The 72,089-nt window shown below is 36.2% G+C and overlaps 1 protein-coding gene across 1 annotated transcript; it reads left to right on the top strand.

Moving 5' to 3' along the window:
- Positions 1–33,097: 33,097 nt before the first annotated feature.
- Positions 33,098–50,359, top strand: LOC131036216 (extensin-2-like). The gene is made up of 5 exons (XM_059220454.1): positions 33,098–33,436; positions 33,536–34,363; positions 34,511–34,527; positions 42,814–42,994; positions 50,348–50,359. Exons 1-5 carry the CDS (start codon positions 33,098–33,100, stop codon positions 50,357–50,359), a joined length of 1,377 nt encoding a protein of 458 aa, XP_059076437.1.
- The last annotated feature ends 21,730 nt before the right edge of the window (positions 50,360–72,089 follow it).

Here is a 72,089-nt window from a genome sequence, read left to right as displayed (position 1 = left end):
CCTTCGGGCTAAAAAATGCAGGCGCTACATATCAAAGAGCCATGACTACTATCTTTCATGATCTCATGCACGTAACCGTGGAAGATTATGTCGACGACCTCTTGGACAAGTCAATAGACAGAACTACACATTTGGACATACTTTCAGTCATCTTTGATTGGCTGGAAAAATACAAAGTAAGATTAAACCCCAAGAAATGTGTCTTTGGAGTAACCTCCGGGAAATTCCTAGGATTCATTGTATCCAAAAGAGGAATCGAAGCTGATCCAGCAAAAGTCAAGGCCATTTTGGAGATGCAACCACAAAGAAATATCATTCAACTTTGATCTTTACAAGGCAGACTCCAGTCCATACGAAGATTCATAGCACAACTTGCAGATAAGTGTAAACCTTTTCAGTATTTGCTACATTAAAACATCAAATTCAAATGAGATGATAACTGTCAATAGGCTTTCCAGACACTCAAAGATTATCTTCTGAATCCGCCAGTTTTGATGCCACCAATTCCAGATCAACCTTTGTTACTATACATATCAGCTACTCCAACAGCACTGGGGGCACTCTTAGCACAACAAATTGTTGAGGGCAAGGAAAAAGCAGTGTACTATATTAGTCACACATTGGTGGGATATGAGTTAAACTACACACCAATTGAGCGTGCATGTCTCACAGTGGTCTTTGCTTCATAGAAATTATGACATTACATGCTCACTCATAAGACTAAGTTGGTTGCAAGGATAGATCCGTTGAAATACCTTCTCAATAAAGCAACACTTACTGGGCGACTGGCCAAATGGGTAATGATCCTGAGTGAGTTCGACATTGAGTATGTGGATAGAAACGCAATAAAAGGACAAGCCATCGCAGATAAATTAGCAGATGCTCCCATGATAGATGATGTTCCTCTAAGTTCAGAATTTCCAGATGAATCCATTTTAACAATGTCACATGCAAAGCCATGGCAACTGTACTTTGATGGCTCATACACACAGCATGGGGCAGGAGCTGGCATCCTCTTTATAACTCCTCAAGGGGATTCTATACCAAAATCATACCGCTTATCATTTCCTTGCACTAACAATATAGCGGAATATGAGGCATTAACAACTGGATTACGGATTGCAATTCAGTGGAAGATCCAGGAACTTCATGTTTTTGGGGACTCTCAATTTGTAATCCGTTAAGCAACTGATGATTACCAAATAAAAGATGAAAAATTAATGCCTTATAAACAAATGGTGGATGACCTGAAACAACACTTCACAAAGATAGACTTTGAGCTGATACCAAGAGAGTAGAATTGAGCCACAGATGCTATGGCTACAATTGCTTCACTAATCGATCTACCTCCAAATGAGACCCACTATGAATTCTTGGTGGATAACCTTTTGGTTCCTTCATATGAAATCATTTCTACTGAGATGATATGTGTTGTCAGTCCCGAGTCCCAATTATATGGTTCCATTTTCACATACCTTCGTGACAATACCCTACCTCCTGATCTATCAAATAACCAACGTCGCACTTTCATTCGCCAATCCTCTTGATACGTCATTTTAGCTAATATCCTATATCGGTGAGGTCTAGATGGCACTCTTCTTAGATGTTTAGAAAGTGACAAAGCTCATATTGTGTTACGTGAAGTACATGAAGGGATATGTGGTCCACATGCTAGTGGTCCTACCTTGGCCAAGAAACTCATCAGGACTGGATATTACTGGCCCAATATGGAAAAAGACTCATATCAGTTTGTCAAGAAATGTAAGCAATGTCAAATTCATGGAGACCTCATACATGCACCAGCACAAGAACTTCAACCAATTGCATCTTCTTGGCCCTTTTGTCAGTGGGGACTCAATCTCATAGGCAAGATCCACCCTCCTTCTTCCAATGGTCATAAATTCATTATCACTGCCACAGAGTATTTCACAAAATGGATTGAAGCCGTGCCTCTCACACAAGTAACTGGAAAACAGATTGCTACGTTCATTCTCAACTATATCATTTGCCGATACGGTATTCCTATTTCCATTATCACTGATAACAGGCATCCCTTCAAAAATTAGGATGTTCGTGAACTTTGTGACCGCTTCCATATTTCCCATCGTTTCTCCACACCATATTACCCCCAAGGTAATGGTCAAGCTTAGGTGTCTAATAAGACAATCCTTAAAATCCTAAAAAAGACAGTTGACGATGTTGGCCGTAATTGGCATATCCAACTTAATCCTACACTTTGGGCCTACCGCACAAGTGTCTGCACACCTACAGGAGCTACACCCTATTCACTTGTCTATGGCACTGAAGACATCTTCCCTATTGAGGTCGAGCTACCCTCTTTATGGGTCTCTTTACAAAACATCATCAGTGATGAAGACTATAGGGTCTCTCGCTTACAAAAACTGGAACTACTGGATGAAAGAAGACAAACTGCTTTTAATCATCTCAAGGCTTATTAACAATGAATGAGTCGCAGCTACAATCACAAGGTCAAGCCTTGCACATTTGAGGTAGGTGACTTGGTTCTTAAAGAAAACCCCAAAAACCAGCAAGACAGAGAGAAGAAGGGCAAGTTCGAACCAAACTGGCTTGGTCCTTACATCATTACAACAGTATATGGATCTGGGGCATATCAACTCTCAACTACAAAAGGTGACCCTTTTGAGGATCCTATCAATAGCATGCACCTTCGCAGGTTCTACACATAGCTCTTCAGAATATCCTAATTTCAAAAATACAAAAAAAAAATAAAAAATATTCAAAAATATAAAAAAATTATAAAAACATAAAAATCATTACTTGGTGAAAACCTGGCAAACAGGCACCTTGTGACACAAAAAAACATTGAAAAATTGGAAAAAGTAAAGAGAAATAATTTCGTCCAACGGTGAAAACCACTTCAGTGGCGCCCTGGGCAAGTACCATGGTGAAAACTGGGTCACCAACACCATGCGTGAGACATTGCTCCTCCCTCCTTCAGGATTCACTTTCATCCTTTCACTTTGCACACACTCACAACCTATTCGTTCATAATAAACTTACCCATTCCCATCATGGCTTGTTATTGATCTACCCAAGATTGGTTAGCCATTCATAATAAACCTCCCTTTTCACCTCCTTTTCCATCCATAATAAATCAGATCCTATCTGTGGCTAAGGCAAATCCTACGTCTAGTGATGGGTGTGGAACTGAGAACATCACATGTTTCGAGGAGTACAGTTTCTTCCAGCTTCCTTCAGTCTATCCGCGCACAATCCGCAATAAAGAAACATTTGCATCACAAATCCGCAATAAAGTTTTGCTTTCTCCGTAATAAAGTATCAGTTTCATGGATTCAGTCAGTTTCAGATGAGACACAGCAGTAACAATGGGCTTCAACAAATCAAATCTTTCAACAGACTCAGACAACATTATGGTTCAGTGCTATCTATCATTTTTGTGAAAGTAAACATTGTGACCACAATCAAATAAGACTTATACAAGTGACAAGAGACACTAAACTTGAGGACTACAGTGGATGTTGGTGTTGAGTCTTGGTTTTATTTTGATTTCATCTTTTTTGGTGACATGTCTTTTAGCTTTTCTGGGATGTCTTTGACTAGAGATTCTATCTCTAGGATGTCTTTGACTAGAAAGGCGAGGATGGGGTATCGTCACCTATTTTTATTTGTTGTATGTGTATTATCTCTTAGTAATGCTATGACTTGTCCAAGGATATGAGGACACTGTGAGTCTAGTGTGAACTAGGGCATTCCTTGTTTGTGACTGTCTTATCTCCATGCAAACAAGTACAATGACTTTCTGGGTCGAACATATGCCTCGATTGTCATAACCTACTTGCGATAATAAAGCTCAATGATGATAACACACAAGAAGCTCTTTCACTTTCATATCTTCTATCTTTCATCCCCCTTTCTTAATTGACTTCCATCATCTTTCTTGAGTCCGCGTAGCCTGCTATCACATGACTGAGTATAATGACACACCAAAAACATTTGCATTTCATGTAGTTACACCTGCATTACCACATATAAGAATTTCATACATACATATAGATATCACAACTGCATCACATCCTGCACACAACATATATTAGCAATCTTACATTTTCATCATGTAAATCGTTATTTGCATTATCATATTCATCTGCATTACATACATTCACATTTGCATCATGCATACACATATAAAACATAAAAGAACAAAAAAAAATATTGTATTGCATCATATACATATTTGCATCCATATCATAACTATCACATAGAAACATACATCATGAAACATCTCATCACATAGGTACACATGCATATAGCTGCCGCAAAGATGAATCATCTCATATATATAATCATAAGTGTCATGATACAATGATGTCAAAAATCATATGGCTACAATCACCCGAAGGTGTCTACATCATCATATAAAAATGGTACAATACTGATACATAGGGAGCCCTCTACGGCTATGATGAACTCCCTCCCTCGGAGCTGCCTGGCCTCGACAAAATCTGAGCCCTAGAAGGACCTGCCCCCAGGATCATCCCTCCTATCTCCTTTATCTGGTGGTGGTGGAGGACCCATAACCCCACCACTAGATGCCTGTCTCCTCCGGCTCCCTCCCATAGTTGTCAATGTCCGTGATGGTCTATGGAAGCTCCTCGCCTGCTGATCCGCTAGCACTGCACCATAATAAAGATCTCACCAGTAGGCAATCTCCTCCCCTGCCCACAGGATGTAGGCATATCTAGCCCCTGTGTCCTCTGCTGCCTGCCTCCTAGCCCTCAGCGCTGTCTCAGCCTCTATGTAGTGCTGAATGGCCTGATCCTGCTCCCACTCAGTATCTCTGAGCCTCCTCCTGAGCCTATCCCTCTCCCTCTCCAGGTCTTGGATCTCATCTGCCTATCCCTTGCAGATCTCCCTCAGCTCCGTCAGCTCATCCTCCTTTGCCTCAGCCCCCTGTGGCTCCCCCTGTACAGGTGCCTACCCCTGTTCCTGTACCTGTATTGGTGCCTATACTGGTACCTGTCCCTGTATCTATACCTATCCCTATCCCTATACCTGCACCTATCTGGGACCCTGTGCTGCTAGAACCTATAGCGGTAATCCACTACGACCTCTCACCACCCGAGCCTGCCTGTCCTCTCCACGCTCCCTCCGCGGTGCAACCCTCCTCTCTCCAACTACTCCCCTCCTCCTCCATCAACCTCTGCCCCCATCATCTCCATCATCATCACCATCCCCACCACCATCTCCATCTAGTAGCTCCCTTGGATCCGTCAGGCATGGGAATGGATGCTCGGCCCAGTATGCTGTGTACTTGGCATCCATGCTAGCATCCTCGATCTCTGGCCACATGTCCCAGGGTAGGGGTATCATCTCTACGAGCTACATAACAGCCTGATCATATGACAATAGGGGCCCAAACTACGCCTGATCTCTGACAGTCCGTGCATACATGCCTGAACCCCATGGCATCCCCTGGATCCTGTCGAACTGCCTGCCCACCTTATCTACTAGCTGCCTCTCCAGTACATAGGGCATCCACCCAATCAGGTACTTGCTCCAGAAGGTGTAGGGAAGCTCTACCGCATCATCCTCCCACTGCTTGCATCCTAGGTATGGCCTCCATATGACCATATCAATATCATCAATCACCCGCTGCCAGTCCTCTAACCTGCCAATCTGTGGCTATAAGGTGATCATGTCGTACAAGTGTACGAAACTACATCTGTGACCTCTACCCCTGAAATGTATCAGTCTCGTCACTAGCAGATGCTCATAGGCCCACACCTGTAACAATGTCACCCCGCAGCCCAATCCCACTGACCCGTGGTACATGAACTGATGCAGCTCATAATACAGGTGTGATAGCACACACGGTCCCCAAGCATATCTAGTGTGCTGTGTCATCAGTGTCTCCAGTGCACCTCCCTAGCCTACAGCCAACCCTCGTGTCGCTCTATTAGGACATAAGAACCCACTGATCGCTCCTCCTATCACTGCAGGCAGTGCTAATCCTATAGCTGTCATGGTGTCCCAAGCCACAAGTCCATCCCTCATCTCCAATCCTGGGTCCTGGAACACTCATCTCAGGGCCTCCCTGTCTCCATCTCGATCATACGGAATCAGCTCCCCGTCAATCGGTATCCTTAGGATCCTGTATACATCCTCGAGGGTGACTGTCATCTCACCCATTGGCAAATGGAACGTACAAGTCTCAGAGTGCAATCTCTCTGCTAGTGCAGTCATCAATCCCATGTTCGCCCGAAACTCAAGCACATACAGAATATGTCTCAGACCCATAGCCTCAATCGTAGCTCAGTCCTCAAAGGTCAACTCAGGTTGCAATCTCTGAGTTGATGAAAATCTCTCCTGAGACTCCAACATAGGCAAATACTCCTACAGTCAAGCAAATCAATCATGTCAGTCATAGTGGCATTCACTGTTCATCACAAAATGCTACTTTTTATCTAAATGCATATGGCTATCTATCCTAGTGACACTCACTGTTCATCTCAAAGTGTTGCTTCTATCCTAGTGGTACTCCCTATTCATCACAAAGTACTACGTGTGTGGCACTCACTGTTCATCACAAAGTGCTGCTCACATTTGCACTCACTGTTCATTACAAAGTGCTGCTCATATTTTAGTACTCCCTGTTCATCACAAAGTACTATATCTTAGTACTCACTGTTCATCACACAGTGCCTTGATCTATTCTAGTCTTCCCTCGAGGACCTGTTTGAGTGTATCCTCTCAGCAGCTTATCCAATTGACAGCGTATGTTCATCATAGAACTGTCGATTTGACCTAGAAGACGCAAATTCACATTTTTTTGGACACAAACGCACTTTCCTGACATAAACGTGCCTGTTTTACACAGACGCGCCTGAACGACACAGATGTGCCTATGCTCTGCATAGACGCGCCTGGGCGACACAGATGTGCCTTCTTGGCATAGACGTGCCTACATAGCACAGACGCAGCTGCATTCGGCACAGACACGTTTTCCATCACAGACGCGCCTGGCACAAACACAGATGCACCTAGCGAGCATAGACGTGCCTAGCACCAACGTAGATGCGCCTGGATGTTTTTTGACATTTTTGGACCCTAACCTAAAGCGCATTTATTGCCCTATCTACCATGCATTAATAACAACAATAAATGCATCAAAGTACAAGGAGGTTTTGTGGTACTTACCGGCTCTCCTGCCTCTACTGGCCTTTGGAATCGATGAACGCGGTCGAATCTGTGAACCAAGGCCATCGCTGCTGACTATTGCTACTCTTTTCTCTCTCTGCACTCTGCTCTCGTGGATGTGTAGATGACAATGAGGATGTATTGCCCCCCTGGTCTATCTTATAGACTACCCTAGCCCTAGCCCTCATTGCCCGAGTCAGTCTTCATTATCCCGTGACTTTGTCACTTTATCCGGCCAATCCATTCTATCCCATCTTTCTTATCAAGAGATTGTCTATGATCTTTTCAGAAATTTTCATCCAATCTCTCAAGGGGGCATATCATTCCCATCTTGGGGCAACTCTATATCAGTTCATCTTATCTTCTTTGAAACAACGCGACAAGCCGCATTGTCTCAAAGAGGGGCAAAATGTAGACACCCAAAATTGTCCAATCTAATTAAATAAATATTTTATTTATTTAATTATCTAAGCCTAATTCTTCTATTAATTAAATAAATTTGTATTTATTTAATTAATTCATTTATCCTCTTCTAGCCTTATTTCTCATTTAAATAAATACATTTATTTATTTAAATTATCCTGTTCCTAAATTAAATAAATATCTTATTTATTTAATTGATCTCACTCCTTCTATTAATTAAATAAATATCTTATTTATTTAATTAATTCATTAACCTTTTCTACCCATGACACATGTCATTCATCTCTTAATTCATACACTACCTACCCCTTTCATTATTTTATTATTTTCTCTACCTACCCTCTAATCATAGTCGACCTCCTTTTACACCTCTCAATCTTATCCCTCCATTTCTTATAGTGTTTTCCATATAAAAAGATGCTTCCTTCATTATCAAACCCTAATCAATCATCTCAAGGACTTGACTACACTATGATCCTACTTGCAACCACATTCCGTTCTTTGTTGAGCTCTTGTGCACACATAAAATCTGAGAGCAAATATATCAAGCAAGATCAATGGAGATCCAAACCCTATTGGACATGTGATGGTATAATCTTTGTAATTTCATTTGATTTGCATTGTCTTAGGTAATCTTCATATGTTATGGTGGATCTTTGTTGTTGTTAGGCTAGGGTTTTGTGGTTGAATTCATTTAGTTTTTCAATATCGTTATTATTGTTATCCATTTTCACCATAAACAACATCCATCTGATAAACCTTGTAGTTTTTATAAGCAGCATTGGCAAGAAATAATCTTACAGCTTCAATACTAGCTACAGGTGCAAAAGTCTCTCCATAATCAATTACTTCCTTCTAAGAATATCCTTTACAAACCAATCTAGCCTTATTCCTTATAACTTGACCATCCTCATTCAATTTATTTCTAAAAACCCATTTAGTTCCAATAACATTTTTCTTTTTAGGCCGGGGAACCAAGGTCCATGTATTATTTTTCTCAATCTAATCTAATTCTTCTTCCAAATCTTTCAACCAATATTCATCTTTACATGCCTCAATTAATGATACCGGTTCAACTTGTAAAATTAAACATACCTCATTAGTTTCTAGTCTTCTTCTTGTCATCACTCTATTGCTCTTATCCCCAATGATTTGATCTTTTGAATGATTCAATCTCACATACCTAGGAGTCTTCTGACTTTTTGTTCCTCTTCCTTGTTCTTCAGTTACTATAGAGTTCTCTGATGTTGCCGAAGTAACTGGTTCAACTCTCTATTCCTGTAAAAGTGCTACTGGTTCAAATATAATCATTTCCACTACCGGTTCCTTCTCATAAACTCTGATTTGACTTTTATTCAGCTCATCTACTTTGACATTAGCACTCTCCACAATTCTTTGCAATCTCTTGTTATAACATCTATATGCTTTGCTTTCATTAGAATAACCAAGAAATATGTCATCATCATATCTAGGATCAAATTTCCCAATAATATCATATCTCCTGATATAAAATTTACTACCAAATTTTTTTAAATACTTAACTGTAGGTGTATTTCCAAACCATAATTCATAAGGTGTCTTACTGGTTTCTCCTTTGTTATGTACTCTGTTGAATGTATAAACCATTGGGCTCATTGCTTCTCTCTAGTAGATATGAGGTAGACTAGCTTCCATCATCATTGTTCTAGCAGCATCCAAGATAGTTATGTTCTTCCTTTCCACAGCTCCATTCTGTAGAGGTGTCTAGGGAGCATAAAACTGTCTTCTTATACCATGCTTGTCAAAAAAGTTATTAAACTCACTAGATGTGAATTCTCCACCACGATCTGATCTCAAACATTTAATCTTCAATCCTGTCTCAGTTTCCACTTTAGACTTAAATATTTTAAACTTTTTAAATGCTTCAAATTTTTCTCTCAAAAAAGTAACCCACATCATTCTAGAATAATCATCAATGATTAGCACTAAATATATATCACCTTGAAAACTTTTTAACTCTAGTAGGGCCATACAAATTAATATGAATAATATCAAGAACATCATTTGATTTATCTTGTATACTCCTAAAAGAGGTTCTGACCTGTTTACCCTTTTGACATTCTTTACATACCAGATTATAGGGATTCATAATCTTAGGTATATCCCTAACTACCTTAGTTGAACTGATCTTCACAATGCAATCAAAATTCACATGACACAGCCTTTTATACCATAGCCAACTCTCATCAATTTGTGTAATCAAATATGTCTTCTCACCGAAGTTCAAATGAAATATATTACCTTTTGTTTGTGTAGCAGTTGCAATATCCAAACCAGATCTGTTAATGATTTTGCATTTTATATCCTTGAACTGTAATTGAAATCCCTTGTCTACCAATTCTCCTACACTCAAAAGATTATGCCTCAAACCTTCAACATAATAAACATTGTCAGTATTGTTCTTACCATCCAATGATAGAGTTCATTTTCGTTTGATCATACATGCCTTCTCATCTCCAAATCTAACTAGACCACCATCAAATTCTTGCAAAGATATAAACTTCCCTTTATCTCCAGTCATATGATGTGAACAACCATTGTCAATTACCCATTCATCCCTGTCTTCAATTTTAGCAGCAAGTGCCTTCTCTTCAGGTACATTCTCTTCCAATGCTCGATCATTTTCCTTGTTATCTAGGAACACCCATTCTTTCCAATTGTCAGATCTACTAGCAAAGTCTTCTGCCAGTTCATCTTTTGAATCAGTATTGCCTTCCTCATTTGCTTGTTAGGCCCAATATGGAGAGCTAATGTACTGAGAGGGGAGGGGTGAATCAGTACTCGAAAAATTTTCTTCAACAATAACTTTACTATTATGCATAAACCGAATAGTGCAGTAACATAATATAAAGCTAAAACAAATAGATAACAATCATACATGATTCACTCCATAACACATATATTTTGGTTACACATAAACTCTTGGTTAGAGAGAAAAAATGTGGTGGGGATGGCACTCACAACTTCACTAATACAATAATAAAAGTTGCTCAGTTAGAGCTACATGTTTAGCTATTTCGCACCCACAACTTCACTAATACAATAATAAAAGTTGCTCAGTTAGAGCTACATGTTTAGCTATTTCTGATAGCTTACCTTGTTAGGAGTATCAAGATCTATTAGATCTACCTTGCTAAAGGATTTTACAACACTTAAAGTAAATGTTGCACCTAGTTAGAGGCTTTACAATTTATAGACTTGATTAGAGTCTTTTACCCTGTTAATGGTTTCTCTTACAACTTCAAAATATTACAATAAATCATTAAAAATATCTGCAACTTTACATCTGGAATGTTATAGCAAATTCTATGTGCTCAGAATAAAATTACCTTGCTTATAGCATACCTCGGTAACCCATATAGTAACTCGGTAAACCTTTCTGTTTACTCTGTTCTTTGATTGTTCTCTGAAATCCTTCTTGGTGACCTCTGTGTCTCTGTAACAGTCATAACACTTAGTGCTTTCACATGTCTTGCTTTGTATATTTCTATATCTTCCTTTCTGTCATGCTTCATGTATATTTCTGATCTTAATCCATGTTGTATAAATAGATCTCTTACGTCAGTGATCAATTCATTGCTTCAATCTTACAAACATGTTTTATCTAATGAATAACCATGCAAAATATTTCATTGGTTAGATGACCTCAAAATCATACACAATCTTTAAGTGCAATTTTCAATGTGACAACAGTTAGATGTTCCTAGATCTTGCAACACTTTTTCATATGTATGTCCAAGTGCAATGAATCTGGTAACATGTTTCACTCTGTGTATATCAACTCGGTGTGTCAACTTTGCTGCTCGGTAGACATGGAATGATACTCGGTAGACAGCTCAGTGTATACTACGATCTGAGACAACTTTCTTCTGTAACTGACTAGACTGTGCATACCGATTGAATATTTTGGTAGAGATAACCGACTAGAGGATATAGAATAAATTTGAACATAAAACTAATGGCAACTTGATAAGTAGTAACAATATCCCCTTTTGACATTAGTTGAGATGTTTGACAAAAACTACATTCAAAATTATAACTCAATAATCTATATACTTGCAAAATTTGACTATACTGACAGTATATACAATAGTCAGTGAAATAGTAAATCCAGATATACTGTACAAAACTTTGATTTTGCATGCTTGGTGATCAATGTTCTGTGTGCTGCACTTGTTCTTTGCTTACTATTTTGTTCACTACTCTGCTTACTCTACTCGGTATACTCCCCCTGTATGCTATGCTTTGAATACTATATCACTCCCCCTTTTTGACAAACATCAAGACTTAGTTACCATGTGGTGGAGGCAACTGGTCAAAAATGGATTTGTACTTGGTCCGTGCTTCCGTGAGAGCGACAGAGAGGGCATCCTTTACACTATCCATTAAAGAATTATGTGCTTGAATATCAGCCAATAATGATATTAAGCCATCTAAAGTACTTCCCTCTTGTGTAGTAGATAAGGAGGTGGCTCGGTTGATCTGTTCTTGGATGGATGAAAGATGTGGAAGAAATAATGTTTGAAGTGTCATTATGTTCATCCTGATCTTGTGTTCTTCATTTCTTAGGTCCAATTGTTGAGCCATGAGCTATTGTAACTTTGTATAAAAATTCTGAACTAAATTTGGCTCTGTGGTCAACTTATTTGAGAGATCGGTGATCTCTTTCTCAATTGCTTCTATTTTATTTTTGATGTCTTTAATGAATAAAGAAAATGTACAGAGTTTCTGAAATAAATAAAGAATGTGCTTGAGTTGAGGGGACAACTCAACAATAAATTTGACAAGTTTAACTTTGCCAATAGCTATAGCTTTCTGTACCTCTTCTATCATTTTTGCAGTGAGCTCCTTGTCTTTTAGCTTGCTCAAATATTCTGATGCATCTACTCTAGATGTCTCTATCTTTGTTAGGAGTTCATCCAATTGAATGTGGATGGCTGCATCTGTTGACAATGTAGCTTCAAGTGGCATATCTATTAAGAGTGCTTTCACCTTTTGAAGTACTTTATTTTTCTTTCGAATCACCATTTGCTTCTCTTGTTCAGCCTTTGCTTTGCATAGTTCACCGAAATCAATGAGTGCTTGCCCATTTAATTTTGATATGTCTACATTGGGCAACACTATTGGTTTTGATAAATCAACTTTAAAACTATGCTTTTTCATCTTCTTTTCTTTACCTTTCACCGATGGAACTAAGACAATGGCTTGTGAGGCTTGATGACCCTCGGTAGGTTGCTTGGTAGAGGCAACACTTTGGTCGGTTTCTTTAGCCTCTGTAGTGTCCTTTAGTGTCTCGGTACTTTGTGTCTTAGTTACAATATTTTCAGTGCTAGAAGGTGCTTGAGACATCTGTTCTTGAGTAGTACCTTCTCCTACTGTAGACTTGTGACCTTTGGTGCCTTGATCTATATCCAGAGGGGCTTTGGTTGAGACAGGTTGATTAACCAGTGGATAAGGCTTAACTTGTTCCAAGACTGATTCACTGGATACAAGTTTTGCGTATGCATTTCCTTCTATTATTTCTTGTTTTGGTGCCTTTGTATTCATGATATCTTCATCTATTTGAATGGTGTCAGCAAGGTCTTGCTCAGGAACATCAGGATCTTACTCAGTGACATCAACAATTTCAACTGTAGCTTGCTCACCAGCATCCTTGATTTTAAAGATTTCCTGCCACTTTGCTTTTGTCTCATTTTCCACTTCAATATACAGACCATTCATCAATTTTAAGGCTCTTTGTTTGACGAAAAACTTTGTGTTGTAGGTAGTCAAATGTTCTTTTATTTCAGCTACTGACATGTCTGGAAAGAGATGTACCAGACTTCTTTCTCTGATTTGTTTCTCTGAGTCCATTGCATACTTCCACCTATTGTCAATATGTAAATATAATTCATTTGGAAGTGACTTAGATAGTTCCAATGGAGCCAATCAAAATTTCAAAAGTGTGCAAATGACAGCTTCTTCAATTTATCTCTTTTCATCATTATTTCTGGTTTCATACTTAACATATCTAAATCCTCCAAATCCACCATATTCTTTCAGATTAGCACAAATATTTTCAACACTATGTACATTTACCTTCTTGCTCTTGACAATCTAAAATTTGCTAGCATCTTCAGATTCGGTGTCACTAGACTCTTTTGCCAAAATGAGTCTCCAAGTAGATTTCTTGTAGGTCTTTGTTACCTTGGGAATAGTAACACTCTTTGTTTTCTTACTCAGTGAAGCTGTGGATGCTCTAGTGTTAGGTCGCTTTACTGGACGAGTTGGTGAGGCCTTTGATGAGTCCAGTTTCTTTCTTTTCAACACTTTTCCCTTAGGCAATTCAGTGCTTAGTGTTATAGCTGCCTCTTGGGCTTCAGATTCCTCTTCAGTAATGGTTATAGTGCCTTTTACAGGTGTGGAGGAAGAATCTTCTCCGAATTTCTCCGATAATGCCTTTATCATCTTTGTTGCCTTTCTTGTAGCTTTGGGTACTACAATGCTCATCTTTACTTTTTCCTTCACTTCTTGATAGGTTCCATACCTCAGCTCGGTAGCATGCCTCGGTAATGTGAGAAATGCATCAATTTGTTGTTGTGTGATGTCAAAATCAATCTCGTAACCCATAGGTGACAAAGATTGAGTTCTCGGTTCCATAGCATTCACATAATAATAATCAGTGTCTACTTCAAAACATATGTCATTTTTGTATTTCTCCACTAGCTGGGGTGGAATTCTATACCTGTTATGCATTTTCTCTTGAAACTTACTGAAGTAATCATCCATAATATCATTGAAATTATCTCCTAGCTTCTTAATGAAGTCATTTATCTGATGGGTGATTGGTCGGTGTAGTTCCCAAACAACTTTATCGACTGATGGAAAGAATTTCTCAAAATAGAAAAACATGCATACAAGTAGTGATCCAAACTTTAGTGTATTAGCCGAGTTGTTCTTTATCGGCTTCCTGATGGTGTTCCAATTCTCATACAGGTTTTTCAGCAACACCTCACATAGATCAATTTTCATGCCCTTTTTCACAATTTTGTAAGCTAGGTCTACTGCTGCACAGGGTACACTATTTTCCCTTGCCGATTGGAAGAAACAGTAACCTATTACTCTAATGGCAAATTTTAGTTCTCCATCAATGACATTGTTCAATTTCAATCCTCTGCAATCTAATTCCACTCCGATTAAACTAATCAATTCCTTCTATGATATCATCTTTTGAGCTCGAGCATGATCATAAATGGGGTAACCGGTAATCAGATGAATGATTTCCTTGGTAATCTTAAACGGTTGCTCTTATAGCCACATGAAGTCATCGTGAACTCTGCTTAGAACAAACTTGACCCACTGGGGTTTGAACACACGGGGATAGGTTAGGGCTTAAGTTAATCCTTTGATCTTAATGTGCTCATACTTGCTATTCAATCTACCATCTGTGCACAATTCATCATAGGTGTCTTTGATTTCAACATTACTGAGTTCTTCAACATGACATTTGGTGAAGAATCTCACATCCTCGACTAATAACAGTCATAACATAGTAATGTTGAAATCCTTCTCGGTGACCTCTATAGGTGTCTTTGATTTCAACATTATTGAGTTCTTCAACATGACATTTGGTGAAGAATCTCACATCTTCTTGTATTCAGTTGCTCATCCAACATCTTTGATGCTTCATAACTCTTCTTCAGTGTTTCTTTGAATTTCTTCTTTGTTTCAAGTTCATCGGTGAACCTTGATACTTCAAGTTTCAATGCTTGATTCTAATCATTTTTCATATTTGCTTCATGATGTGCATAACCTAGTTGATCTGACAGGTTTTGTTGGATTCTAGTCATCCTTGTGATTTCATCATTCTTATCAGATACTAAGGATTCAAGTTGTTGTTTCTCTCTTTCTAGATATCTTACTTTATCCTCGGCTGTCCTCAATGCATCAAGATTTTCAGTCATCTGTGTGCTGAAATGTTCATGTTCTCTTTTCATTGCTTTTAGTTGATCAGCCAGTGCTTTGTTCTTTTCTTTCAATACTCCAATCATTTCTTTAGTCTCTTTAGATATACTGTTCTTAGATGATGTCTCAATTTGTTCCACTAACTCTTGAGAGTCCTACAAATCATCAAATAATCTTCTTCTTACTTTCAGAGATTTTTGCATTTGCCTTTGCATGTCTGCAATCACTTGATTAGCATGATCCATCTCTTCTTCCAGATACACAATCCTCCGAGATTGTTAATAGCCTTCCATTGATAAGATCTTTCTCTTTAGGTAGTTAAACCCTTTTCCAAGATTGAGGCTCTGATACCAATTTTTAGGCCCAATATGGAAAGCTAATGTACTAAGAGGGGAGGGGTGAATCAGTACTCCAAAAATTTTCTTCAATAATAACTTTACTGTTATGCATAAACCAAATAGTGCAGTAACATAATGTAAAGCTAAAACAAAAAGATAACAATCATACATGATTCACTCCATAACACATATATTTTGGTTACGCAGAAACTCTTGGTTAGAGAGAAAAACTGCGGTGGGGATGGCACCCACAACTTCACTACTGCAATAATAAAGGTTGCTCGGTTAGAGCTACATGTTTAGCTATTTTTGATAGCTTACCCTATTAGGAGTATCAAGATCTGTTAGATCTACCTTGCTAAAGGATTTTACAACACTTCAACTAAATGCTGCACCTGGTTAGAGGCTTTACAATTTATAGACTTGATTAGAGTCTTTTACCCTGCTAAAGGTTTCTCTTACAACTTCAAAATATTACAATAAATCATTACAAATATCTGCAACTTTACATTTGGAATGTTATAGCAGATTCTATGTGCTTAGAATAAGATTACCTTGCTTATAGCATACCTCGGTAGCCCATATAGTAACTCGGTAAACTCTTCTGTTTACTCTGTTCTTTGACTGTTCTCTGAAATCCTTCTCGGTGACCTCTGTGTCTCTGTAACAGTCATAACACTTAGTGCTTTTACATGTCTTGCTTTGTATATTTCTATATCTTCTTTTCTATCATGCTACATGTATATTTATGATCTTAATCCATGTTGTATAAATAGATCTCTTATGTCGGTGATCCATTCATTGCTTCGATCTTACAAACATGTTTTATCAAATGAATAACCATGCAAAATATTTCATTGGTTAGATGACCTCAAAATCATACACAATATTTAAGTGCAATTTCCAATGTGATAACGGTTAGATGTTCCTCGATCTTGTAACACGTTTTCATATGTATGTCCAGGTTCAATGAATCTGGTAACACGTTTCACTCGGTGTATATTAACTCGGTGTGTCATCTTTGCTGCTCGGTAGACATGGAATGATACTCGGTAGACAGCTTGGTGTATACTATGCTCTAAGACTACTTTCTTCTATAACCGACTAGACTATGCATATCGACTGAATATTTCGGTAGAGATAACCGACTAGAGTATATAGAATAACTTTGAACATAAAACTAATGGCAACTTGATAAGTAGTAACACTACTATATAGCATGATTTGTCTTTGTATTTCTTGTACTTATACTTGTTTTGATATCTAGGGTAAGGCTTAAATGATCTTCTAATTCTTTCTTCAAATCTTGAATTTCTTTCAGAATATCTAGATGCAAAATGACTAATCTTATTACATGGAAAACATTTAAAAGGTGCTTTTCTTTGATACTTACTTCCTACCGGTCCTTAGAGTACTCTTCTAGCAAATAGTGCTTCAAGTTCCTCAAGCTCATTATTTTCTCTCTTCATATCTTTCAACTCCTTTGCATATAAATCTTTTCAGTCTTGCTTACCGATTGTAGATGTAGATGCATGAAAAGTAGATCCAATCTTCATAGCTCCAGAAGGTCCAAATTACTCAAGCTCAAAAGAAGATAGTTTCCCAACCAAAGTATCTCTATTGACAAATGTATTAGCCATTATTCTCAACTCATTAATAGCAGTAGCCTTCATTTTGTAAGCTGGTTATAGGGCTCTCGAGACTTTAGAAACAATTTCATCTTCGCTCAGAGTTCCACCATAACATTGAATTCCCATAAAAATCTCATTTACCCTTTCCAGGAATGTAGTAATCCTTTCATCTTATTTCATCTTCAGGTTTTCATATCTCACCTGGTAACCATCAAGTTTAGCAATCTTCACTGTAGGGTCATCTTCATTAAGAGTCTCCAACTTATCCCATACATCATTTCCACATGATTTGTTGGTTAATCCCATTATTTGTTGATTAGAAAGTACACAGAAGAGGGATTCTCTTTCTCTACAATCATTCTCAATATCCTTGTCCAACTTTTCTGGAGGATGATTGCCAGATCCCAGATTATAGGGTGTGACACCATTTTGTGTGATTTCCCAAATCTCCTTGCCAAGACTTCTTAGATGAGTCTCCATCTGAATCTTCCATACTATGTAATTTGTTCCATCAAACCTCAGAATATCCCTTTGAAAGATAGCTCCAGAAGAACTATATGAACTTGAATTGTTAGTCACCATAGGATCTTCCTCAAGTGGTTAGGCTTTCTGCAAAGAGGACCAAAGCTCTGATACCAATTGTTAGACAGTTCAAATAACTAGAAGACAACTAAGAGGGGGGGTGAATCAGTTGTCACAAATTACTGAAACCATTAGCAATTTAAAATTTAATACTGGAACCCAAAACATTAATACCGGAATAGAAGATAAACCAATTAAGCATAAACAATAATCATAGAATAAATACCATCCACACAACACCAATATTTGTATGTGGAAAACCCGATAAAGGGAAAAACCAAGGTGGGAAGCCTACCCACAGTCAAATGATACTTCTGCACTAAGTATGTGAATTATAATTAAGGGGCCTACACTTGCAGGAAAGCCAACAGCCTAGAGCGCACTGCTCATCACAAAAGGATCCTCACTGACTACATAGAACTACTGACTACAATCCAAAGAAGTGTTAAACTACAAAATATAGCATCTCCTATGCCTAAGCATAGTTCCGATTAAGCTCAATACCGGAGGACTAAATCCTCTTACATAAACCCAATTAGATCTCAAATGATCGACCAAATCCTCTGCCTGAATGATATTATATTATTCGCATATTACATTCCTTGACCATGACCTCTAACAATAACCATGATGATCTATAATGAGATCTTATATCTATTTATACAAAACCCTTGACCATAAACAATCAGGTCGACCACCAAACAATAAACCGATTACATAATTATAAATCATGTTGGCCTTAGACCAAACAAATAATATCAACACATAAGACATCCCGAAAATACATCAATAGGTCCTATCCACACGTTACATTAAAGCTGGTCCATAACCTAGATCAACCGGGACCAAGTATAGGTCCACACGCCACAGTAATAATCTCCAACCACCAAGTCTCGAATATGATCACCAACAACATCTAGAAACTCCATCAGAAGCTGCACCAACACCACTTATGCAATCCATCAAAGATCACCACCAAAAGCTTAGCTAGTGAAACCCACAACGGAACTAGAAACCAATCTTCTAAGAAAGCAGGATATCAATCGATCTCTAGACCAAAACAAACTAACCAAATATGAGTATGCGTATCATGAACAAACCAATTCCATCACCAGACTATAGCAGAGCCTATCGGATCATGCTGGATCCAAGCTATCAAAAAACCACTCAACCTATCAGGATCAAAAGGGTGCCTGTAAAGCATCCAAATAGCTAGTGTTGGCATCAATGACAAAACATCACTGCAACACATAATAAATTCCACCAAATGGACAACAATCTCCCACTTTGGCATTGATGGCAACACTAGATGTGAAAACATCTAAGTACCAAGAAATGCCAAAAAAATCTCCCCCAATGGAAGACAGCCAACAAAACTCCCACATATAGCTCTAAATATCAATCTTCCCCTGTGAATAATATCTCTGTAAATCTCTGAATTCATTTTCCCTTTTTCACATCAATATCAGTCCCCCTTTGACATCAATGCTAGAAATCTGACAGAAATATCAAAGCAAAAACATAAGCCTTTGAATCACAAAGCTGACTAGTCCCCCTGAGCAGTAGAATCCCACATCAGTGTTGAAATGAATAGTATCTCTGATAATGCATGTCATACTGATGCCAAACTGCATCAATCAAGTCTCTACCGGAGGGGCAGAAACTCCCAATCTGTCTCTCAGGTACTCAAATGATTCCTTCGACAAAGGTTTAGTGAAAATATCTGCAATCTGCTCTTTAGTGTTCACATAAACCAGTCTAACTTCATTTTCTTCCACCTTCTTCTTCAAAAAGTTATACTTGACAGATATGTGCTTTGTTTTAGAATGTAATACTAGATTATTCGATATATCAATAGCAACAGAGTTATCGCAGTGAATAACTACCGGTGCATCACAATCCACCTTTATATCCTTCAACATTTGCTTCATCCATAAAAGTTGTGTACAGTTAGTAGCAACAACAACATACTCAGTTTCAGTAGTAGATAAAGAAGTGCATGACTGTTTCTTGCTGATCCATGAAACCAGCTTCTTTCCAAGAAAGAAAGCTCCACTGGAAGTACTTTTTTGGTCATCAACATCTCTAGCCCAATCAACATCTATATATGCACATAAAGTAGAGTTATCATCCTTAGAGTACCACAAGCCATATTCTAATGTACCTTGCAAGTATCTAAAAATACTTTTCATCCCCATCTCATGATTTTCTCTAGGATCACTCTGAAATGTTGAAACAATACAAACAACATTCATAATGTCAAGGCTAGTCTGAGTCAAATAGAATAGACCTCCAATCATAGATTTGTATCTTGTAGGATTTATTGGTGCAGAAACATCTTTTCTTGTCAATTTCTCACTTGTAACCATTGGAGTACTTACCAGTTTAGAATCTCCCATACCAAATTTCTTCAACAGTTCCTTAGCATATTTAGTTTGACAAATGAAAATACCTTTGTCAATCTGAGTAATCTGCAAACCTAAGAAAAATTTCATCTCACCAATCATAGACATCTCAAATTTTTTCTCCATATTCTTAGAAAATTCTAAGCATACCTTCACGTCCAAAAATAATGTCATCAACAGATACTTCAATAATCAGTATATCATCATCAATGATTTTATAATATAAATTACTGTCAGCACTGCCCTTAGTAAAACCAAGCTTCAAAAGATATTTATCCAATCTTTCATACCAAGCTCTAGGTGCTTGTTTAAATCCATATACAACTTTCCTTAACCTGTAAACCATATTTGTATCATCTAATAGTGATAAACCATCATGTTGATCAAGCAAGTAGGATATCAACCGATCTCCAGACAAAAACCAACTGACCAAATATGAGTATGAGTATCATGAACAAATCAATTCCATTGCCAGACTATACTGGAGCTCACCAGATCATGTCAGATCCAATTTATCCAAAAACCACTCAACCTACCAAGACTAGAAGGGTGTTGGTAAAGCATCCAAACAACTAGTGTTGGCATCAATGACAAAACATCAATGCAACACATAATCAATTCTACCAAATGGCCAACATCAATGCTTTGACATGAGGGAGATGGACTTTGAATGGGGTCCTCTACAATAGGTGTGATGGGAAATGAAGCACATAGTGACAATGGGTCTAACATTTATGAGGAATGATAGGGACATGCATCATGACTTGGATTGGCTCGAAAATCAATTGTGGATAGCCCTTGGGGGATTTCATCTTTGGGTGTATCATTTGATGAGGATGATATGGAAGGTTTTTGTGAAACTTTGAAAGGTGTAGGGATAGAGGCCCAGGGAAAGTCAATGGGTGTATGATTTTGATCTTCCTCAAAAGAATCACTTAGTATTATCTTTAAGAAATGTCTAAAAGAGCTATCCTTCATTGGAGACACATTTTAATCGTTGTGAAGCTTTAACATGGTTGTGTTTTGATGTTGATTTGTTTGACAAGAATTTAGTTTTTTTTTGGTATGATGTTTTGATTTTGAACTTGTGTGAAAGGAACTTGTTTTTGGTTCAATGTTACATTTTGATTTTGAATTGGTTTTTGGTTCAATTGCACTGACAAGTTTGAAACTTGGTCCGATGTTTGTTGCAAATTTTATTTTTGAACAACTGGTTGTAGTTGTTGATATTGATTTGTTGACCAAGCTTGTTGTTGATACTTGATAGCTGGTTGAACCACTTGTTGACATTGTGTGTTTGGTTGAGCATATTGTTTACATTGCGCCATAGATTGTGTTGGTTGGACATGATGGACTATTGGTTGTGTATGCTAGATGATTGGTTGTGTTGATTGAAAATGTTAGATATGTTGAACTATTGGTTGTGTTGGTTGGATCAATGGTTGATAACTCTATTGTTGTTAAATTATTGGTTGTTGTTGGATCATTGGTTGTTGTTGGATGATTGGTTGTTGATCCAAAGTTTGATTGAATTGAGTTTTGTCAAATAAGGTTTGACTTGGGATTTGGTTGAATGAGACTTTATTTGGAACATGGTTAAAATTTGTTCTCTTTGCTTGAAATTGTTTCACATCTCTATTTATAAGAGGAGATCAGTTATGTCTGATCATTCAATAAGAGATTCTAGGTCGACTGGCTCAATGTTTGGATTTGGACCTGGAAATTCTTGAAGCATTTTCATCTTCTGGGATCTATTCTTTTGACTCTTTATCAGTCTTTGTTGTAGAAATTGGATTGACATGGTTTCATAAGAAGGTTGGGACCTCATTTCAACAAACATGTCGCTAGGAAATGCAACTTATGTTTTTGGACTCTTTTTAGATTTTTGGAATGACAATGATATGCAGCTAAGTGCGACTTTGGGATATGAACATGTAGCCTATGTTTTTTGTTGTTTTTTAAGATTTGGACAAACTTTAAAATGCAACCCTAAATATGTGACCCTTAAGAAATATAAATGAAGTCAAGACCTTAAAAGGACAAAGGACCAAATGACAATAGGATGAAATGACAATGTCTCACCAATACTCTTGGATACTAAGCTAGGTTTGACAAAATAAAAAATGTTAGACAAGGTCAAGACTCCCTAACAATGAATTAGGGTTTAATCTAAAGTTTTAAATTTTCAAGTTTGACAAAACCAAAATTTGAGACTATTATGCAAAAGGATAATGATAATGACAATGACCTAGGGATATGAACGCAAAATATGACATGAAGATGATGTCAAGATGTGTTATGACTTGGAGATATGAAATGATATGACAAGATCAAGATAAAACAAGACTAGGGTTTGGAATATGCAATAATAAAGCCAATGTGATATGGATATGTGAGGACCAATGACTTTGGAAATGCAAAATGCAACCTAGGCAAAGACCTAATTTTAGTATGACAATGATAATGCAAAAATATCACCTAAGTGAAAACCTAGCTTGGGTATGAAAATGAAATGAAGACTTAGGGAAATAATTTTAAACCTAAGTGTAAAATGAGGATGCTAAAATGAAAGATAATGTCTATGTGACCTAAAACCTAGGGTTTGAACTATGAAAAACCTAACCTAGGTGACATGAATTTTGAAACAAGGATTTACAATATTTTGACAAGCCATGTTCAAATGTTGGATGAATACTTGGACAAAATTTGGACCTTTTTTTTTATTTGAAACTTGTGTTCGACTTGTTGGAATTTTTTTGAACTTTGATAACCAAGGTTGTTTATGACCACTTGTGAGAATTGTTTTTGATTCAACTTATAATAAGTAGTAAAGAAAAAATGTTTGTTTGACTTTGAGACAAGATAATCATGCACCTTCGACAACAAATCTTAAGGTTGGAAAGGATAATAGCTATTGGATCTCACTTGGTTTCCCAACTATGCTCTCAAAGAAGATACTTAGATGCTTGATCCCATTGGCTCCACTCCATGAAACTCACTTCTCCATGGTAGCCAAGCATCAGTTCCCAAGAAAACTCCCCATGGCAAACTTTGTATCTCTACTAAGAGTCATAAGAATGTGAGACATCATCAGAGGTATGACCTCTTGTACCAACAACTAGAAGGTTTTTGGTCTCTAAGCACAAATGTTTTTAGTCAAGGCATCCGTTCGGGTGACCATACATGTGATGTTTCACTCCGTTAAGGAGGCCTCCTAGCCTATAGAGGTTGAGCTTTACAGCGTTTCATGTGCCACATGGGCACTAATGGAGAGTTATGCTAGTATGACACATTGGCACCCATCGCTTGCAACTTTCGTCACAAACGCATTTATTTATAGTGGTTCGGAAGAGCTTGGCCTTAGCTTGTTACCACTTGGGTCACTCCCTCTCACCAATGCCTATGTGAAGTGCCAAGAAAATCGGGAGGCAAGCCTTCTCAAGGTAAAATACACACACACAAAATGAAAGAAGACATAGAAAACATGTTGTTCTTTAACCTTTAGGAAAATGAAGTGTGCACTAAGCTAAAAATCACAAACACTTTATTTTGAGTACAAATATTTGACCGCGTCTTGCACCAAATGTGTTAGTAATTTGCACTTTATACTTTGATTTGCATTTGCCACAAGTTACCAACTATGTTAGAGACTCAAGAACTATAAATCACCATCAAAATTAATCCACCAAAATTGTGATTCTTTGACCTCTTAGATTAATCTATGTGAAACTTGTCCAATTTACCACCCTAGATTAATTTGGATGAAATTTGCATGAATGCAAGATTAATTTACCAACCTAAATTAATTTAAATGAAGGTTGAATGAATGCATGATTAATTTACCATCCTAGATTAGTCTAAATGAAAGTTGCATGAATGCATGATTAGTTCACCAACCTAAATTAATCTATGTGAAAGTTGCATGAATGCATGATTAATTCACCATCCTAGATTAATCTATGTGGAAGTTACATAAATGTATGATTAATTCACCATCCAAGATTAATCTATGTGAAACTTACCTGAATGCATGATTAATCCACCATCCTAGATTAATCTATGTGAAATTTGCATGAATATTTTTGAATTTTTTGTCTTTTTCTATAAGTAGAATTAAAAACATTGTAACTTCCTCAATTATAATCCAAATCAAAAACTATAAAGTGATATAGAAAGGTAAGAACGAGGTCTAATAAACCCAGAAATAGTTTGATTTAATTCCTCACATAAATAATTGTGTGACCAAATGATGAGGACGGTTTTAGAAGAAAAATTTCCAATCTCCACGAAAAAATCTTCAACTTCACAAAAACTTAAAAAAAAATTAGATCCAAGAATGTTCACGTCGGGTTCGCCACAAATGTAAATAGGAATTTAAAAAAATAGCATCAAAAACACATAATCAGGCAACCACAAACCTAATTAGCTATGATAAAACTCCTAATTCAATCAATGAAAGCATGAAGACAAGATTCTAAAAACAAAATGCAAATCAAAGTGTAGAATCTTCTCTATGTGATTCCATTGTCCTTCTTTCACCTACAAAATGGAAATGCAAGTGAAGAGTAAGTGAAATGAGAGATGAAAATCGTAGCATAAGGTTACTCGAAATGTGGTTGTTAAGCAACGAGAAAAGAGCTCAATTTATAGAAAAATTGAGATTGATTGGATTGTTACGGTTGATTTGAGATTGAAAGTAATACATGGATGAGATTAAATGAGAGAACATGTTAAGTGATGATAAAAAGGAAATTGCATTTCCAATGAAAAAGAGAAGTGAAACTAAATATTGGAAACATTTATTTTCAATAAAATATGCCAAAATGAAATAGAGATGAGTGAAAATGATTATTGGAAATATTCATTTTCAACAAAATATGCCATTTGAGAGTGGACGAAAGGAGTAGTGATGAATAAGTTGAATGGAGAGTTAAAGGGAGATACAAATCAGCAAGTGGGAGAGATAAGTGGTGATGAAAATTGGAAGGTGGAAGAGAAAAGTGAAAGGAGATGGAAGAGTTAAAGGGAGAGAGAAATTAGAAAGTGGAAGAATTAAGTGGGGTCATAAATAAATATATGAAATTCATTTATTTCACCCACAAATGGTAATTAAATAAATTAAAAATTTATTTAATTAGAATAATTGGAGAAAGTGATTAAATAAATAAAATAATTATTTAATCATGGAAGAACAATTAGCTTAAAATAAAAAGATTAAATAATTGAGTGAATTATTTAATCAAAGAGGAATAGTTAAGATAAAGGGATAAATAATTGAATAATTATTAAACCCTATATAAGAAAAGGGATAAAAGGGAGAAATAATTAAAGAATTATTAAACCCAAAGTAAAATGAAGAATGAATTAGGTCAAACTAGCCAAGATAGGATTGGCATGGTTAATAACGATGATAATGAACATGATCAACAAAATGTTTGATAAGGATAAAAAATTAACAAAATTTATAATGATAGCGATCGATGACAAATCGATCAACATTGACAAGGATGGATGGAAATTGACAAATATTGATAATGATAAATGATGATTGATAATTGATAGGGATTGATGATGAATTGATCAAGATTGATAGAAATTGATAATGATTGAAAATGATAAATGATATATAATTAACATTAAAGGTTGATCATGATTATGAAATGACAATTGAGAATGGCATCGATAAGACCTAATTCCAATTCAAGAAAATGGGTTTGTATAGCAAAGAATCGAGAATAATGACACAATGTTAACAGATGATAAAGATCAAATGTGAAAAACTAAAAGAAGGTAACACAAACATGATAAAGTATGACACTACAAGCTCGTTGACCATTTTTAGACGCCTACAATATTATCTTGGTATATGTGCTTACCAGTATATATATATATATATATATATATATATATATATATATATATATATATATATATATAGTGTGTGTGTGTGTGTGTGTGTGTGTGTGTGTGTGTGTGTGTGTGTGTGTGTGTGAGAGAGAGAGAGAGAGAGAGAGAGAGAGAGAGAGAGAGAGAGAGAGAGATAACACAAGAGAAGGAAGCAAATGTATACAAAGTAGTGAAGTGTGATGTGCATGTAAAAGAAAACTGTGGAAAGTGCGAATGCAATTACAATGTTACAGTAATCTCGTATCGGATCTACTGCAAGCAACTAGATTGACAAGTTGAAGATAATATTGTAGTAATCCCCTACCGGATGGCAATGAGCCATATTATAATCAAGCAGTGAGCCATCCGGTAGTGAGCCACCCTTTTGTAAACACCATATATCTAGCTATATTATCTTGAGAGTTAACCCTCTTTGTGGTTTTTCCCATTTGGGTTTTCTACATAAAAATCCGGTGTCTATCTTGTGATTATGTTTTCCATTTATTTTGTATTTGTTATTTCATGTTGATGAGATTAATTACTAAGGTTAAAATCAGTAGAAATATTTTATTATTGTGGGAATATTGTTTCACCCCACCTCTCATTATTTTGGTCTTTTCAACCATTCAACACTACTAGTCATGTCTTGAATCTTGCAATATTGACTTGGATCATGATTATTATCTCTAGTTCTTAACTATGGTCTATCTTGGTTCATCTCTCTATGGATGTTCTACTTTGTTCTTTGGTGACTGTGACATTCAGTTAGTTTATTGTTTTGACATTTTGAGGATAAGTTTATTTTGAGCTTGGCTGATATTGAAAGTTGATGTTTTAATCTGATTATTGCAACGTGCATCTTGATCATTGAGATGTTCCTTTGGCGAAATGTTTTTAACACCAACCTAATGTATGTATTTCTAATTGACACACACATATATATAGGTTCTCTTGTTTGTGATAATTATTTTAGTATCAAGTGATTAAAAAAGTATAAAAAGGATATATTGTGAAGGAGAAGGAAAGCATGAGCAAAGGATAAAGTTGTAAGCATTGGAGTTGATTCAATGTGGGTAAATTGGTGCAGTCAAATAGTGAAGTGTTTTGTAGAGGTTCTTTACCAGATCTGCTACAAGCAATCAGTATATTGTCAGAGTTTTAATTGGAACTGATCCCATGCATGTGTAGATGCAATTTTATTAGTTCACTCCTTTTTGGTAGTAAGCCTTTCTGACGGTAAGCCATTGTATTAGAGTAGTAAGCTCTCTAGGTAGTGAGCTAGTTTTGTAATCCCATATAACTAGTTATATTTTCTTGAGAGTTAACCCTCTTTGTGTTTTTTCCCTTATTGGGTTTTCCACGTATAAAAATTTGGTGTATCTTGCATGCTTATGTTTTATTCTATTTTTTATTTTAAATTTAATTAAGATTAAGATAACTTTTTGAACATCAGGATATTATGAGTTTAGTTTTATAAATTAGAGGAATGTTGATTTGCCCCCCCTCTCAGTATTCTGATATGTTCAGCAAAAAAACTATCACACCGGAAGGTATGATCATCAGAGCTCATCACAAATAGAAATATACACTTTTGCTTCTACACATATGATTGCACATGATTCAAAATAAATCCACAACAATCCATACCATAATTGACACATCTGCATGCCTATATATACTAGGTTATCCATTGAAACTCTTAACTAGGTTACCCAGAAACATAATAAACATGAATTGCACAAAGTCGATCTCTAGGAGAAACTCTACTAAATGTGGTTCACCCCATTAGATAAAGGAGACCCATATACATCATAACAAGTTGATTCTAGTGAACTAGACACACTAACTCATCCTCTAAAATTGACATCAAACATAACGTGTAGGAAAATAATAGAGCACATTAACTAGTCAGCCCAAAAACATCACCCAATATAAATTACTCAATTTGGATCTTCACAATCCATGGTATCACTCATATCGATACCTTAACTCAAACTCTAATAAGTATTTCGACCAAAGGATTATGATACATAATATAGATCAACTGAGTCGGCTAAAGATCAACAAAACTGATCATCTGAACAACAAAACAAAATCACTTCATTTCTTCAGCAAACCAACAATCATGGGGGCTTCACTTAGTGAACCTGGGTTATATCATGTGTGTTCATGGCATACTAAAGAATCCCCCTATTTTAAAAAATAATTTCCCTAAATTCCTTTTTTGGCACCCGCTCGCAATACACAACTTGAATTAAAAATCCCCCTATTTTCAACATATATTGTACTTTTTCATAGCTTGAATTAAAAACCCCCCTATTTTCATCAGATAGGCAATATATTGAGCTCATTTTTTGGGATATTAAACCCCCCAATATGAATGCACGCAATATAATATTGTGTAGCTAATGAAGCCTCTATGCCAACACTATAAATTTGATTTGGAACACTGTACACAAACCATATGAACATGTCCTCAATGCTGCAACACTTGAACCAAAACTGTGGAGCAATGCAGAGAATTTTCCAGACCAATTTTGAGAGACAACCTCGTTGTCAACAAAATGCAACCACCAACTTCACAATCTAAGTAACAAAGGACCTAAAAAATATGATAGTGAAACATCAATAGAATGTAAGTGTCATCCTAAAAAATAATAGAGCTATCCCAAATACTATTATGAGCTACATTTTTAAAGACACAAACAATTTGAATCCCTTAAATTTTTGGGATAATTAGTTATTAAATAACTAGTCTTTTCTAAAGCCTCTTGACTCTTCAAGGATCTATACAATCCATTCTAATAAAGGCATTAAGGTTTGAGGAAAAATAGGTTCCTGCTTCAATTGGATTTTCTCAAACTACATTTTGATGGGTCATCTAAAGGTAACCCAAGAAATTTTGGAATTGGTATTATTATTCATAACAATGATGGTTTGATTATTAAAGCAACTTGCTAAGTGATTCCAAATGGTACTGATCTAATAAAGGTGAGTTTGATGCCTTAAGCTTTGGTCTTGAACTAGCTTATGAGAATAATATCAAATGAATTCAAATTGAGCATGATTATATGATTCTAGTTAATGCGGTTGGTAGTAAATCAACTGCAAATTAGAAGCTTTGACACATCTTGGACAAGATAATTCTTCAACTAGAAAATTTTAATTATTAAGAGATTTCACATTGTTACAAAGTAGAAAATTCTCATGTCAATTCCTTGGCCAATAAAACAATCAATGAAGTTTTAGCCTACTAATATTTTTCCCATGAGGCTTTCTCTTTGGATCCATCTCTTAGTTGTGCTCTCATAGATACTTGATGTTTGAAGAATTTATATTATTCCATCCATTGTTCACTATATTCTACCACACTTTTGGTCATCATGGAATTGTAGTACTTTGATCTTTCTTGTGATGACCTAGGAAGGAGTTTCCTATCTTCTTACTACCCGTTAATGTGTGGAAATGGTTCTCATGACTTGGAATTAGTGGCATTTTATGGCTTTATCTTCCACAAAAGTACAATTTCAAATTTATCTACTATTCTTTGGCTCATTCCAGGCACTACTCTACTATTCTTGATATCTCCCCTAATTCCCCTTACTCTTGTTGAGGATTATTTATAATCCTGACACTTTTATTATCTAACATTATTTATGGTTTGAATGTAGGTTCAAGTACAATCATGAAAATATGACACTAATTTATAGTTTTTACTTTTTTACTGATTTCACCTCGCTTCTTGTTAGATCTAGCCTATCCACATACTTTCTATCATCATTGGCCATCTTATCTTTCTATTTTTAACTAGTAGGATATGTTTTCTTCTATTCATCTTCATTTTCAAGAATTTTCTTTCCAAAGCATCATTGGATAGGAGTAATTATATATAAATATTGCTTCAACATTTTGTCAATGTCTTGAATAATTATTTTTTGGATTTGGGCTCCCCACTATTTGGTGACCTTTTGGAAAAATTGATTCTATTTGAATATGCTATATGTGTTAGCATTTCTTTTGTGTAGGGGTCCCTTGTGATGATGTTGACTATACTTTGTCTGCTTCTAATCAATATTTTTTTCTCATACCATTCTTTCTTTGTTCGAGCCTATTCTTTCTTCAGTTTCATTGGTTGATCCAAGGTCCAGTGTTTAGTTATGGAGGGGTTCTTATTTTGTTCATCTTTGGTCTTTCAAAAGACATATTCACAAATAGATTTTCTACTCATGTTTGGGTGTTTGGGGTTGGCTCACGTTGTAAATTTTGGCCTTTGATCATTTGATTTTGACTTCTTTGTTTATTGATATTGTATTGTATAATCTATTTTATACTCTTTTGTGTATTCTCTCTAATTTAATAAGACAATTATAGTGGCTCTGTCATCTTCATAAAAAAAATTTTAAAAAAATTCTAAAATTCCTATAATAATTTAATATGGCCCTATGGTTAGACCCTAGGGCTAAAAGAGTAAACACATTCCCTAACATTTAAAGGAAAAAATTGTTCCTATATGTTAATCTAGACTAGTTAAATAAATTTATACACCTGAATCATTTATTAATCTAGGTTAAAGAATATTTATTAGGAATGTATATTTAGATTTATATTTATGTTCAATTAATTAAAAAGGATGGATCATTATTTGTGGGAAGTATGATGAAGAAATAGCTTTGATGCAACAAAAAATTTGATGTTTTTTTATATTATGATATAGGCTATCTTTATCTAGAATTCCCTATAGATCATAATGTATACTTAATTATTTTCCAATAAATTTTACGTTGTGTAGGATTGATCTCAGGAAAAATGGTAACAACCTAACATACTAAAGTAATTAAAACTTCATATTATTGAGTTGATAAATTACAAATTACTAAACCAATGTTTTCTTGGAACCTTGGCATTTATTCATTGATAATTAAAAGTAATATAGAGAAGGATGTTAGATTGAAATGGTTAGACTCTCATAGCTCACAACCTTGACTTGATTAGTTTTATAGATCAATGAAAAAATGTGAAAAACAACATTTTGAAGAGTATATTGTTTATTAATAAATTTAATGTTGATTTATATTCTTTTGGTGCTCCAAAGAAAGTGTTGTTAGAAATGATTCTCCTTCCAATGAATTAATTTTCTCTTGATAATCAATATAAAATAATCTATATTTGATTCCTTTAATTATTAAAACATAGAAATTGACTATGTTGACATGTATAGAGACAATTTATAATGGCTATGAAAAATGTTTGAGTTGACAAATTTTGTATTTAAATTTTTGAATTTTTGGGTGAATCTGACATGGTGCGGAGGCAAATCTACATCCATGGGATTTACTTGGGATAAGGAGGTAAAATATTGCACTAAGAAATGAATGTATAGGTGTTGCTGCGATTATATATAAAATAAATGCATAAGAATCCGTGTAAATAGAGATAGGATAGGGTGGAACATTTGGAATCATTTAAATAAAAAATGAGCAACGAGTCTAACTTTACACAAAAATACACCATTTGTAAATATATAATTAAGATATTAAATGAGAAGGTATATCAAAATTAAATGCAAATTGATATAAATTTACAAATTTTACCATTATACTAATATTATTATTATAACCATTTATTAATAAATTATTTATGTAAAAATTTAACAAAATAAATTGAGGTAACACTAGCCACTTTGGTTAGAACGGGTGTATCCACGGTCGTTTACTCCCCCAAATTTTTTTGAAAAATTGGAGATCTTCCAAATAACCAAAGATTTTCAAGTCTTTTCAATTCAACTTTGCGATTTTGATATGTAGTTTTCTATTTCGAATCATCAGCGTTAATTTTGGTCGTGGTCTTAAGAATACTAATATCTTTACATGAATTTCGAGAAACGGCTGTTGCTGACGTTAGATGCAATTTGGTTAGGACCATCCTGCTGATATTAAGGGACTTGAAACTACATATACCTGGTTTTAATGTTATATTATTGGTGGGGAAGAGTGTCATCTACAGAGTTATCTTATGATATAAATGCACAAAGATGGATCTAGACAAGAAATTCATCTGAGGACGTTAGAAGTCCTGCTCCTCCTTGTCAACAATTTATTTGTTTTCTCAATCAGTTGACATCATCGTCATCGCTTCAATGGTATGTAGAAATAATTTTTTATATCTTGAATAATAGACTGCAAGCGATGAGAACATGGAACGGAACTCTTTAAACGGGGTCAAATAACTTTTTAACAGCGGGAATTATGAGAACCAGTGAATAAAAATGTGTTTGCACGACTCTGTTATTAAATCCTGTGTTTTATATATTATTCAGGAAATTCGTTTGGTTAGGGTTCGACTGGAGATGGTCTCCTTTCCCGTGACTCTCGCATTATTTAATGAACTCGCTTTAATTTTGTCCTCGTAAACTGTATCTTAGATTGATGTTCTCCATTTCTACGTCAGTGGCCAATTGTCACCGAAAAGAAAGGCGCAGATCTTGATCCATGTGACGTGTGACAGGGCAATCGTAAAGAAAGCTGGTTAATTACTGGAGGTTTTCCAAATAATTGACAGGTCATAAAGTTAGAGATGCTAGGTGGTTCATGTACATCTATAAAAAGGATGAGGTCCAGTAATTCAATGCAACAGACGCAGCGCAGCAGCCATGGCTGAGAACAGAAGAGCTATTGCGGTGGTGTTCTTCGGAGTCGCCATGTGGACTAGTTTGCATTTCACAATTGCCTATGCATCTTCTCCTCCTCCTCTTTACGAGTTCAAAGATGCCCCTCCTCCTCATGTCCCACCTCCCCCGATTTATGTATACAAGTCTCCGCCTCCTCCAACTTATATACACAAGTCTCCACCTCCTCCTAAATATGTTTACAAGTCTCCGCCTCCTCTGACTTACGTGCACAAATCTCCACCTCCTCCTACATATGTTCACAAGTCTCCACCTCCTCCGAGTTATGTGCACAAGTCTCCCCCTCCTCCCACTCCTACTTACGTATACAAGTCTCCTCCTCCTCCTACATATGTACATAAGTCTCCACCTCCTCCTACTTACTTGGACAAGTCTCCTCCTCCCCCTACATATGTACACTAGTCTCCACCTCCTCCTACTTACTTGCACAAGTCTCCTCCTCCCCCCACATATGTACACAAGTCTCCACCACCCCCTACTTATATACACAAGTCTCCTCCTCCCCCTACATATGTGCATAAGTCTCCACCTCCACCTTTTTACCTACACAAATCTCCCCCTCCTTCTCCTTATGTATACAAGTCTCCACCTCCTCCTTTTTACTTGCACAAGTCTCCTCCTCCCCCTACTTACATACACAAATCTCCTCCTCCCCCTACATATGTACACAAGTCTCCACCTCCTCCTACTTACATACACAAGTCTCATCCTCCCCCTACATATGTACACAAGTCTCCACCTCCCCCTACTTACATACACAAGCCTCCTCCTCCCCCTACATACATGCATAAGTCTCCACCTCCTCCTATTTTCTTACACAAGTCTCCCCCTCCTTATCATTACATATATAAGTCTCCACCTCCTCCTATTTACTTACACAAGTCTCCACCTCCTCCTAAATATGTACACAAATCTCCTCCTCCCCCTACTTATTTGCACAAATCTCCCACTACACCTAAACACTTACACAAGTCTCCACCCCCACCCAAAAATAGTGTAAAGCCAGGATCACCCTATTATTATAAATCTCCACCACCTCCTCACCATGAACACCATGATCATCACCACCATGACCACCATCACCATGACCACCATCACCATGACCACCAAATTACACCCCCTCCACATTATTCTTACAAGTTTCCTCCTCCGCTCCACTATGCATCACCACCATTTCCTGCCCACAAATCGCGATCACCTTTCCAAAAGTATCCTCCACCTCCTCATCACGTCTAATATGTAAGTGTTCTTATGTATGAATATAACTTTTACGAGTATGTAGATCTTGATTGTGTTATTTTAAATGTCTCAGATATGATTCTCATTTAATTCTTTAGCTTTATATGTTAGTTGCTTAACCATTGAATCACTTCTTAGGTCCAACATGCTAGATTGTACTTAAAACTAATATTATCTATGAATTCTCTTTGTTGTAGAATAGGAAAGATGAATGCTTTCAGGAGTGAAATAACAGTAGATGGATTAGGCTAAATGCTTTATTTAGCTGATCATTTGGAAGTTGCGAAATAAAAGGTCGCTTATTAATTCTGGTCATTTTTTAAATAAGAATATTATTATTCTTGTGTTGGATGTTAGGGGCTTTAGACCCAAGATATCCCACGGATCTAGTACTATTAAGTATTATTCCATTACTTTGTCCATGACATATTGTAGTGCACTTTTCAATAATTGAAGTTCCTTTTATCTATCATGGGGCATGGAGCTAAATGTTAGATATGTTCTTTTTATAGGATTTAGATGGCATCTAAATCTGAAATTGGAAATAATTACCAAAATTTTCTCTTTTATAATATATAGTTTTTATCTAACTAATATTTCTTAAATAATAGTGGCCCATCCTTTTATCTTTGAAAAAACATGTGCAAGACATATTTACATGTCAAAAGTACCTTGATAAATCACTCAAACTTGTATATTAAGATACTCCATGTTCATAAGCCACCTTCAATGATCATATATTAAATTTAGAAATTTAATAAAATGATATATGTAGAAAGAAGCTTTACAAAGCTTTTCTAATTGAGAATAGATAGAAATTTTCTACATTGACATAAATTTTAAAGTTGTATTATAATCATAGTTAAGAATTATATTATAAGAGATTTAATTTTATAATTGTGAAGTTACAATAATTCATTAACGGGTATGTACTAAATATTTAGTGAATGTTTAGAAAGAAATTTTATTTTATATATTTATATTTATCAATATATAATGTTAGACTATTAATTTATAATAGAGACACTAGATTTATTAACAATTTTAAGTAATATTTATAATTTAATTATTCGTATAATATTGAGATTCATAAATTCTCTTAACAACATAACTAAAATTTTAAGTAATTCCTATCATAAAACTAGAGGCTTATTCACCACCTTCCTCATATCTAATCCATGTTTTAACATTTGCAACATACAAGAACCAAATGAATATAGCTAGATTATATCATGCACAAATGAGGAATATAAATGTATATAGCTTAGAAGAAAATAAGTAAAATAATTTACAATGTAATAAAAACCCACGTAAATGAAACACAATGAATGAAATTAATGATAAAAACTAATAAATCACTACATATTTTCCCAAAGAACAATTATGATGTAAAACCCTAATGACGCTCAACAATTCCCTAAAACCTTGAAATCTAGCATAAATGGTAACTAGAAACAATTGACAATAGACTAAATACTTTGAACATGTATACAACACTTAATGACATTTACAATTCTAGTGATACTTATTCAATGTGTTGATAAATCAAGTATTCGTTATTCTAATTCTCTCATTTAATGGATAACTAAATTTTATTGGACATTTAGTGTAACTCTGCTATTACAAACTTTATGCAAGTCTTAAAATATATCTAGCATACTTTGTACAACTAAGAATCCACTAAATTATTATGAGAATGCTCTAGTACCTTTTTGAAATCCAAAGAGCCTATCCTTGCCCAACACCAAAAATGAATGCATATGAAGAAACTAATATTTCCTCTAAGAAATATTTTGTATAATCTTTGATGATTTCAACATATTTATCATATTAGCAAATGTTATGTCACTAAACAAAAAACTCATTATATCATATTAAAATTTATTTCATTCATATTACAATACCACTGTGGCCCTAATAGAATCACCACCACAAAGCCATTAATTTCCATATTGATCTTTCACTTATCCATAAAATTGCCTATCTTTTTCCTCTCCTTTCCATTATTTCTTTATTTTATTCATGTTATTATGGATCAACTTTGCAAAAGGTAGATGGATGGCTAGAATGGCATTTGACCATGGCCATGATTTTTCATGACACTTTCCTCTTCTTTGTTCCACTTTTCATCTTTTCTAGACCAAGATGCTTATCTGGTCTAGGTGTTACTAAATTGTGTTTATGATGGTGATGATACTTCATAGGTGACCAAGATCTTGATTTTGATTTTTTTTTTTTTGTAAAAGTACAAAGTTGTGCCACACTTTTATAAAGGAAATGACCAACACCAATTCAACTATTTAAATTGAACCAATAGAAAATGAAATATATGTTTTGAATTTTGAAATGATGTAAACTAATAAAATGTATATTCTTCTATGTTTTTTATAAAGTAAACACTATATAGTTGTTGATAAAATCCTGAAATTGAAGTTACGCAAGGCATCACACTTTATTTAGAAAACTTAATTTTCTTCATTATTTTGGTGTATATTTGTAAAGCCGAAAATCGCGATCGAACCCTAGTTGCTCTCCCCTCTTCCAACTCCGAGGAGAGAGAAGGGAGAGTCTCTAGGGTTGATGGTTTTCACTTAGGGGAGAGACTTTACATTCAAAAGAGGGGATCCAATCCCACACAATGCAAGATTGGATGCTAAATGTGTTTCAAGGGTTAAGAAAGCAAGGCTACCCTCTTTTGTAAAGAATGTTGATAGAAGAATTAAGCTAAGCATGCATAGAAAGTGACAAAGGTTCGCTTATATACTGAGATAGGGATATAGGATGAAGCTGCGGACCTGGAATTAGCAGTAAAATGTTGATACGGCGCTGTCCTGCAAATTTGAGCAAAAGTTGTCGGGACGATGGCACCTGGCGCCACGGTTCTCCGAAAAATCCGCGAAACGAAGGGGGATCTGTTCATCTCTGCACAAGGATTCCAGATCTTCAATTTCAACCGCGTACCTGCAACCTACACACAGAAAAGCGAAGATGATTGGGGGGTTAGGGATTAGGGGTTTGCCTTTAGGTCAAACCCCAGTTTTGGAATTAACCAAGAAATGAGAAATGCTGTAAATGTAATGTAAAACAAGTACTAATACCTTGTTGTAAGGATGTTTGTATCCTTATGTGCGAAGGTATAGATGTTGTTGTTTGTTATATGTTGTATGTTGTATGTAGCATGTAGTATGTGATCTCCTCTTCAATGGTTGAATCCTTGTCTTGAATGCAACACTTAGCCTTGAATGGAGACTTGAAATGATCAATTACTTGAAGGAATACTTGAATGCTTGAATGCTTGAGTATAGTTTCCATGCTTGTACACATATATCCTTCTTACCCAAATGGGAGAGGCAAATGTAGTTTATATACTTGTCAATTAGGGCTGATAGACTGATTTTCCCGACCTTAGGCCGACCAGGAAATGATAATTTCCAATTTGCAAACATAAAGACCCGAAGTCCAAAAGAGACCGGGCCCAAAATAGGACCCAGGGACCAGGGCGCTGGGCGCCCTGGTCCCACCTCCCGGGACAGCAGGGTGCAAAGGAGGTTCAGGCCAGGGTGCAAGAAAATGCAGTTTTCAGTGTCATAATCAGGTTTCGGGGTCTCCATTCAGGTTCCGTGTTGCGTCGCCATCGTGAAGACCGAAATGCAGTCGAAATTGCAAGTGTTGCAATTTTAGGACGCTACAATATTAATAACTTGAAACTTTAGTGCATGGATATATTTTTTACTAATTTTTATAAATATATATTTTTCAATAAATTTGAGAAGTTGCATGTATTGAAATATAACTCTTTCCATTTACCACCACCTTTTTTCTTCATTATTTATCCAAATTAGAAAAGAATTATATCATCTTAACATAGATTCTTTTCTCTAGTGCATCATATTTTATTCAAAAAATTTAAATAAATTTTAGTATTTTTCCTTGACAAGATAATCAATCTTATATTTTAGTGTTGATGAACTACTTTCAATAAAAATAAAATATTAAAAATAAATAAAATATTTAAAGATATATATTTTGGAATATTCAATTGTAGATCTATCAAAGAGTATTTTTACATTTAAAAAAAATATTATTTATAATAGTAGGAGTCGTTGAAACATAGAGTTTTTCAATAAAATAAAAAGAAATTGGTAATTAGACCCAAAGTGATATAAAATATACATTTAGTAGATACCTCCAATTGGAAAAGTTTTGGACCATATATAACTTAGCTATAATGAATCTATATAGACCATATGTTTGACTAAAATTATTTTTTAGTTAGAAATACTTAAATTCACTTATGCTGATAAGGTGGCATGAAATGTGACATAATATTGTACTTTTAACCTTTTGTATTTTTTCCACCTTTCAATGATGACCTTGACCAATGCTTCAACCTCTTCTCCATAGACCTCAACCTTAAAGCATTTTCTCTTTAATTTAATAATTTATATCTGTAATTATCTTCATGCTCCTTATTTTTATGTATGTTCATACTCAAATTAAGTTTATTCCATGGAAGATTACCCTATGCGATGCTCAATGTAGTTTTCCTTAAACCACACATACACTACACTACATAGAAAAAGCTCTATTTGACATCATATGAGAATCACCTATCAAGATGACATCGTATTTTTGAACTCACCTCCACGATGGAGTCACACCAAATTTATCTTTGACACCATGATAAATCCTCTAAAATCATTGTATAATACTGGAATGAAGCTACATAACTACCTACAAACATGAAATCTATTATGAAAACTAATTAAAATTGATTCAGAACAAACTATAGAAACTTAACACATGCATTGGAAATTACCTTTTTTAGTGCCCTACGTTTCAAATATAATATTTAAACTATTTTAAATATTCTCGTACAATTGTCTAACCATATGAGATGTTTCATCTACAATTCTCTTTTTATTTAAACTATCACAATATATACTCAAATAATAATACATGAATTAAGATGATTCTAACCAAAAGTGCACTTTATAGAAAGTTACATACTTAATGTATAGTTGTCACCACAAATATATCTCCATATGTTTGAAATTCATCAGTCCACTATTCATATCGTGCATGTTCCATATATTTAAAAAAAATCTTGAATTTTATGTTGAATTTTTGCACATTAGTTATATCCATCAATAACTCATAATTCCTTCCTCATGTTTCATCTTTTAATTGAGATTGAACACTCTTTAACCTCTTCAAATACACTAGATAAAACATGTGAACTATCTTCATGCTTCCATTTTCTTAAGAAGGAAAGGTTACCACATCTATATTTGTCAATTAGGTGTTGTAAAAATTGCATGATGTTATGTAATTTTATTATGTGTGGTGCACCTAGGGGAACTTAGATGGAAGTTGATCAAGTAGAAATTTCAATCTTGGGGCCACTTCATGAGTTGTATTGTAACATTGGGATATTATATTATATATATTTAATATTGGAGAACGTGATTTAATAAAGTGATGTAACTTAGTATCCAATATTAAATGTGGGGTAAATGGTTTATAATACCATGGTTTTTAATACCATGGTTTTAGTCACATGGTTTTATGTAATATCGCTTGGTGGTTTTGTGGGAGCTTGATTATATAAAAGAAACCACAAGGGTAGTTGTTAAAGGTTGACATGTTAGTAGGTTGGCTAGGTTATCATTTGTACATGTTTGAAGCATGCCATGGAATGTATGGTTACATGCTTGTTCATATGAAATTCTTGTAGATGGCTTGTGATTTAGAAGGGTTAATTTTGGTAGAAGTAATGAGGAAATCAAAATAAATACTAGTAAATAGAATATATATATATATATATATTAACAACACATAAATTTTCAATACTCTTATAAATCTTTGAATAAATAATTACAAATATTGATAGAACATAGTTTATCAATATCCTCCACAATGGTGGTACATAGCCCACTCTCACTCAAAACAACACAAAGACTATTCATGAGGAAATAAACCATATCTTTACAAAGTAAATATTTTAATTAGGAATAGAATATTAAAATCTAGTTACAAAACTCTCTCTTTTTTCATAAAGGAGAGAAACCCCCTTTACAATAAAATTTTCTCATTTTAAAGAACTTACGGTGACCAAGTAGCTAGGTAGCTACCTATAACTCCCATTTACCCAACCTTCTTTACAATAATTTTCTTGCCAATATTAATTTGCCCATTTACATTTCTTCCACTTTCATGGGCATTTTACATTAATTAGTTATTAAGAGAATTAATTTATGTGATAGGTAAAAAATTAATTATTTTGCACAATAAAATAATATTTAATTCCTTGACAAAATTAAATATCAAGATTAATGGAAAACAATTTATAATTTTTTTTACATAATATCTCCTTATCAAATGAATAACAATGTCATAAAAATTTAAGGTAGATCACCATTCCCACTTGCTACTAGAAATGTATTAGGATAATATTGGATGACTGATTCTAGATATGATTTAATTTCATGTTGTGTCAGATTAATCTAGCTCACCATGCTTAAAGAAATTAAAAGCTCACATGATTGAGGAAAAAGATTATAAGTATTTAAATCAAAGTTTCTTGAAACTCTAGTATTTATTCATATACTATTAAAAAAAGAGAGAGAGTAGGTTAAAAAATTGCAACATATGTTCTTTGGATCACAACCTTGATTATATTATTTTTATAGTCAAAGAAGAATGTTGAAGGCAATAGTCACAAGCCCGTAGGATCACTAAATAAATTTGATGTAAATTTAGATTCATTTTAATACTCAAATGTAAAGTGTTGTAAGAATGATTCTCCATTAAATGCATAAGATTTTCTCTTAATAATCAAAATGAATTAATGCATATTGATTTACTTTAACTACAAAGACATGGTGATCAATCATACAAACATGGTGATCAATCATACAAACAAGTTCAAAGTCAATTCATAATGACTAGTGAAAAATAGTGGTTATGTTTTTGAATTTTAGTTGTCAATTCCACATGGTCCAGAAGCAAACATTCAGAGAGGAGGTGAAAATATTATGCTAAAAAGAGGAGGTGAAAATATTATGCTAAAAAGTATAGGTGTTACTGCAATGACACGAATAATAAATGCACTATAATGGTAAGTGCATAAGAGTACGTGTAAATAGAAATAAGATAGGATGGAATATGTGAGTGCATGTGTAAATGGGAATGAATGACAGGCTAAGGAATGAGTCTAACTCTATATATAGTACACCATTAATCATTATATTAAGATATTCAATCAAAATGTATATTGAAAAATAGTCACCATTAGAACAATATTGTTACAACTCTTCTTTATTAATAAATAATTCATTGAAAAAGATACTAATGGAAACAAATTGAGGTAACAGCGATCACTTGTCATGTAACTGATATATCTAGAGGGTTTCCTCTCCAAAACGAAATTCCTTATTTAAAGCCATTGACGCTCCGAATAACTTTTACCGTGACTACTATTGTAAAATCATCTTTGCTGTTTTGATATGTAGTATCCAGCACTGATTTCGCTGGCGGTCTTTAAGAATTTTAATGTTTTTTCATTAATTGCGAGGAATAGCTGTTGCTGACATTGAAAGCAATTTGCCTAAGACGATCCTGCTTATTTTACAAATCTGCTCAAGTGACTTGAAACTGCATATAATTGGTTTGAATGTTATATTATTGGTTGGGAAGGGTGCTGTCTACAGGGTTGCCTTAAAATATAAATGCACAATGAAATCTAGATAAGAAATTCATCTGGGGACGTTAGAAGTCCTGACCGTCATTGTGAACAATTTATTTATATTCTCAATGAGTTGACATGATCGTCATCGCTTCAATCGTATGTGGAAATAGTTAAATAGAATAGCATTTCCTTCTTGGGGGATAGACTACAAGCAGAAAAACACATGGAACGTAACTCTTTGAATTGGGTTGAATAACTTTTTAACAACGGAAAGATTACGAGAAGTAGTCAATAATAAAACGTTTGCACGACTCTATTATTAAATCCCGTGTTTTAAAATGTTCTCAGAAAATTCATTTGGTTGGTGTTGGACTGGAGAGGATTTCCCTTTCCCGTGATTCTCTCAGATTATTAATTTGCCCTCTTTAATTTTGTCGTACTGAACTTTATTTGGGGTGATGTTTTATATTTCTCCCCTAAAGGTGAATTGTCCCCAAAAGAAAGGCCTAGATCTAGATCCATGTGACAGGTGACGGGGAAGTTGTGAAGACAGCTGGTTAATTACTGCACACGGACAAGATGTTTCCTAAACAATTGAGAGGTCATAAAGTTAGAGACGCTAGGTAGTTTAGGTACATTTATGAATAGCAAGAGGCTTAGTTATTCAGTCCAACAGACGCAGCGCAGCAGCCATGGCTGAGAGCAGAAGAGCTATTACAATGGTGTTGTTTGGAGTTATAATGTGAATTAGTTTGTATTCCACAATTGTCCATGCTTCTGCCCTTCCTCCTCTTTATGAATTTAAAGATTCCCCTCCTCGTGTCTCACCTCCCTTGATCTATGTATACAAGTCTCCACCTCCTCCAATCTACATACACAAGTCTCCTCCCCCACCTTCTTACATATACAAGTCTCCACCTCCTCCTATTTATGTATACAAGTCCCCCCTCCTTCTACATATGCTGACAAGTCTCACCTCCACCTACGTATACATACAAGTCTCCTCCTCCCACATATCTTCAGAAGTCTCCACCTCCTCTAACTTACATGCACAAGTTTCCCCCTCCTTTTTATATATACAAGTCTTCACCTCATCCTATTTATATGCTCAAGTCTCCCCCTCCTCCTACATATGTACACAAGTCTCCAACTCCCCCTACTTATATATACAAGTCTCCTCCTCCTCCTACGTATGTACATAAGTTTCCAACTCCTCCTCATTCCTTACACAAGTCCCCCCCTCCTCCTCCTTACATGTACAAGTGTCCACCTCCTCCTATTTACTTGCACAAGTCTCCTTCCCCCCCTATATATGTACACAAGTCTCCACCACCCCCTACTTACACACACACGTCTACTCCTCCCCCTACATATGTACACAAGTCTGCACCACCCCCTACTTATGTACACAAGCATCCTCCTCCCCCTACATATGTGCATAAGTCTCCACCTCATCCTATTTACCTACACAAATATCCCCCTCCTCTTCCTTACATATATAAGTCTCTTTCTCGCCCTACTTACATACCCAAGTCTCCTCCTCCCCCTACATATGTACACAAGTCTCCACCTCCCCCTACTTACATACATAAGCCTCCTCCTCCTCCTTCATATGTGCATAGGTCTCCACCTCCACCTATTTACTTACACAAGTCCCCCCCTCCTTCACATTACATATACAAGTCTTCCACTCCTCCTATGTCTTTACACAAGTCTCCACGTCCTCCTAAATATGTAAAAAAATCTCCTCCTTATTTTCACAAATCTCCCCCTCCACCTACACACTTACACAAGTCTCCACATCCCTATATTCACAAACACAAGTCTCCACCCCCACCCCAAAATGTCATAAATCCAGAATCACCCTATCATTACAAATCTCCACCACCTCCTCACCATGACCACCATTACCACCGGTACCATCACCATAACCACCAGCACCATCACCATGACCACCATCAGCATGACCACAATGACAACCACCACCACCATATTCCACTCCCACCACACCATTCTTACAAGTTTCCTCCTCCACTCTACTATGCATCGCCACCATTTCCTACCCACAAATCACCACCATCTTTCGCAAAGTATTGTCCACCTCCTCATCATGATTGAAATGTAAACTTTTTCTTACATTTGAATATCTTTTTTGAGTAACTAGATGCTGATTGCATTATTTTAAATGTGTTAGATATGATTCTCATTTAGTACTTAATATTTTTATGTTGGTTGCTTGACCACTAAATTAGTTACAAGGTCCATTTTACTAGATTGTTCTTGTCAAAACTGATATTATTTGCATGATATCTCTCTATTGCATAATAGAACATATGAATTCTTACAAAAATAAGAGTAGATGGATGTAGGAATCCAAGAACACTGAGGGAGGGGAGGGGGGGTGAATCAGTGTTCTATCGGAATGTTCAATTTTAACCTTATTATAATTGTGGTGGCGGGAAAGCGAGATTGCGTGACTAGGATCTAATCCTACTTTTGCCAACACATTGGGAATACGAAAGATCCTAGGGAGGTAGATCACTTTGGCTACTTCTTGTGGGAAAGAGAGAGCCAAGGATTATCTCTTAGGGTTTCTATTCATCTTGTTGCAAATGATGAGAAAAACTAGGGTTTGAATGATCAACTAGAGTAGGAGATAAAGAATGAAGCATAAATGAACTTGAAATTGAACAAACATGCAGATCTGAAACTAAGATACTGAAAGCATGAAAGGGGGAGGATTCTAGATGTGTACTTGATGCAACAAATTGAACAAAACTGACTTGGACCAGGGTGCCATGCCACTGTCCTTTTTGTGCAAACAGGAGGCTGCAACTGAAAGACTACAAATCTGATGACCTGAAGCTGCAACTTGCTAAAAATCACTGAAAAGCAAAGGGACCATGGCGCCATGCCACTATCCTGAGTGGGACCAAGGTGCCATGCCCCTGTCCTGGGTAGATTAGGGCAGATCTGATAATTCTTGGTTGTTCATGTGCCTTTTGGTGAACTGGAAGTGCCTCTGTCCATGCCTATTTCTGCACCTGCAACAATCCCCAAAGGAGAGATATTGCCACAAGATCTCCTATTACACTTCAATGTCTTCAAGGCTCCTAATTGATGATAAATGCTTGATGAATGTTGTTGAATGTTGTTGAAGAGTCTACATAGGCTTCTCTTTCACTATATAGAAGGCTCCTTACACTCCAAAACCCCGTTGTTAGATTCTTAGACCAATCCATCCATCTAGTTCTTAGTTTTTTTCAATTAAAGAAAGAGAGCTCTTATGTAGGAAGCCCTAGATCTTAATCTTGACCTAATTTCACCTTTAGGCCGACCTAGGAATTGAATTTCCTGCCAATCTTTTGGGGTTAAGCATTATAATATCATAGAATTGTGCTCCCAAAATTTCGGGAAAAAAGTCGAGAACCATGTGCATTCTCGTCATGGTCTGACCAACTTTTCACCAAATTTTCAAGGTCGTTAAATGTGATATTAGAGCAAATCCCAAAATTACAACTGATTTCGAAGTGTTTTGATATAAGAAATCAAGCCTTAAAGGTCGAAATAGGACATAATTAGGGTTTAAGATTAAATGATTTATTGGAGGAATAAAATAAAAGGGCACACTTAGGGTAAAGGGCCCAATTTTATGATGTGAGGAGTGATGAAAGATGACTTTAGATTTAATTTAATTAATTAATTAAATGCTTAAAGAGAAATTAGAAATGCAAGATGCAAGACACACTAAGGCAGGTGCTAACCTAAGTGTGAAATTGTACCACCCTAGCAAGGGTGTACAATTTACGACATTACATTTAGCCCCTACTTTAGCGGTCATATGACACTATGTGCATATGCAAGCTAAAGTATATAAAAGTAAACATTCAAGAAAAATGATATATCCACAAGTTTTTAGATGAAGCCCCCTGTGGTATCTGCAGTACACAGTTAGGATCCACACCCTACAAAAACACATGTTAGATAAAATCACAAAATCACCTAAATGCTTACTAAGGAAGGTGATGAAAATTTGTGGGTAGATATATGCCCCCCCTGTTTCAGCTTGCTAATTTTAGTGAGTTGAAATAGGGTATCATGTTTACCACATCGAATTGTGAAAGAAGATTGATGAAAAATTCTCACAAGAAGATTTGATACAAGATCAAAAACTAATGGAGAATCATTTGGTAAGAAAGAGAACTAAGCCTCAATTCCAACACAACAAAGAGTGTGAGGATTTGAGAGCTCTCTAACACAAGATGAAAGATTTAAATAGAAGAAAATGCAAAGAGAAGGAAGAAGAGATAGAAAGAATGAATACACACTTTGGTGATCCATGAGAAGAGAAAATGAACCATGGACATCTCGCCCCTAAAACTAGGTGATCCATGGAGAGGACATGGAAAACTAACCCCCAGAGTTTGTCTGGGTGATCCATGTAAGGGAGGAGAGTGAGAACACCGTTAGTTCCACTCAACCTCATGCATTTGTGTGCAAGTAGAACAAGGATACCTACCTTTGACAGCAAGAAGATATCCATCATGCAACAATGCCATAAATCCAAACAAGAGAGGGAATACTCTTCAAGAAAGGGTAAGATAGTTGAAAAGAGATATCTTGCTATATAAGTGTAAAAGAGATCCTTGGAGGAGAAGAGATCTTTGTTCAAAAGACATCTACCTTCAATAGGAGTTGTCTTAGACATATATAACATTTTCTAGAATGAATAAATGCAAGAAATTTGAAAAGAGTAGAGGATTGAGATGACATCAAAGAGAGATTATTTATAACAACACTCTTCTAAAAGAAGGCAAGAGATCCTCACCATGGATATGCATGTGCACAAAATAGAAGGGTTTATTATAAAATATACTACTCAATGAAGAAAATAAATTGATGAATGATCAAAGACTTCCAACACCAAGGAGAAGGTCCCAATTAAGGATATGTACTTAAGATCCCCATTAGGGATTCTTGTTCCAATATGAGAGAAGGAATTCAAATATGAATAAACCTCTACAATCAATAAGAAATCCTTATAGAAGACACTACTTCACAAAGGGGAAATTTTAACCTTAAGGAGAGATGTTTGAAATCAATCTTGCCCCCCATATATATAGGGAAAAGAGATTGGATAAAAATAGGCTATTATGTTGCTTCCAAAAGTATGATTGCACGTGAAATTGTACCGTCATGAATGAAAATGAGCCTCCAATAAGTGAGCTACCAATGTCACATAATGATGAGCAACATAATAGCCATTAATGCTATTTAAAGACATGATAGATTGAATGAGGTATTTGAATATGACATGTTTAATGCTCTACTACAAGTGAGATTAAAAACATGTATAACATGATGAATGTTAAAAATTATTTAGAAAGAGAGAATTTAATAGGAGAAGAATAGGCCACTAAGTCATACTTCTCTTGCACACAAGAAATCTTATAAGAGGGATAAGTATAATTCATTAGAGCCTTATTCTTAGAAGAAGGGATTTTAGAATGAGTAGAAAATAAAGCCTTATAAGTGGGATTAGAAATCTCTTGAGGAGATTTATAAAGACATTTGTTCATCACCAAGATTTCCTTATGAGGGGATGAGTCTTGAAAGGAGCGAAAGATGATTAAATTGAGGCGAGGTCATCATCACTACTAAATATAGCATTCACATTGAGAGATGGTCTTTTAGATACTTTGGTGGGCTTAGAAGGATTATATCCATGTCCAAATGAAGCTTCATGTGTATTATGTTCTAAAGGAACTTTAATACCTTCTTCATTTGCGCCACAACCATTTCCATCATAGCCTCTCTTAGCTAAAATATGAAAACCAGGACCATAAAGGGATGCCAAATTAGAAAGAGATGGTGATGCCCCATAGGTCTTAGTGCTATATGAATTAGAGGAAGGATTTGAAGAATCATTTGAATTAGAAGTAGCCACAAAGTTGTTACTTAGTTGCTTAGACAAGGTGGGTTTCTCTTTGGGTTCCTCTTTATATTTCTCCTTCTCAGTCTTAGATTCTTTCCAAGATACTCTATGCTCTCCTATAAAAGTAGGGGTAAAGTCTAGAGATCCCCAATCATCATCTAAGAGCACTCCTTCAGGAGAAAAGATATCCTTGGGAGGAGATTCCAATTGAGTAGAAGAATCAGGTGTACTGGAAGGAACAAAATCATTAAAGGAAGTAGATGTATTTGAAGAAGTAGCAGGATTGGAAGAGGAATGGAAAGTACTTGAACAAGAAGATCCAGATTTTAATGGTTCTTAAGGTTTGGTAGCTAACAAGGTCTATGTCGTATTCTTATAAATGAATTTGACTTGCCTATGCAAAGTTGAAGGGACAAATTGCATGCTATGAATCCAAGGTCTCCCTAATAGAAGGTTATATGTCAAATTATTAGACATAACATGAATAGGAGTAGGTAACACAACATGACCTACGCTAACAGGAAAGGTTATGACACCTAGACATTGTTTAGCCACATTATCAAAACCTCGAATGGTAAGAAAAGAAGGTTCGATGAGAGAATGATCCACATTAATCTTATCCAGTAAGTCCATACTACAAACATTAAGGCCAGATCCATTGCTCACAAGAGTTCATATTATAGCACTATCATGGACAATAACCACAATCATAAGAGGATCATATTGATTTTGGTTTTTAGGAGAAGGTAACTTCTCTTGTGTGAATATAATTTGAACTTTGGATTTGTTTGTAGGATTAATCAAAGCAGACATGTTATTAGGTGTCACTGCAGGTGGGACATCCAATTTTTTCAAAGCATCTTGTTACATCCCATGCTAGGAAGGTGAAGTTTGAGCCAAATACCAAATAGAAATCTTAGCAGAAGTGGCCTTAAATTGTTCAATGAGATCATACTCCTTACTTAGGGTTGATATGATGGTATGATGAAAGAATAAGGATCCGGTCAACTACTCAGAGGGGGGGGTGAATCAGTAGATAGAAAAATGATATAAACTTTCACCAATCTCAAAATCAACCTCTCAAAGCAAACTCTAAACTGACTGGTTTAAACACTGAACTTCAAATGCAATATTACTGATAAGTTAAACCGATTGACGGTTATAATAGATTAATAGTAAAACAACTTGAAACTCTCAAACATCCAAATACTTTACTTGTTGGGATCCAAGAAAACTGAGAGGGGGGGGGGGGGGGTGAATCAATGTTTTGTCGGTAAGATAAGATTTTATCCTTTTATACCATACACATATAAACCTGTAAACAAATAAACATATAACTTGAAGCAAATAAACCATCCACATGAATGAACACCATAACACATAGAATTTATATGTGGAAAACCTCAAAGAGGAAAAACCACGGTGGGATTTGTGACCCACAATATTAGTTCACTGGCCATATGAAAATATATTACATATAATGGGGGCCTGCACATGTAGGAAGGCACACTGCCTAGAGTAAACTGCCTAGACTCTCACTGACTACAAGCTTCTGCTGAAGTAAAACAATGAAAATGAACTCACAAAATGCATTTGCTATGCCAAATAGAGTTCCGGTTCTAGCTCTACTCTGTATCGGTTCATAAACCCTGAACACTACTATTGGTATCACCTTCCCTCCAAGAATGTCTTACAAAACATTTACAGATCATTGCATGATATAATGTTCGCATACAAATGATCTTCACATTCACAATCCACATCCACAAGTTCTATCCTTACATAAAATCATGATATATCATAATGACCTAACACACTGACCTATATACCCATTACAAACAATATGCCTTATGTCGGCTTACAATACATTACAAAAGATATCCAATGTCAGCCTTGACAATAATTACAAAATGACTAAAAATAAATCTTCCTTGATGTCAGCTTCCTTGAAGTACTTGATGTCGGTGTCGGTGTAACCCTAGATACTCCAATACTGGTGTCTGCCAGCAAATACCTCCTAATGTCAGTATATGACTTCCATCTGATCTTGTTGCCATCAATGACAACAAAATGAATCCGATGAGTGTCAATTGCCAACAATCTCCCCCTTTAGCATTGATGGCAACACTCATGTGAGAAATGGATTCCCTGCCAGTTCAACTAAAATATGCTCCCCCTGAGCAATACACTCCTTTTGATATTCTAATGTCCTTCCCATATGTTCTTGTCTGATATTTTTCTGATATTTTTCACATATATACACTCCCCCTTTGACATCAATGCCAAAAACTAGTGAAAGAATTGAAAGAATTCAGAATAAAAGAATGAATAAATACTGTTTGTTTTGCAGGAGCTTGACTAACTTCAAAATTTATGGGTAAGCCTTATCCAGCAACTGTAGGTATGTGTCCCAGCCGCTTTTGAAAGTTTTAGATATGGATGCTAGTCCACTTAGTAAGTGTGCCAGTGTTTCCTTCTCTTTGACTTCTATCGATGTGGGTTTAGCAATAATCTCCATAGACTCTCTTTTATGTACACCCAGTGAATCTAATCTGGGAATCACCAATCCTCTAAGACTCCTTGTTCTCCAAATGATTTTATCTCTCTCCTTCTCAAAAGCAAAAAATTGGTTCTCCAAGGATAAAATTTGTCCATCAAAAGATGTTGTCAATGAGGTTAATCCATCAAAACAATTAGCAATATTTGCAACCTTAACATGTAATTTCTTTAATCTACTATCTACATTTTCTATAAGAGTTTCTATGTTACAACAAACCCTGTAGATATTTGTACACTGTTTCAAGCAATTCTCAATAAGAATGAGTTTAGGTTCAATTTTCTATTTCTCTATTTCAATGATCTGGTCAAAGGCGGCTTTCTTAGCCACAGTAACTCTTTCTAATGCCTACCAATTTGATATCTGCTATAGTGATTGAAAATTGTTAGATATGTTCTCTATTAGTGTTTTAAGTTTGCTAGAAGAGCTTGCTTCATTCTCAATCAAACAATGAGGGATTAATTTATGCAACATTGTAACTGATTGATCTATTATTCCCTTATCTGCAGATCCTTCCTTTAATATTTTTTGAGTAGCCATAATTATTAACTCAGTTGGACTCATCTCAGTGACTGATTTCTTCTCAACTTGAGAAGTATCAATTGCCAAAACCTTTGCTGGGGAATCAATATGAATTGTCGGTGTACAATCAATTCCCTTTACCTTATCTTATTTAGCACTGGTGGCGTCGCCACTTGGTGTAGTGTCAATTACTGTTGGTGGAGTATTATCCACAATATTCATAGTATCATGTACAATGCCTTGCTCAAAAATATTTTGTGCCGATATAGACTGTACACTTTCCTTTATTGTCGGTTGTTTCTATATATCTATAGTTACTGTCAGTTTAGTCAAAATTGGAGTTGAACTTGTTGGGACTCATAAAAATTTGAGGAATTTGAGAGGCCCAATTCAAAATTTTGCACCTGCACTTTCAAAGGACCACCTAATGAGTCAACTTGATAGGCCTATGTTGAAGAAGGGTAAAATGGAGCCAGTTGATTTCAAGGGGTAAGACTTGGGAAATATGTCCTACACCTTTCATTTAGCCTATGCGGTGTTCTACAACTTTCATATTTCAGTTTAGATCGGTTTGTCAAGTACCCATTTCAAGGGGTGGACTGAAAGTTATTCTTTGCACATTTTCAGATTTTACTATGTGGCCCATTTTGAGGCCTTGCATTTTATGACCAGTTGATTTTCATGTTAAAATTTAAAGTGCATTGAATTGAATGCATATAGGTGAGTCCACATGCCAAATTTCAAGTCCTTATGAATCCATTTGTTCAGTTTGGTAAGCCCAATCCATTTGCAATTTGTATTGTTTGCATAAGTCTATGTTTTAACAGCTAGTCGGAGCACCACTTTGCATATGTGTAAAAGATGCCCAGATGAGTGTTATATCAGAATGTTTATTCTGAGGTACTACTAGTATGAAAGACAAGTTATGTCTCTAGTTTGCAGCTCCTACCAATCCGTTTGATCAACTTTCCAAGATGGTTTCTTGAGCGATTTTATTCAGTTTTCTGCACTTTCATTATCATATCTATTAAATTGGCTATTTTCATTACCTCACCATTTGCACCCTAATAGCTTCCCGGTCAAAATGAAAATTCCATGGTCTTCTTTGTACTTCAAGGTTCCTGTGTCCCAGATTTGGGGATGTAGCAGAGACCATTTGATATTTTTAATGAGTGCACTTTGAGGTCCCTGCACATTGATTTTATTAGGTTCAAGTGCTGACAGAGCCATTTAATAAACTTTGTGCATTAATATCTCTCCACCCGAGATTTTTCATGAGGAGTGGTTTTGCAGGATGAAAGTTAACATATCATAGTACACGCCTATCAACTTGTGAAGTCCACAAATGGGTTCTGGCCAGTTTTTGAAATTCCTCTTTGGGTTTAAATGTGAAAATGTGACACATTTCTCTGACAGTTGCAGATTGAGTTTTAATGATCAGAAAATTGTGCAGATAAACTCCACAGGTATGTTCAAGGTGCCTGAGGCATTTCAAGGGTTAGTTGAATGAAAATGAAAGTTTTTTTAGCCGGACCCACTTTTGGGGCCCGGCCTGACCTATGATTTTGTATTACTGCTTTGGAGGAGATGTTGAAGTTTTAGTTAATTCATTCACGATTAAGAAACAAAAATATGCTAAAGTGGGGAAGATATCAAAGACATCTAAGGGTTATGTGGATTGTACCAATTTGAACGTATCTACTGTTAAAATGTGACTTCAAAGAGACACAAGAATGGTTCACAGACAAAGATGTTTGAAGGTAAACATAAGAGTTTAGAGGTTTATTATCAAAATGCTAATAGAACTTTCAAGCAACTGCATATTGGCAAGTGTAAAGCTTAAACTCCACTCTAAAAGAACACCAACATTCCCATGCATGGTGAAGGCATTATAAACTTCAGGCAAATGAAACGGCGGGCTTAAAGCCAATGTCCTTCCTACATGGACATTTGAAACCTTCAATAAAATTCACTTAGCATGTGTAAAGCCATCATCTCCTGTGAAACATTGAAAAGGCATTAGAAAGCTTCTGGAAAATGCAGTTGGCATCTGTATTACCAAATCCTTCCCCTGCAGATGGCGTAATAATGGAGAAGGCATTTTAAGAGTTTTCAGACAAATGCATATTGGTATGCGTAAAGCCAAGTTCCACGACCTTTTCCAAATTCTCCCTATCGTGGGCTGGAAAGTGAGTGTTTAGAAGGTGTTAAAAAACTTTCAGAAAATGTAATTGGCATGTGAAATGCTAGCCAACATCCTCCCCACGTTAAATTAGAAGTGGAGATTGAAGAAGCTTTAGAAACTGTCAGCAACTGCAATCTGCAGGCTTGAAGTTACCTTCCACGTGACCTTTCCATTTCTTCCTTGTTGTGCATGAAATTGGCAGGCGTCGAAAATGCTTTAAGAAATTTTCATGTAAATGCTATTGGTAGGTAAAGCCCAAAGTCCACGATCTTCATCCAGCTCCTCCCTGGTAGATGGCGTGATGACGTAGCAGATGGAGAGTGATGAAAGTTTTTCAAACAAATGCACTTGGCAAGCATAAAACCAAATTACACAACCTTTATCAGATCCTCTATGGGTGGCTGAGGAGAGACTTAGGAAATTTTCCAGAAAATGCAAACAGCTTGTGTAGAGACATTTATCCCACATTGGTAGTGGGGAGGAAATTTGTTATATTTAAAAGAAATGCCACACACATCTATAGTGTCAAAGCTTAAAGGCAAGAGGTTGCTTGGTGACTCAGTGGACCCCACACGTGCACACGCATCCCAAGGCAACCAAATTTCACGATAGAAATGGAAATTAAAGGTTGAGCAGGTTGGAGCTGATCTGACAACTATCGATATACCGCAATGTAAAGTTGCACGACGGTTAACCATCATGACCCAGTGACTGAATGGTGGTTCCGGCGATGCTGAGGTGGCCAATAGGTGGCTGGTCAAGGGGCGCCTAGGTGGATTTTGAGCGAACTAGATGCTGACACGTGGCGGAGCACAGAGGTAAAAATCAAAGTTAAATAATATAGTTCCAACTATAGAAAAAATTCAAAAATTGAAATGACTGGTCTACATCCGAGATTAATTCACTAGAGGGGTATTTTTTTACCCAAGTAGGCAAGAGTTATATGTCGTTGGAAAGCTCTCAAAATGGGGAGTTTGTTTCCGCAATCAATTTCAACAAATATCAGATATTTTGAGAGCAGTTTCCCTAGGCATGATGCAAATAATTTTTCAGTTGGGGAAAGAGGATACTTAGCAATGTGTGAGGCAGATCTGATCTTTTTCACTCTTCTTTATATTTTCAGTTCTTCTCATTTGTAAGGGTTCCAGTTTTTGGAGAATTTCTCCAAAGGAGATTTCCAAGAGGGGTTCTAGTCTTATGCATTTAATTTTCTTGGTTGTAACTGTTGATGTTCCAATTCTTCTGTCATTGGATAGATACATTTAGCTATAAATTTTTAGTTGCAGGTCATATATATGTAAGGCATATATACATTTTCATTGGATTGTCTTCAGCCATTTTTCAATTTCAATATATCCAGTCTTCAAGGGAGTTTGAATTTATCCTCTCCAAGGGAGAGTGTAATCCCTGTTCTTAGGCATCTTTTACAGAAGGGATTTAAATTCTATGGGCAGAAATTATGAAATTGAATTAATGTTTGGATTTGTATGATTTTTTGATTTGAAGTTTAGAATGTATTAATGTTAGGCATTAATATAGGGATATCTTTCATTAAATCTGATGTGCAACTTGGATTTCATTTATGGCTATTTGTATTGACTCTATGCCCGGATTGAGGCACTGGTCTATTACAACTAGAAGTTACTTGCAACATTTTAAAATCAAATCAGAATATCTTTCTTTTTTTTGTTCTGTGGTAGTGTTCCATCCATCTCATGATTCAAACATTGCTGAGTTGTAAGTGTCGATCTAGCTCATCTACAATACCCTCCTTGTTTTTTGAACCTTTAATTAGATCTATCTGTTTTTGTTGATGTTGTCATATGTGAGTAATGGATCTAATTTTAATGCATCAAAGGGTGTCCCCCCGTAGGTCTAGCAGAACCTGATGTGCAGGAGGATCATTAGGATCCTATGTTATGTTGTCCAAGTCCTGAGGTTCTTTGTAGATTGAAATTGGCTATTTCATAGATCAATTGCAGGTGAACTTAGGTTTCTCATTTTTTGAGAACAACAAAAATGGTGACTCTGTTGGGGACGGAGAGTGTCTTGTAATTGCATTTTCAATAAGGTTGAGAAAAGTTGTATTCACCTTGTTGATTGCAGACAAACCCATGAGTCTGGCCAAAATTCATTTGGGGAAGAGTCTCAAAAGTTTAGAAATATGAAAGTTACTTTCAGATTTGAAATTGTATATCCTGGAAGGTTTTGTTGCTATGAAATTTGAAAATATTATGTGACTCTGCTATGTGGTATGACCCAGAAATCTGAAAGTGTTTAAGAGTAAAGATCAGTGGTTAAATTTTATTTTCCTCTGTGAAGGAAGTGGCGACTCTGTATGAAGATCAATGTACAATGTTAGAAGATCTAAGAAAGATCTCACCAAATACTAGAGCAACAGGTGCAATATCCAGGGATTTGCTGAAATTGATATTAAAGATTGTAAGAAAATTTGTTCCTTACCAAGTAAATTTCAGCACTAAGAAGGAAAAAGAATAAGTTAGGTTGCATGCTCCTATCAACTTAAAAGCATGGGTGAAGTATTTTGAATAATAGGGAAGGTAGACTCTAGCTGCAATAATTCTTATTGGTTCAAAATAATGAATGTATTCAAGCAAGGTTGCAACTAGTAATGTATTGTTGTAGAAATTTATCTATTAAAGGTTATGTGCCATTGTGTTTTGATGGCATACCTGGTTACCCGAATCAGATTCCAAGTGACATAAGGAAGCATTTACCATTTTTTAATGGGGACTAGTTACAATCAGCAAAAATGCATGTGCAAAACTTTATTGATTTAATGAATGACTATGATATCTATCATGAGGATATTTGCATGAAGTTGTTTGTGCAGAGCTTGAAAGGGGATACCAGGATTTGGTTCTCATTTTGCAGGAAGCTCCTATTCCCTCATGGGAAGAATTAGTTGCATCTTTTCTCAAGAAATTTTCTGAAAGAATAAACTTTAATGATATGCTGAGGAAGTTGATGGAGATTAGAGTTGAGGAAGGTGAATTAGTGCCAGCCTTCAATGTCAGATTTTTCAAAGCATTGGCTGAGATCCCACAAGGGTATAGACTGAATGACAAAGTATTTTTAGTGATTTATTTGGATTCTTTTGGAAGTAAGATGAGTTACATGTTGAGGGATAAAGAACCAAAGACATTACATCAGGCTTTTGTGACAGCCATGGACATAGAGAAAAACTTAAAATATGGCATTCCTAAAGGACTTTTATCTACCATTGTCCGTTGTCATAGTGTTTGTAATGTTGCAACTAAGTGTGAAGTGAGAAGTAATGTTCAGAGTTTTGGTGTTCATACTTGTGCTGGCAACCATGATAATTTTATTCCAAATGAAAATTAGAGTTGTTTGGTGCAAACAATGGTTGATCCTCATATAGATATTGATAATGACAATTGTGTTGAAGATGAAGTAAGAGTATTTTCAGATTTAACTTCTTATAATCATGTTGATGATCTTTCTAATATGAAAGTTGTGCACAAAATTAATTCAGAAAATTTTAATAGTGTAGCGTCCTAAAATTGCGACACTTGCAATTTCGACTGCATTTCGGTCTTCACGATGGCGACGCAACACACAACCTAAATGGAGACCCTGAAACTTGCTCACGACACGGAAAACTGCATTTTTCAAGCACCCTGCCTGAACCTCCTTGCACCCTGCTGTCCCGGGAGGTGGGACCAGAGCGCCCAGCACCCTGGTCCCTGGGTCCTATTTCGGGCTCGATCTCCTAAGGGGTCTCGGGTCTTTTTTTTTGCAATTTGGAAATTAACTTTCCTGGTCGGCCTAAGGTCGGGAAAATCAGTCTATCAGCCCTAATTGACAAGTATATAAACTACATTTTTCTCTCTCATTTGGCATGAAGAGGATATGTGTACAAGGCGTGAAAATTATACTCAAGCATTCAAGCATTCAAGCATTCCTTCTAAGTCTCCATTCAAGGCTAAGTGTTGCATTCAAGTCAAGGATTCAACCATTGAAGAGGAGATCACATACTACATATTACAACAACATACAACATCTATACCTTCGCACATAAGGATACAAACATCCTTAGAACAAGGTATTAGTACTTGTTTTACAGTCATTTACATTTACAGCACTTGCTCATTTCTTGGTTAATTCCAAAACCGGGGTTTGACCTAAAGGCAAACCCCTAATCCCTAACCCCCCAATCGTCTTCGTTTTTCTGTGTGTAGGGTGCAGGTACGCGGCTGAAACTGAAGATCTGGAATCCTTGTGTAGAGACGAACAGATCCCCCTTCGTTTCGCGGATTTTTCGGAGGACCATGGCGCTCGGGCGCCATCATCCTGACAACTTTTGCTCAAATTTGCAGGACAGCGCCGTATCGACATTTTACTGCTAATTCCAGGTCCGCAGCTTCATATTGTATCCCTATCTCAGTTTATAAGCGAATCTTTGTCACTTTCTATGCATTCCTAGCTCAATTCTTCTATGCACATTCTTTACAAAAGAGGGTAGCCTTGATGTCATAACCCTTGAAATTCATGTAGCATCCAATCTTGCATTGTGTGGGATTGGATCTTGTGGGTTTCAACCCCTCATTTGAATGTAAAGTCTCTCCCCTAAGTGAAAACCATCAACCCTAGTGAATCTCCCTTCTCTCTCCTCGGAGTTGGAAGAGGGGAGGGCAACTATGGTTCAATCGTGATTTTCCGCTTTACATTTTGGTGAACCCGATGTGAACATCCTTTCTGATTATTCATGATTATATCTGAAAATTGATTCCTTGATTACATTTCCATGTTTGATCTTTTGCAAAATTTTAGAGGTGATTGCATAAAAACCCTAAAATTTCTTTTTGAAAATTAAGCTTGCGAAATGTTTAATTATTAATGCTTGTTTCAGATCTGCCCTTCTATTACAAATTATCAATTCATATTTGTGCTTTAATTTTGAAAATTAAGTGGTTAAGTGTCAAAACCCTAATTTTTGAAACCCTCTTGATTCAACCTTTGTCCGACAATTTGACCGATCAAAACATCTCCAAATCAGCTGTAACTTTGGATTCCGCAATAAAATCACAATATCTTTCATCCCTGAAAATTTGGAAAAAAGTTGCGAGGACCGTGTGCACTCCGAGCGCCATCGTCCCCGACATTTTTTTCGAAATTTTGGGAGCAAGATCTTACTGTATTTTCCTGCTAAAATCCAGAATTTTGGCTGATTTTATCAATTTTAACACCTTCAAAATTACAGTCAAAGTTGGTCTTGTGATTGCTTGGATTAAGGCTTCTAAACATTCAAAAATCATTGAAACTGAAATTTTGTGTTAAAATTGTGATTCTTACTATCCTAAATCTGAAAAGTGTGTTTGCATTCATTCAAAATTTCAGTGCTTTATTCAAATTCTTACAATTTGTGACTTTTGAAATTAAGTGCTTAATTACAACAACTTTAATTTCCACTTTCAAAATTGAATTTTGCGTGAAATTGAGTCAATTTTTGAATTTCAAAACTTGCATTGCTTTTGGCATTCCCTCTAAAATCATAAAATTCAAAATTTCAGTTTCCCTCTCTTTTTCAAAATTCAAATTTTTGCATTTTTCGACAATCTTGGTAGGGTTCAAGTTCGAGATTGCAACTTTAATTTGGCCTATATACAGATCGTAAAATCACTCAATTTTTTCAGATTAGCTCTAAAATCATCATACCTTTCATCCCTGCAAATTTCGAAAAAAGTTGCAAGGACCGTGTTGCACTCCGAGCGCCACGGTCCTGGACATTTTTTCCGAAATTTCGGGAGACTGTCATGATTGCATTTAACAGCTTAAATCTAGAAGATTGGCTGATTTTACTGAAAATTGCTACCTCTAAATTCAAAATCTTCTCTCTCTCTCTAGCGCATGAGTTTTACAACAATAAGCCCTACTTACACTATTCCCATTAGACGAAGCCGTAGAATTAAGTCTTTCCGAGGTTTAATTACTGAGGAGATGGAACCTAATTTGAATAGCCTTTTTAACGAGGACATGGGTAATTCCTCTAATCCTCCTAATGATGAAGGAGCTCTCCATGAGGTTTCTGTAGAACAACTTTCAAAATTGGATAACCAATTTGACGATTTTCACCAATGGATGTCTCATGAGTATCCCGATAGTCAAGCTCTTCCTTTAATTGAGGGTCTAAAACGTATGCTTCAAAGTGATAAGAATGGAATTGATATTTTGCGTGGTATTTCACACATTGTGAACTCGAACGTGATGCCTATAAAGAGTTGTACCGAATCTTTAGGTTATACACAACCTCCTACACAAGTCAATCATTCTATTCCTTTGATGACTTCTATGGCTAGCATACCTACCTTTACATCAAACATAATGACTACTTCTATACAAGACATTCCTCCTATGATCACCAGTCATGGGGGCAACTCTTCTTCTTCAATTAACCCTCTTCCTTCATTTAATCCGACTTCTTCATTCATTCCTTCAATGAGTGTTCCTATTACATCTCCACAAATGAACATGACGCAAGGGGGCAATTCGTTTAACCATTCCATTCCTCCTTGTAGTGTTCCTCCTGTCCAATCATCTCCTATGACTAATTATCATAGAGTCCCACCACCTTACTCTTTACCTTCTTTCAATAACATAACACCTCCTTCTCAATCTAACACGTCTAATATGAACCCTTCGACTGAAGCAACAATTAACAATCTTGCACAAACTGTCTCTTCTTTACAACAACAAATTGCCTCTATGAATCAATCAAAGTTTAGTGTGCCCACATTTGATGTTGCGAGCCCACTTTCTCTTGACATTGTTCGAGCTATCCCTCCTAAACATGTTGAAATCCCGCATTTGGAGCTTTATAATGGTAAAGGTGATCCTCTAACACATGTTAAGACTTTTCAAACAATATGTACTGATTTTGCTTATGACCAAAGGTTGCTTGCAAAATTGTTTACTAGAACATTAAGAGACAAAGCCCTACAATGGTATTGCTCGTTGCCTTCCTATTCTATTACTTCTTTCGAACAACTTGCAAATGCTTTCATTCAACAATTTCAAAACAATATAAGTCCTAAAGTTACTTTGATTGATTTAATGCATTGTAAACAAGGTGTTAAAGAAAAAGTGACTGATTTCATTAGTAGATATAAGCATTTGTATGCTCAAATTTCTTTTCCAGTGCCTGACAATGATATTCAAAGAATCTTTATTTCTAATTTACAAAAAGATATTCGAGACAAACTCCTGTTTTCTGAGTTTACTTCTTTCCAACAGTTGTGTGCAACTCTTCACAATTATCAACTGACTGTGAGTCAAATGGAACAATCACATCCTATGGCTCCGAGTGATAAGGGTGATAGCAGTCAACAACCATTTGGGAAGTTTGAACCGAACAGAGATTCCATCAAATTCAATGAAAACATCATCAACAACAATGTGAATGCAGCATCAGGTGTGCCTCCTATTTCTAAATTTTTCAAGAAAGAAAGAAAGTATACTCCTTTGAATGAATCATTGCATAGTATTATGAATAAGTTATTGGAACAAAATGTGCTTACTCTTCCTCCTATAAGACAAATTGATCCTGCAAAGATTACTTCACCTTATTTTGATAGCAAAGCTTTTTGTCACTTTCATCGTCAGCCTGGGCATGATACTGAAAAATGTTTTTCTTTAAAAGGTAAAATTCAAGATTTGATTGATAATAATACTATTTCTGTTTCCGGAGTGAATGATAAAGGCAACACATCTGTAGCTCCTCCTAATCAAAATCTTCAGATTTTCACTGATCCATTACCTTCTCATACCTCTAATGCAATTGAGGCTAATGATTCTTCTCTCTCATCTGATGGTCTTGTGTCTATGACTCCGAATGTGATTAACTTTGTAGAGCAGCAAGAAAACCCTAAAGAACCTTCCATCACATTTGATTCCAGTGAAACCATTAGGGCACCTGATGGTCCTTTATACATAGTTGCAAAAGTCAAGAATACACCTTGCCGTGGAGTGCTTATTGATCCTTCGTGCATGGTTAATGTTATTACTGAAGAATTTCTTTTTACTTTGCAATTGAATCAAGTGATCTATGACAAAAAAAATGTGATTGTGAAACTATTTGATGCATTTTCTTCTCCTGCAATTGGTTCTATTACATTGCCTATAGAGGTCCATAACAAATCTCTTGATGTGAACTTTGCTATTATTCCATCTTCCGAACAATTTTGTGTGAAGCTTGGCTATCCTTGGCTATCTTCCATGAAAGCTATTGCTTCTCCTATTCACAAGTGTTTGAAATTTCCCCATAATGGTGAAGTTGTTACTGTCAATCATAGTCTCTTTAAACCAGCTGAAAGAACTTCTAGTGTTCCTGTTGATTACTTTTGGCCTAAACAATTCCAATCTCTTCCTCCGCGAAGTGATCATCTTTTCAAATCTTATCAAAAGTGGAAAAAAGATATGATCCTATCTCTAAGTGAACCTAGAACACCCAAACTTGATATTCCTATCATTCTTGAGAAGGAAGTTCTTCCTTTGAAAGATAAAACTAATGTCTTTTCTCAAGAAGATTCCCAACCCATCACCATGGATGTGACTATGTCTATGCCTAATAAACTTTCTAAAGGTAGACCTATACCTCCTCGTCATGATGGACTTGGTCTCCTTCCTAAACCAAATATTCCTCCTTTATATGGAGTTGTTCCTCCTCCTTCTTTTTATAGAGAGAAGAGACCTTCCTCTTCTCCTATTATCCAGCCTAAGAGACCACAACCTAAACACCCAAGTGCTAAGGATGAGAACATTCCTCCTCCTCAATCTTCTTCACTTCCTACTAAGACTAGACGAAATCGTTCGGCACGTGAACGCCGACGAAAGCGTCGTCTTAGAGCTCAAACAGCTGCTTCTCAAACTTTGCAATCTCCAAAAACACCTTCAACAAGCATTATTCCATTTTCTCCTCAGCTGGACATTGACCCTAAATCTCCTAAACATAAGATGCATGATGGTCTTGATCCTGTGCGAGTTAAAGATCCTATTTTTATAAATCTTGATGATGATATAGATGAAAATGTTATTCATGATGAAAATGCTACTTCTCCTCTTGCTTCTGATAGTGAATATGAACTTGTTGATATTGATAACCATTTATCTAATGAATTTTCTAAATCACTTATCCTAGCTCCTAGACAAGAACAACGTGGCTTGGAATATGAACATAGCCCTTGTTTGGATCTTGTGATAGCTCCATCTGCTGTGTTGGATGTTCCTCCTCTAGCGTGTTCCCTACCTTCCCGAAACATTGATCAGCAAGATCGGGGGGTAGATGACGTGCTAGACTAGTTACATTAGCATAGCAGATTCTCTCCTCCTCTCTTGTGTTACTTCTTCTATATGTTATTCTCATTCTTCTATTTGTTGTCCTTAGTGTTGTCTACTTGAGGACGATGCACAACATTGAGATCTCTCGATCTCTCTCATGTTGACTCAAAAGACACATGTGTTCCCTTCTTCTAGGTGACCTTCCTTGATTGGGGAATGAAGAACAATTATGCATACATACATATGATATACATGAATTATCATACAGCATACTGACCCCGAGGAAAGCGAAGTCACCTCGTGCTTTGTGTTTTGTGTCTATTATCCTTGGGCTTATCTCACGCTTGGGGGCTAAATCCTTGCGATAACGTGCTCCTTTCTCATTTCTTATATGTATCACTACGTTAAAACAATCACCCCCGGTGAGGCGTGTGCGATCGCTTTAACGTAGGGGGGCATACATCCCGTTCATATCTTTTCAAGATACTTGAAAATTTCTTGGCAAATTTAGCCTTGCCTTGAAAATTTTTGATATCTTTCTTGCATGACTCATAGTGAGGGAACCTTACTACTGACAGTCATGGTTCTCCCTCGTGATCTTCCCTTTTACTTTGTCAATCGAAGTCGTAAGATCCTTAGTCCACTGGGGGCTTGGTGTATCTTGCCTCCTTGACGTGGTGAAAGTCTTTCAATATTGTTTCCTTGTACTTTACCGGAAGTATGAGCATACATACTCCCGCTAAAGTGGGGGCTAAATGTAGCGTCCTAAAATTGCGACACTTGCAATTTCGACTGCATTTCGGTCTTCACGATGGCGACGCAACACGCAACCTGAATGGAGACCCTGAAACTTGCTCACGACACGGAAAACTGCATTTTTCAAGCACGCTGGCCTGAACCTCCTTGCACCCTGCTGTCCCAGGAGGTGGGACCAGAGCGCCCTGCGCCCTGGTCCTTCAGGACCAGGGCGCCCAACACCCTGGTCCCTGGGTCCTATTTCGGGCCCGGTGTCCTAAGGGGTCTCGGGTCTTTTTGTTTGCAATTTGGAAATTAACTTTCCTGGTCGGCCTAAGGTCGGGAAAATCAGTCTATCAGCCCTAATTGACAAGTATATAAACTACATTTTTCTCTCTCATTTGGCATGAAGAGGATATGTGTACAAGGCGTGGAAATTATACTCAAGCATTCAAGCATTCAAGCATTCCTTCTAAGTCTCCATTCAAGGCTAAGTGTTGCATTCAAGTCAAGGATTCAACCATTGAAGAGGAGATCACATACTACATATTACAACAACATACAACATCTATACCTTCGCACATAAGGATACAAACATCCTTAGAACAAGGTATTAGTACTTGTTTTACAGTCATTTACATTTACAGCACTTGCTCATTTCTTGGTTAATTCCAAAACCGGGGTTTGACCTAAAGGCAAACCCCTAATCCCTAACCCCCCAATCGTCTTCGCTTTTCTGTGTGTAGGTTGCAGGTACGCGGCTGAAATTGAAGATCTGAAATCCTTGTGCAGAGACGAACAGATCCTCCTTCGTTTCGCGGATTTTTCGGAGGACCATGGCGCTCGGGCGCCATCGTCCCGACAAATTTTGCTCAAATTTGCAGGACAGCGCCGTATCGACATTTTACTGCTAATTCCAGGTCCGCAGCTTCATACTGTATCCCTATCTCAGTTTATAAGCGAATCTTTGTCACTTTCTATGCATTCCTAGCTCAATTCTTCTATGCACATTCTTTACAAAAGAGGGTAGCCTTGCTGTCATAACCCTTGAAATTCATGTAGCATCCAATCTTGCATTGTGTGGGATTGGATCTTGTGGGTTTCAACCCCTCTTTTGAATGTAAAGTCTCTCCCCTAAGTGAAAACCATCAACCCTAGTGAATCTCCCTTCTCTCTCCTCGGAGTTGGAAGAGGGGAGGGCAACTAGGGTTCGATCGCGATTTTCCGCTTTACAAATAGTACAAGTGATTGCAATGAAAATAGAGCGCACATTGATGAACATATTTTTAAAGAATGTCACATTGAACAGCAAAGTGCAATGCAATTGCAGAAGATTGCAGAACTTAGAAAATCCCTTGAAGTTGTGGAAAAGAAAGTTCAAATATTGGAGAGCCTTAGAGTTATGAATGAAGACCTTCTGCAATGTGGTGAAGAGGATTTTTCAGAAAAGGACTGTGAATTGAATGCTTATACATTTGATGAACAACATGCTGATCTAACAGATAGTTTTGTGATAGAAAATTTAAGTGAACATGTTGGAAATTCATTAGATGAAGTAAATGGCAGTGATATTCATTTTTATTCTTTGGCTGATGATGAGTGTTCTATTGGTAAAGAAGATCAATTGTGGAAGGTAAGTATGACTATCTTGATTCTCAGAATGATAGTCATAGGATGAAATTTTGTGGTTGTGAAACATGGAATGCTGAAGATAGTTCCGGCCCACTTTCAATTTCTTCTTTGTCTGATGAAGATGATTATGATGATAGGATGGATGGTATCTTTAGAAAATATTCTAATATTCTATTTGATGTCGATATAGATATGGACCAACCACTTCATTGTCACAATGTTCATAAGGGGATTCTTCATTTGGTTTCTAACCCTTTGTATGAAGAAATAATTGACCAACCAGATGTTGTAAATGATGAACCAATTCATGATGTTGATATTGTTCCATGCAACAGTGACATGTCAGGATGAAGATTTTTGTAATGGATTGCTTACTAGTGTGTTTGAACCCCATCTTGAAGTTTTTCATGCAAAGATGAGTGAATGTTCAAATCTTAATTCAAATTATATGCTTGAGCCAGAGGTATGTTCATTTTTTCAAGAGGGATATTAAAGATGTTGATTTATTGCATTTAGTAGATGATGAAAAGAATGGATATGTTTCAGTAGTTGATCATGAAAGTAAGGTTTAAAATTATGTTCATGATGAGTATGCATATAATGTTGATTGGAAAAGCATGCTAAAAGATGCACGTCATAATAGAAACACCTCTCTAATGATCAATGTTTGCTTCAGATTGTTTACATTATTAAGTGATGAGAACCAGATTTTTGATAAGGGAAAGAGTTGGTTTCAACTTTGATGGCTCGGGGCCATTTTGTAAATTATATTTGTATTGTACAATTGCTTTGTTTTTAGTTGTGTGGTTTTAAATAAGGAGCCTTGTTGTTCGAGTAGAATAAGGAACCCTTGTTTTTTAGAAGAAGAGACGTGATCTAATTTTGGGTGGTCTTCTCTACCAAAGATTCTAGATTTTTGTGTTGATCTTGCAATCAACCATCCCCAGTCAGAGCCACTACTGGGACTCATAAAAAATTGAGGAATTTGAGAGGCTCAATTCAAAATTTTGCACCTGCACTTTCAAAGGACCACCTAATGAGTCAACCTGATAGGCCTGTTTTGAAGAAGCGTAAAATGGAGCTAGTTGATTTCAAGGGGTAAGACTTGGGAAATGTGTCCTACAACTTTCAGATTTCAGTTTAGATCAGTTTATCAAGAACCCATTTCAAGGGGTGGACTGAAAGTTATTCTTTGCACATTTTCAAATTTTACTAAGTGGCCCACTTTGAGGCCTTGCATTTTATGACCAGTTGATCGTCATGTTGAAATTCAAAGTACATTGAATTGTATGCATATAGATGAGTCCACGTGCCAACATTCAAGCCCTTATGAATCCATTTGTTCAATTTGGTAAGCCCAATCCATTTCCAGTTTTTATTGTTTGCATAAGTCCCTGTTTTAACAACTAGTCAGAACACCACTTTGCATATGTGTAAAAGATGCCTAGATGAGTGTTATATTAGAATGATTATTCCGAGGTACTACTAGTATGAAAGACAAGCTATGTCTCCAATTTGAAGCTCCTACCAATCCGTTTGATCAGTTTTCCAAGATGGTTTCTTGAGCCATTTTATTCAGTTTTCTCAACTTTCATTGTTACATCTCTTACAGTGGCCATTTTCATGAGCTTATATCTTACACCCAGTCAGCCTTTTGGTTGAACTGAACATTCAATGGTCTTCTTTGTACTTCAAAGTATCTATGCCCTGGATTTAAAGATCTACGGAGATCATTCAATATTTTTAGTAAAGGCATTTTGAGGTCCCTGCACATTGTTTTTATCAAGTTCAAGTGCAGACAGAGCCATTTAATAAACTTTGTGCATTAATATCTCTCCACCTGGGATTCGTCATGAGGATTGGTTTTGTAGGATGAAAGTTAACATATTAGAGTACACACCTATCAGTTTGTGAAGTCCAAAAAGGGGTTTTGACCACTTTTTGAAATTCCTCTTTGGGTTTAAATGTGAAAATGTGACACATTTCTTTGACAGTTGCAGATTGAGTTTTAATGATTAGAAAATTGTGCAGATCAACTCCAGAAGTATGCTCAAGGTGCCTGAGGCATTTCAAGGGTCAGTTTAATGAAAATGAAATATTTTTTAGCCGGGCCCACTTTTTGGGCCCGACCTGGCCTATGATTTTGTATTACCACTTTGGAGGAGATGTTGAAGTTTTAGTTAAGTCATCCGTGATTAAGAAACAAAAATATTTTAAAGTGGGGAAGATATCAAAGACATCTAAGGGTTTTGTGGATTGTACCAATTTGACCCTATCTACTATTAAAATGTGACTTCAAAGAGACACAAGAATGTTTGAAGGTAAACATAAGAGTTTAAAGGCTTATTATCAAGATGCTAATAGAAGTTTCAAGTAACTTCATATTGGCAGATGTAAAGATTAAACTCCACTCTGAAACAACGCCAACATTCTCATGTGTGGTGAAGGCATTATAAACTTCAGGCAAATGAAATGACAAGCTTAAAGCAAATGTCCTTCCTACATGGACATTTGAAACCTTCAAGCAAATTCACTTGCTAGGTGTAAAGCCATCATCTCCTGCGAAATGTTGAAAAGGCATTAGAAACCTTCAGGCAAATACAATTGGCAGGTGTATTACCAAATCCTTCTCCTGCAGATGGCGTAATAATGGAGAAGTCATTTTAAGAGTTTTCAAACAAATGCATATTGGCATGCGTAAAGCCAAGTTCCTGTCGTGGGTTGGAAAGTGAATGTTTAGAGGGCATTAAAAAACTTTCAGCAAATGTAATTGGCACATGAAATGCCAACCAACATCCTCCCCGCGTTAAATTAGAAGTGGAGATTGAAGAGGCTTTAGAAACTGTCAACAACTGCAATTTGCAGGCATGAAGTTATCTTCCACGTGACCTTTCCATTTCTTCCTTGTTGTGCATGAAATTGGCAGGCGTTGAAATGGCTTTAAGAAAATTTCATGTAAATGCTATTGGTAGGTAAAGCCCAAAGTCCACGATCTCCATCCATCTCCTCCTTGGCAGATGGCGTGATGGCATAGCAGATGGAGGGCGATGGAAGTTTTTCAAACAAATGCACTTGGCAGGTGTAAAACCAAATTACACAACCTTTATCAGATCCTCTGTGCATGGCTGAGGAGAGACTTAGGAAATTTTCAAGCAAATGCAAAGGGAATGTGTAAAGACATTTATCCCACATTGGTAGTGGGGAGAAAATTTGTTATATTTAAAAGCAATGCCACACACATCTATAGTGTCAAAGCTTAAAGGCTTTTGACAAGAGGTTGCTTGGCGACTCAGTGGACCCCACGTGTAGGCATGCATCCTGAGGCAACCAAAATTTGTGATAGAAACCGAAATTAAAGGTCGAGCATGTTGGAGCTAATCTGACGACTGTCAGTATACCGCAATGTAAAGTTGCATGACGGTTAACAATTGTGACCTAGTGACTGAATGGTGGGTCCGACTAAGATGAGGTGGCAGGTCAAGGGGTGCCCAGGTGGATTTCGAGTGAACAAGAGGTTGACATGTGGCAGAGCGCAAAGGTAAAAATCAAAGTTAAATAATATAGTTCCAACTATACAAAAATTCAAAAATTTAAATGGTTGGTCTGCATCCGGGATTAATTCACTAGAGGGGTATTTTTTACCCAAATATGCAAGTATTATATGTCATTGGAAATCTCTTGGAATGGGGAGTTCGTTTCTGCAATTAGTTTCAACAAATATTAGATATTTTGATAGAAGTTTCCATGGGCATGATGCCAAGAATTTTTTAGTTGGGGAAAGAGGATACTTAGCAATGTGTGAGGCAGATTTGATATTTTTCCCTCTTCTTTATATTCTCAGTTCTTCTCATTTGTAAGGGTTCTAGTTTTTTGGAGAATTTCTCCAAAGGAGATTTCACAGAGGGGTTCCAGCCTTATGCATTTAATTTTGTTGGTTGTAACTGTTGATGTTCCCATTCTTTTGTCATTGAATAGATACATTTAGCTATAAATTATTAGTTGCAGGTCATATATATGTAAGGCATATATACATTTCCATTGGATTGTCTTCAGTCATTTTTCAATTTCAATAAATCTAGTCTTCAAGGGAGTTTGAATTTATCCTCTCCAAGAGAGAGTGTAATTCCTGTTCTTAGGCATCTTTTACAAAAGGGATTTAAATTCGATGAGCAAAAATTATGAAACTGAATTAATGTTTGGATTTGTATTATCTTTTGATTTGCAGTTTAGAATGTATTAATGTTAGGCATTAATACAAGGATATCTTTCAATAAATCTGATGTGCAACTTGGATATCATTTATGGCTATTTGTATTGACTCTATGCCCAGATTGAGGCACTGATCTATTACAGCTATAAGTTACTTGCAACATTTTAAAATCAAATCAGTATATCTTTATTTTTTTTGTTCTGTGGTAGTGTTCCATCCATCTCATGATTCAAACATTGCTGAGTTGTAAGTGTAGATCTAGCCCATCTACAGTACCCTCCTTGTTTTTTGAACCTTTAATGAGATCTATTTGATTTTGTTGAGGTTGTCATATGTGAGTAATGGATCTAAGTTTAATGCATCAAAGGGTGTCCCCCCCCTAGATCTAACAGAACCTAAAGTGTAGGAGGATCATTGGGATCCTATGTTATGTTGTCCAAGTCTTAAGATTCTTCATAGATTGAAATTGGCTATTTCATAGATCAATTGCAGGTGAAATTGGGTTTCTCATTATTTGAGAACAACATAGTCAAGCATGATTACCTGCGGATTTTGTGGTTCACTTTTAATTGACTGAACTTGACCCAAAAGTTACGATCTTTGGAAGATGCGGTGGCATAATTCATTGAACACTTGGCGGAATTGTTGCAGGGTGTGCTAAGAAAGAGTGGGAGATTTTGAATTTGAAATCTTTTATAATCTGTGATTTCTTTATTTGAGGGAACACCTGAAGGTGTCAGAAGAAAATGTATAAAGTATTTTTGAATTCATTCAGAAAAAGTTGATCGTAAAATTTGCAAAAAGTGGATCTTGTAGAAGGCCATACAAAGTGAAGAGAGGAGTGAGAGGAAGTGCTAAAAGGATTTAGTAAAGCAAACGGTGTTTGAGGTAGACCGGCTGAGTGTAGAACCAAGAGACAGAAGAATGGAAAAGTGCATAGTCAAAGGTCAGAGAACCGACAGAGTACAAAGCCAAAGGTCAAAGGACTAGTAGAGTGCAGAGCCAAAGAAGAAAATTGGTGTTGTGTAGAGAAGACACAATCGTTGTTGATAGAGTGTGATTACCATTATGATTTGATCAAGCTATCAGTAGCTAAGTTAGTAAATCATCCATTTGTTGCTTTCTAACCAATGCAACTTAAATTCCTTAACCGGGTGGACTTTAACAAGTCCCTTTTGTAAAATCCCTTAACCGGGTGACATCTTAATTGATGTTTTTAATTCATTTAATCAGGCTACCTTTAACAAGGTAAAGGGACTAACCGGACTTAAACAAAATCCCTTAACCGGGTGGCACCTAAAAAGTGTCTTTGTAATCTCCTAACAGGGATGCCTCCTCATCGAGCGCACTCCAGAAGAGTAAAAATTTTGTGAGTTCCTACTCATACCGTGGTTTTCTCCCATTTGCATTTCCATGAGATAAATCTTGCTATCACTATCAACTTTTCATGCATGCATAATCTAATTCAGTGATAAAGTATATTGATGAATATTAAATAAATGCAGATTAGAGTTAAAAGTTTTAATTGTGAAAATTTGATCAAGTGTTGATTCATCCCTCCCCTCTCAGCACCGGTTGGGACTAACAAATTCTTGCCATTGTGTTATAAGACTAGAATCTATTGGAAATATGAAGGAATTAATTATATATTGCATTGAAGTTTTGTCATTGATGTCAGCACTAGCTATTATAATTGGTTATCGATAGACAAATTTTGGTTACCGGTAGAAGAACTAGTGTTACCGGCAGAAGGGACTATCAGTTGGATACTATCGACATGTTTGTATCAATGGAATATGTTTGGTTTGATGTTTCTAGAGTACTTTTTAGTCAGTTGGTATTGAATTGATGATCGGATGCTATCTTACACTCTAGTAAGCCTATACCGATAAGGATTTAAGGTTTAACCGACAGAGCTTTCACTGAGAATCTTTGACAAAATGCTAAGTGGTGTTGGTGCGGCTTCTAGATGGAGCTCAGGATGTAGAAGGTGATCCTTGATCATGCCTCAATTGACTGGAGACATCACTTTGGTGTGGTGGACCCAGATTAGGTCTAGTACCTATCTAGGTTATGGATCAATATCATGTTAACGTGTTCTATACACGTTACCTGGATGTTCTATGGATTGTTTATCATTGTTTTGGTCTAAAGCCAGCATGGCATATCATTGTAATATGGATATATGTAATGATCTTATAGTAATATCTTTTAGGTGGCCAACCTAATTGGTTTAGGCCTTAGGGTTTATATAAATTGATGTAATATCTCATTGTAGATCGTGTGTCGTGGTCATGTAATGATATATCATATGCAAAGGAGACATGGTCAATCATAGGTGATCGAATTGGGTTTAAGTAAGAGGTCAAAGGCCTTCAGTATTGAGCTTAATTGGGACTGTAATCAAGCATGTTAGATGCTATCTCTGGCAGTTCATTCTTCTGGATTGGTGTCCAATTATCTTGAGGTGGTTATAACATCTCTGTAGTCAGTGACTCTTTTGTAATGAGTAGTACGCTCTAGGTAGTGTGCCTGATGGTATGATGAAAGAATAAGTATCTGGTAGATTATTGAGGGGGGGGGGGGGGTGGGTGAATCAGTAACTAGGAAAACTGATACAAACTTTGCTCAACTCAAACTCAAACATGCAAAGTAATGTTATCAAAGAAATACCATTGTCAAGATCAACACTCATAAGAATACCGTTTGATTATTACAACAACTTAACAGTAAACAACATTAAACTTGTAAACATCCAAATACTTTATCATATGTCAATACTTCACTTCTCAATGCTTTTGGTTATCATGCCTTATCATAAATAGTTAATGAAATCAATCATAAGATCATAACCACATGAGACAAGTATTTATATGTGGAAAAACCAAATAGATAAAAACCACGGTGAGATGAGACTCACAAGATAATATCTG

Source organism: Cryptomeria japonica, chromosome 5 (genome assembly GCF_030272615.1).
Source record: "Cryptomeria japonica chromosome 5, Sugi_1.0, whole genome shotgun sequence".
In the NCBI taxonomy this organism is placed as follows: Eukaryota; Viridiplantae; Streptophyta; class Pinopsida; order Cupressales; family Cupressaceae; genus Cryptomeria; species Cryptomeria japonica.
This window is presented reverse-complemented; position numbering and strand designations above follow the sequence as displayed.

Bases quoted from the DNA above. Each gene is read 5' to 3' on its own strand.
- LOC131036216 (XM_059220454.1), top strand. From the start codon at position 33,098: ATGGCTGAGAACAGAAGAGCTATTGCGGTGGTGTTCTTCGGAGTCGCC. The intron at 33,437-33,535 runs GTATACAAGTCT...TATGTACACTAG, and splicing joins CTCCTCCCACTCCTACTTAC to TCTCCACCTCCTCCTACTTA.